Genomic DNA, 72,089 nt, shown 5'->3' on the forward strand with positions numbered 1-72,089 from the left:
TACTGGAGTGGGGTGCCATTGCCTTTTCCATCACTGCAGTATATAAACACAAAATCACACATATAATAAATGAACAGCTTGTTAGATTTTCACAAACGCAACTCTTCCATATAAAAAGCATCCAGATTAAGAAACAGTACATTATCAATACCCCAGAAACAACTAATTTTTTAAATGTCAGGGGACAATATATTTGTGGGCCTGTTTTTGGATTGCCTTGGGAAAGATCAATGTCACAATATTGAATTCTCCAATTTATGAAGGTGGTTTATCTCTTACAAAGGGAAGCTTTGTAATTTAACAGCCTTCCTGGAAATGCTGGAAAATCAGGAAGAGTGACTAAGTCCATCAGTTTCTTCTGAGAGTCCCTGCAGGGACATGTCCTGCTTCACCGTGTCCTCCTTGACTTCGTGGTATGGGTAGACTTGCCAGGTGAAGCCTCCAGTTTTCTAGCCATCACTCTCATTTTACCATCCCAGTCAGGTGTTCAGTGTCTTCCTCCCTGCACAGAACATTCTCCATCATCTTATGCCACTTTTTTCCCTCCATTTCCTCTGCCAAGAATTTTTAGGTTGGCTCGGAGCAATGAACTTTGGTGATCTTCCATCTTAGTGTGGGGCTCTTGGTCCAGCCTCCTTCTTTGCTGGTCATTCTAGTGGTGCTGCTGGCTGTTCCTTGTGGATTTTGACCTTCTATCCAGGAACTTTCCTAAATTTGTTATTCATACAAGCATGTCTTCAGGGCAAGCAGGGATATAGTCTTATTTTTTATAGAAGTATACTTGATGCACAATATAAGTCACAGGTATACAACATAGGATGCACAACTATTAAAGGTTACACTCCACTTATTATAAAACATTGCCTGCATTCCCTGTGTTGTATGATATATCCTTGTAGCTTAATTTATACCTACTGGTTTATACCTCTTAATCCCTACCCCTATGTTGCCCCTCCCTTCTCTCTCCCTATGGGTGACCACTAGTTTATTCTCTACGTCTGTCAGTCTGTCCTTTTTCTTATAGTATTCACTAGTTTGCATGTTTTTAGATTCCATATATAAGTGATACCATACAGTATTCGTCTTTCTCTGTCTGACTTATTTCACTTTAGCATAATGCCCTCCAAGTCCATCCATGTTGCTGCAAATGGCAAAATTTCATTCTTTTTTTTTAAATGGCTGAGTAGCATTGTGCATATGTATACCACATCTTCTTTAGACATTTATTTGTTGATGGATGTAAACAAATATCTTGGCATGTTCCATATGCCATATCTTGGCAATTGTAAATAATGCTGCTATGAATATTGGGGTGCATGTATCTTTTTGAATTAGTCTTTTAATTTTTATTGCAGTATAGTTGATTTACAATGTTGTGTTAGTTTTAGGTATAGAGCATATAGGTGTATGTATAGAACATATACATATATAGGTATGTATATGTTATACATATATATATATATCTCCATCTTTTTTAGATTCTTTCTCCATATAGGCCACTATAGAGTACTGAGTAGAGTTCCCAGTGCTATACAGTAGGTCGTTATTAGTTATCTATTTTATATAGTAGTGTGTGTATGTAAATTCCAAACTCCCAATTTATCCCTTCTCCTTCCCTCCGGTAACCATAAGTTTATTTTCTACATCTGTAGATATAGCTAGAAGTGGATCTATACCCAGGAGTGGAATTGCTGGGTCATATGGTAGTTCTATTTTTAGTTTTTTGAGAAACCGCCATATTGTTTTCCACAGTGGCTTAACCAATTTACATTCCTAGCCACAGGGTACAATGGTACCCTTTTCTCCACATCTTCCCAACGTGTGTTATTTGTGTTCTTTTGGATGATTGCCATTCTGACAGGTATGAGATGATATCCCAACGTGGTTTTGTTCTGCATTTCTCTGATGATTAGCGATGTTGAACATCTTTTCACGTGCAGGTTGGACACCTGCATTTCCTCTTTGAAAAAAGTGTCTATTGAGGTCTACTGCCCATTTTTTGATTGGGTTGTTTGTTATTTTTATGCTGAACTGTATGAGACAAAAGGGATACATTCTTAACCTGAAATGCTTCCCCCTAATTTCCATGATAAAATTTTTAACATAAAAAAAGAACAAATTGAATAGTTCATCAAATAAGCTAGAGTTAACAATTGTTAATGTTGACCATATTTGCCACACTGATCTTGTTAAGATGTTGTAAATACAGATATTATCATATTTCACCCTAAATATCAGAAGGCATCTCTAAAGTTAATACCTTTTCCTACATAACCAGAACACATTATCATCTCTAACAATATTAACAATAATTTCTTCATATAATCTAATATCTAGAAGTTACTTAAGATTTTCCAACTGTTTCCAAAATATCTTTATACCTGGTTTATTCATGTTATTTCATTGTATGTTTCATCTTTTTTATGTGTACCATTTTAAAAGTCTTTATTGAATTTGTTATAACATTGCTTCTGTTTTTTATGTTTTGGGTTTTTTTTTTTTTTTGGCCACAAGGCTGTAGGATCTTTGTTCCCTGACCAGGGATCAAAGCTGCACTCTCTGCATTAGAAGGCGAAGTCTTAACCCCTGGGCCACCAGGGAAGACCCCGCACGTTTCATCTTGAGCTACCTTATCATTCATTTGTTGAAGCACATCTAGATTTGTCTGTTTGCTTCCTCAGAGCAGTGTGAGTTGTTTCTTCATCTCTTCTACTTCCTTTTACCTAGAAGTTAAACATTTTTTGGCAGAAAATACTTCATAGGAGAGGTGATATATACTTTCTATTTCATCATATTAGAAGGCTCATGAATCTGATTCTCTTAATATTTGCAACGCTAAGATTGATCCTTGGATTAAGATGATAACAGCCTGATCCTAGGATTATAAAGTTACATTTTCTTGCTTGTGCCTAGCAAGTAATCTTTGAGGTGAAATTTTGCAAATATGTATAACACTGGTTCCCCATTGATCTTTCACATAATGCTTTTAACATCTTTGTTGATCCTTGCCTGAATAAACTATTTCACTAAGGGATTGTAAATTGATTTCCTAACTCTATTATTTTTTATACTTATTATCTAACATTCTTCTATTACTAAGACTCTCTCTCATCAGCAAGGTTTAGTTGATTATGCTGATAATAATTCCTAATGGAAAGTGGAATAAATGCCTAATTACTTTCTTTTAAAAACCTGTTTTCAAAGTAAGAAAGTAATTACCAATTTTCAAAGTTACTGTTATAGCCACCACCACTGATAAGAAGTGAGTTTATTGTTTTATTCTTATTTGAATATTTTTGTGGATTTTTAGTATGATATCATTATGAATTATAAATATTTCAAACAATAACATTAAGTATTTTTTGGTGTTCACATTGTTATACTTTTGGCCAGTAAAACCCCTTCAAGCTGGCTTATTCCTTTGACAAACTTAAAAGCCTTTGAAAGTTCTTTACTTTCTGACATAACAAGATCACCCAGGCTCACCAGTTCATCAGCTTGCACAGCTTTCTTAAACTTTCCAAGCTCCAGCATCTTCATTTATAAGATACTAGCAGTGGTACCTACCTCATAGGATTAATATGAAGAATAAATGAGATAGTGTGGTTTGGCATGGTAACTGACATTCAGTAGGCAGGTAAGGAGTTACAGTATCTTTCATTATTATTGGCCCAAGCTCTGCCTTTAACAACACTAGTGTTCTTGTTGTTTACTTGCTCAGTTGTGTCTGACTCTTTGCGACCCCATGGACTGTGGCTCACCAGGCTCCTCTGTCCATGGGATTTCCCAGGCAAAAATACTGGAGTGGGTTGCCATTTCCTTCTCCAGGGGATCTTTCAAATTCAGGGATCAAACCTGAGTCCCCTGCATTGGCAGGCAAATTCTTTACTGCTGAGCCACCACGGAAGCCTCAATAACACTAGTAACCTTGGATAAGACATTTGTCCTCTTTGGGCCTCAGCTTCTCTCTCTGTACAATGGGAGATTTAAATTTGAAGACCTTTCCACTTAATTTTTTTGGGTAACCAGATCAGTGGTTTTGTATGAACTTAATAAGAAAACACAAACAAAACAACAGAAAAGTCCCAAGAAGGGAATTTATGAAAATCCCATGGCTAACATCGTATTCAATGATGAGAGACTGACAGTTTTCTCCTTTCTCCTGAAAGTTTGATCCTTAGGATCAGAATCAAGACAAGGCAAGAATGTTCTCTTTCATCACTGCTATTCAACATTGTACTGGAAGTTCTGGCCAGAGCAATTGGGAGTTGAAACAAGTTGAGGAAACATTGGAGGAGTGCCCTAAGATGGAGCCAGAGTGAGGGGTTAAGAAAGGTTTTTCTCTCTGTATCTCTCTATGTCTGTCTCCCATTCAGTTTGTGGTATCCAAGGAAATCTGTCAAAATGTTAGCTGAACGTAAGTTAAATGCTAGCTGAGCAAAGCTAATGGAGGTGATGGAATTCCACATAAGACTTCAGAGACCACATATAATGGAGATTACAGACTTTACAAAAATAATTTAGAAAAGTAATTCAGCAAACAAACAGCTAAAGCCTACAGCAAACAATGAAAACAAACATGGAAAAAAAGAACAATCTGAATTTCCAGAGTTGTTACATTATAATATTCAAAATGCCCAGTTATCAAAAATCATGAAGCATGAAAAGAAACAAGAAAATATAGCCAATTCACAGAAAATGTTAACAGAGACTGTCCCTAGGGAAGTTATTGAACTTAAAAGACTTAAATCAATCATCTTTATTATTCTCAAAGAGCTAACGGAAACCATGAACAACTAGATAAAGGAAAGCTGGAGAACAATATGACAAAATATGAAATATTAACACAGAAACAAAAATGCTAAAAAGAGCCAAACAGAAGTTCTGGAGCTGAAAATTACTATAATGGAAATGGAAACTCACTAGAAGACTTCAAAAGCAGACTTGAGCAGGAAGAAGAAAAAAATGGTAAACTTGAAAATAGATCCATTGAAAATACCCAGTTTTAGGGACAGAAAGAAAAAAGAATGAATAAAACCTAACAGAGCCCAAGAGACCTTTCGGACACCATCTATCATACCAATGTATGTACAGTGAGAAGAGAGAGAAAGGTACACAGAGAATATTTGAAGAAATAATGGTCCAAAACTCCCCAAATTTGATACAACATGTGAATCTACACATTCAAGAAACTCAACAAATTCCAAGAAGGATGTGTGGATCCTGTGTGGATCACAAAAAATGGTGGAAAATTCTTAAAGAGATGGGACTATCAGACCACCTTATCTGCCTCCTGAGAAATCTGTGTGCACGTCAAGAAGCAACAGTTAGAAGTGGACATTGAACAGTGGACTGGTTCCAAATCAGGAAAGGAGTCCATCAAGGCTGTATATTGTCACCCTGTTTATTTAATTTATATGCAGAGTACATCATGCGAAATGCCAGGCTGGATGAAGCACAAGCTGGAATCAAGATTGCCGGGAGAAATATAAATAACTTCAGATATGCAGATGACACCACCCTTATGGCAGAAGTGAAGAGGAACTGAAGAGCCTCTTGATGAAAGTGAAAGAGGAGAGTGAAAAAGCTGGCTTAAAGCTCAACATTCAAAAAATGAAGATCATGGCATCTGGTCCCATCACTTCATGGCAAATGCTGCTAAGTCACTTCAGTCGTGTCCGACTCTGTGCGACCCCATAGACGGCAGCCCACCAGGCTCCCCTGTCACTGGGATTCTCCAGGCAAGAACACTGGAGTGGGTTGCCATTGCCTTCTCCATCATGGCAAATAGATGGGGAAATAATGGAAATGGTGACAGACTTTCTTTTCTTGGGCTCCAAAATCACTGCAGATGGTGACTGCAGTCATGAAGTTAAAAGACGCTTGCTCCTTGGAAGAAAAGCTATGACCAACCTAGACAGCATATTAAAAAGCAGAGACATTACCTCGCTGACAAAGGTCCATCTGGTCAAAGCTGTGGTTTTTCCAGGAGTCATGTATGGATGTGAGAGTTGGACTATAAAGAAATCTTAGCACAGAATAATTGATGCTTTTGAACTGTGGTGTTGAAGAAGACTCTTGAGAGTCTCTTGGATGGCAAGGAGATCCAACTAGTCTACCCTAAAGAAAATCAGTCCTGAATATTCATTGGAAGGACTGATGCTGAAGCTGAAGCTCCAATCCTTTGGCCACCTGATGTGAAGAACAGTCTCATTTGAAAAGACCCTGATGCTTGGAAAGACTGAAGGCAGGAGGAGAAGGGGATGACAGAGGATGAGATGGCTGGATGACATCACCAATTCGAGGGACATGAGTTTGAACAAGGTCTTGGAGTTGGAGATGGACTGGGAAGCTTCGTGTGCAGCAGTCTATGGTGTCGCAAAGAGTCCGACATGACTGAGTGACTGAACTGAACTGAAAGGAGAAACTGTGTGTGCGCGAAGTCACGTCAGTCGTGTCTGACTCTTTGTGACCCTATGGACGGTAGCCCACCAGGCTTCTAAGTCCATGGAATTCTCCAAGCAAGAATATTGGAGTGGGTTGCCATGCCCTACTCCAGGGGATGTTCCAGAACCAGGGATTGAACCCATGTCTCCTGCAGCTCCTGCACTGCAGGCAGATTTTTAAGCCACTGGGGAAGCCCTAGGACATCCCTAGATGGATACAAGCTAAGAGAATTTATTGGTAATAGAACTGCCATACAAGAAACACTGAAGGTGTTCTTTAAGTTGAAAGAAAAGGGCACTAGCAGTAACCCAAAGCCATATGAAAAAAAAAAATCTTTTGTAAAAATAACTACATAGGTGAATATAAAAGCCAGTATTATTGGTTTCTAACTCCACATTTCACATCCTACATGAATAAAGACAAATGCATAAGACAATTATAAATTTGTGTCAGAGGGTGCAAACATATAAAGATATATTTTGTGAAAACAACAATATAAAGGGGGAAATGGAGCTATATAGGAGCAGTTTTGTTCGCTAATGAAATTAAGTTGGAATAAATTCAAGCTACATTGTTATAAATTTAGAACATTCATTGTAATCCCCATGGAAACTACTGAGAAAATATCTAAAAGATACACAAAAGCAAGTGAGGAGGAGGCAAAAATGGCACACTACAAAAAATTAAGTGCAAAAGAAGGCAGTAATAGAGAAAATGAGGAACAAAAAGGTCTAAGACATACAGAAAACAAATAGCAAAGGGCAGAAATAAGTCCTTCCTTATTAGTAATTACTTTAAGTGTAAATGAGTGAAATGACTCTAAAAAAAAGGCAGAGATTGGCAGAACTTAAAAAAAAATTATCCAGCTATATGTTGTCTATAACAGAGGCACTTCAACTCTGAGAACATGCCTGGGTTGAAAGTAAAAGGATGTAAAAAGATATTCCCTGCAAATGCTAACCAAAAGAACTGGAGTAACTAAACTGAAATCAGAGGAAAGAGACTTTAAGTTAAACACTATTACAGGAGACAAAGAAGGACATTATATATTATTTGTAAAAGGGTCAATTCATCAAGAAGTTACAGGGACTTCCCTGATGGTCCAGTAGTTAAGAATCTGCCTTCCAGTGTAAGAGATGCTGGTTCAATACCTGGCTGGGGAACTAAGATCCCATATGCTGCAGGGCGACTAAGCCTACATACTGTACAGCCCAGGCCACAGCTAGAGAGAAGCCCGTGTGCCACAGGGAAAGATCCTGCGTGCTGCAACGAGATCCTGCGTACTGCAACTAAGATCCAACACAGCCAAAATAAACATATGACAGGGCCCCCCAAATACATGAAGTGAACAGCCACGGAAGAAATAGTCCTACAATAGTAGTTGGAGATTTCAATATTCAACTTTCAATAATGAATAGAATATCTAAACAGAAGGTCATAAGAAAATAGAACGACAATATAATAATAGAGCAACACTATACACCAACTCGGAGAAGGCAATGGCACTCCACTCTAGTACTGTTGCCTGGAAAATCCCATGGGCAGAGGAGCCTGGTAGGCTGCAGTCCATGGGGTCGCTAAGAGTTGGACACGACTGAGCAACTTCACTTTCACTTTTCACTTTCATGCATTGGAGAAGGAAATGGCAACCCACTCCAGTGTTCTTGCCTGGAGAATCCCAGGGACAGGGGAGCCTGGTGGGCTGCCGTCTATGGGGTCGCACAGAGTCGGACACGACTGAAGTGACTTAGCAGCAGTAGCACCAATACACCAACTAGATTTGACAGACATATTGGACAGTCTGCCCAATAGGAGCAGAATACACATTCCACTAAAGTGCACATGGAACATTCTCCAGGATAGCCCATGTTTTAAGCCACAGAAGAATCTCAGTACGTTTAAAAAGGCTGAAATCCTCTCAAGTATCTTTTTCAACCACCATGGAATGAAGCTAGAGCTGAGCAATGTAAGGAAAACTGGGAAGTTTTAAACTGTGTGCAAATGAAACAATGTAGTCTTAAACAACCAAGGGTCAAAGAAGAAAGGGAAACCGCAAAAGGTTTAGAGATGAGTGAAAATGAAAACACCATGTACCAAAACATATGGAATGCAGTGAAAACAGTACCTGGAGGAAAAAATCTATAGCTGTAAATGCCGGTGTTAAAAAAGAAGAATGATCTCAAATCAATAACCTAAATTTACAACTTAAAGAACTAGAAAAGGTATAGTGAATTAAACCCAAAACAAGCAGAGTGAATTAAGTTATAAAGACTAGAGAGGAGATAAGCAAAATAGAAAATAGAATTACCTATTTTTATAGAGATTATCAATGAAATCTGAACTTGATTCTTAGAAAAGATCAATAAAATTTACAGACTTTTAGCTAAAATTACCACGAAAAAGAGAAGAATGAATTTAAACAACTAAAATCAGAAACGGAAGTGGGACATTAATACTGACCTTACGTGAATAAAAAAGATCGTAATAGAATATTGTAAACAACTGTATGCCAACAAATAGGATAACCTAGATGAAATGGACAAACTCCCACCAAAACTGCCTTAAGAAGAAATAGAAAATCTCAGTAGACCATCAACAAGTAAAAAGACTGCATCAGTAATTAAAAAAATTCTCAAGGAGGCAAGAATATACAATGGATTAAAGACAATCTCTTTAACAAGTGGTGCTGGGAAATCTGGTCAACCACTTGTAAAAGAATGAAACTAGAACACTTTCTAACACCATACACAAAAATAAACTCAAAATGGATTAAAGATCTAAACGTAAGACCAGAAACTATAAAACTCCTAGAGGAGAACATAGGCAAAACACTCTCTGACATACATCACAGCAGGATCCTCTATGACCCACCTCCCAGAATATTGGAAATAAAAGCAAAAATAAACAAATGGGACCTAATTAACCTTAAAAGCTTCTGCACATCAAAGGAAACTATTAGCAAGGTGAAAAGACAGCCTTCAGAATGGGAGAAAATAATAGCAAATGAAGCAACTGACAAACAACTAATCTCAAAAATATATAAGCAACTCCTACAGCTCAACTCCAGAAAAATAAATGACCCAATCAAAAAATGGGCCAAAGAACTAAATAGACATTTCTCCAAAGAAGACCTACAGATGGCTAACAAACACATGAAAAGATGCTCAACATCACTCATTATCAGAGAAATGCAAATCAAAACCACTATGAGGTACCATTTCACACTAGTCAGAATGGCTGCGATCCAAAAGTCTACAAGCAATAAATGCTGGAGAGGGTGTGGAGAAAAGGGAACCCTCTTACACTGTTGGTGGGAATGCAAACTAGTACAGCCACTATGGAGAACAGTGTGGAGATTCCTTAAAAAACTGGAAATAGACCTGCCTTATGATCCAGCAATCCCACTGCTGGGCATACACACTGAGGAAACCAGAAGGGAAAGAGACACGTGTACCCCAATGTTCATCGCAGCACTGTTTATAATAGCCAGGACATGGAAGCAACCTAGATGTCCATCAGCAGATGAATGGATAAGAAAGCAGTGGTACATATACACAATGGAGTATTACTCAGCCATTAAAAAGAATACATTTGAATCAGTTCTAATGAGGTGGATGAAACTGGAGCCTATTATACAGAGTGAAGTAAGCCAGAAAGAAAAACACCAATACAGTATACTAACGCATATATATGGAATTTAGAAAGATGGTAACAATAACCCTGCGTACGAGACAGCAAAAGAGACACTGATGTATAGAACAGTCTTATGAACTCTGTGGGAGAGGGAGAGGGTGGGAAGATTTGGGAGAATGGCATTGAAACATGTATTATATCATGTATGAAACGAGTTGCCAGTCCAGGTTCGATGCACGATACTGGATGCTTGGGGCTAGTGCACTGGGACGACCCAGAGGGATGGGATGGGGAGGGAGGAGGGAGGAGGGTTCAGGATGGGGAACACATGTATACCTGTGGCGGATTCATTTTGATATTTGGCAAAACTAATACAATTTTGTAAAGTTTAAAAATAAAATAAAATTAAAAAAAAAGTCAAAAACAAGATGGTTTCAATAGTGAATTCTGTGAAACTCTAAAAAATAATTAATACTAATTCTTCTCAAACTCTTCCAAAAAATAGAAGAGGGGGGAACCCTTCCTCAGTCATTCTACAGAGCCAGTATTACCTTGATACCAGATCCAAAGATGTCATAAGAAAGAAAACTATAGAACAGTATATAAATATAGATGTAAAAATTCTCAACAAAATATTAGGAAACCAAATTCACAGCATATTTAATAAGGACTATACACCATGATCAACTGTGGTTTGGCTTTTTTCATCCAGAATTCTTTGGAGATTCATCCAAGTTGTCACATCAATAACTCTTGTTATTGCTGAGTAATATTCTGTGGCATAGATGTACCAGAGTTTGTTTAACCATTTATCCATTGACTGACAATTGAGTTGTTTCTATTCACATTCAGTTTTTGTATAAATACATTCTTAAGTATCTTGGACAAGTGCCCGAGACTGTAATTCCTGTGATATAACTGTTTCATGTTTACTTTTATAAGAAAATGCCCAACTGTCTTCTAGAATGGCTACATAATTTTATATCCCACCAGCAATTCCTAGTGATCCTGTTTCTCTTATCATCAGTAACATTTGATGGTATCACTATTTTTATTTTAGCTATTCTGATGTGTGTGCAGTGGTATCTCATAGTGATTTTAATTAGCAGTTCTCGAAGGGGACGACAGAGGATGAGATGGCTGGATGGCATCACCGACTCAATGGACGTGAGTTTGAGTGAACTCTGGGAGTTGGTGATGGACAGGGATGCCTGGCATGCTGCAGTTCATGGGGTCGCAAAGAGTTGGACATGACTGGGTGACTGAACTGAACTGAACTGAATGACCAATAATGTTGAACATCTTTTCATGTATATTATTTGTCACCTCTATATCCTCTTCAGTGACATGTCTGTTTATATCTTTTGCTTATTTTCTAATTGAATTTTTTTCTTTTAATCTTAAGTTTTGAGAACTCTTTATATATTCTAGATACTAGTCCTTTGTCAGATTTGTGGTTTGCAGATATTTTCTCTAAGTTGGTAGCTTTTCACCTTCTTAACGGGGTCTTTCTTGGAGCAGATGTTATTAATTTTTATGTTGTCTAACATAAAATTTTTTTCTTGTATAGATCATGCTTTTAGTGTCAAGTCTAAGAATTTTTCACTGAGTCCTAGATCCTAAAGATTTTACCCAGTTTTTTTTTCTTAAAAGTTTTATACTTGTATCTGTAATTCATTTGAAGTTAATTTTTATATAAGGTGTAATGTTTGGGTCAAGTTTCATTTTTTAAACTATGAATGTCCAATTGCTTCAGCACCATTTCTCAAAAAAAATTATCCTTTTCCATTGAATTGTTTTTGCATTTTGGAAAATATCAGTTGGGCAGATATGTCTGGGCCTATTTCTGGATTTTCTATTCTGTTCCATTGATCAATGTGTATATCCTTCTGCCAATACCACATAGTCTTGATTACTGGTTAACACTTTTAAAGCTCTTCATTAATTATAAAGTGCAGTAAGGACTGCTGGAGTTAGAGAAAAGGTCCCAAGAGATATAACATTTGATGAAAAGTTTGCTGCACTTAGATTCAAACGACTTGGGTTTTGTAGTCATTGCATCAGGATGTGACTGGGTGACCTGGCCAAATCATTTAGTCTGAGACTCATTTTTCTCATCCACAGAATTGTGATGCTAAGACCTGTGTAGCCTACCCTCCCAGTATCCTTGTGAGCATAAAAGAAAAATATAGAGTCTATAAGGTTTAGACCAAAGCCAGTATTCAAATATAAAGGGTTATTATTTGAGGGATAAGGACAATAGACATTAAGGTCCTTCTTACCTAAGGGTGCCTCAAATCCCTTATGATTATACAGTGGAAGTGAGAAATAGATTTAAGGGCCTAGATCTGATAGACAGAGTGCCTGATGAACTATGGAATGAGGTTCGTGACATTGTACAGGAGACAAGGATCAAGACCATCCTCAAGGAAAAGAAATGCAAAAAAGCAAAATGGCTGTCTGGGGAGGCCTTACAAATAGCTGTGAAAAGAAGAGAAGCAAAAAGCAAAGGAGAAAAGGAAAGATATAAGCATCTGAATGCAGAGTTCCAAAGAATAGCAAGAAGAGATAAGAAAGTTAATGCAGCGATCAATGCAAAGAAATAGAGGAAAACAACAGAATGGGAAAGACTAGAGATCTCTTCAAGAAAATTAGAGATACCAAGGGAACATTTCATGCAAAGATGGGCTCGATAAAGGACAGAAATGGTATGGACCTAACAGAAGCAGAAGCTATTAAGAAGAGGTGGCAAGAATACACAGAAGAACTGTTCAAAAAAGATCTTCATGACCAAGATAATCACGATGGTATGATCACTCACCTAGAGCCAGACATCCTGGAATGTGGAGTCAAGTGGGCCTTAGAAAGCATCACCCGGAACAAAGCTAGTGGAGGTGATCAATTCCAGTTGAGCTCTTTCAAATCCTGAAAGATGATGCTGTGAAAGTGCTGCACTCAATATGCCAGCAAATTTGGAAAACTCAGCAGTGGACACAGGACTGGAAAAGGTCAGTTTTCATTCCAATCCCAAAGAAAGGCAATGCCAAAGAATGCTCAAACTACCGCACAATTGCACTCATCTCACATGCTAGTAAAGTAATGCTCAAAATTCTCCAAGCCAGGCTTCAGCAATACATGAACTGTGAATTTCCAGATGTTCAAGCTGGTTTTAGAAAAGGCAGTGGAACCAGAGATCAAATTGCCAACATCTGCTGGATCATGGAAAAAGCAAGAGAGTTCCTGAAAAATATCTATTTCTGCTTTATTGACTATGCCAAAGCCTTTGACTGTGTGGATCACGTGGAAAATTCTGAAAGAGATGGGAATAGCAGACCACCTGACCTGCCTCTTGAGAAACCTCTATGCAGGTCAGGAAGCAACAGTTAGAACTGGACATGGAACAACAGACTGGTTCCAAATAGGAAAAGGAGTACGTCAGGCTGTATATTGCCACTCTGCTTATTTAACTTCTATGCAGAGTACATCATGAGAAATGCTGGGCTGGAAGAAGCACAAGCTGGAATCAAGATTTCCAGGAGAAATATCAATAACCTCAGATATGCAGATGACACCACCCTTATGGCAGAAAGTGAAGAGGAACTAAAAAGCCTCTTGATGAAAGTGAAAGAGGAGAGTGAAAAAGTTGGCTTAAAGCTCAACATTCAGAAAATGAAGATCATGGCATCTGGTCCCACTACTTCATGGGAAATAGATGGGGAAACAGTGGAAACAGTGTCAGACTTTATTTTTCTGGGCTCCAAAATCACTGCAGATGGTGACTGCAGCCATGAAATTAAAAGACACTTACTCCTTGGAAGAAAAGTTATGACCAACCTAGATAGCATATTCAAAAGCAGAGACATTACTTTGCCTACAAAGGTACGTCTAGTCCAGGCTATTGTTTTTCCAGTGATCATGTATGGATGTGAGAGTTGGACTGTGAAGAAAGCTGAACGTGGAAGAATTGATGCTTTTGAACTGTGGTGTTGGAGAAGACACTTGAGAGTCCCTTGGACTGCAAGGAGATCCAACCAGTCCATTCTAAAGGAGATCAGTCCTGGGTGTTCATTGGAAGGACTGATGCTAAAGCTGAAACTCCAATACTTTGGCCACCTCATGTGAAGAGTTGACTCATTGGAAAAGACTCTGATGCTGGGAGGGATTGTGGGCAGGAAGGAAAAGGGCACGACAGAGGATGAGATGGCTGGATGGCATCACCGACTCGAATGACGAGAGTTTGAGTGAACTCCAGGAGTTGGTGATGGACAGGGAAGCCTGGCGTGCTGCAATTCATGGGGTCACAAAGAGTCAGACACGACTGAGCGACTGAACTGAACTACCTAAGGTCATCTTCAATTTGATTAGGTAGCATTAGCCAGAAAGTTTCATGTGTTATTCAACAGATACTTACACATTCTTCCAGACACTGTGAAAAGTCCGTGGGACATAGATACAAAAATACATAGTCCTGTCCTTACAAATCTTCCTTTTTTTATGGGAACGTATTCCATTTTTCAAAAGTTAAGTGAATTCAAGTTAAATGTATATTGAGCACTTCTTTAGAATTCTGGGACCTTTCTAGGTGGATGGATCCATGGAGCAAAAAATCATAGTGAATTATGTGAAACTCTAAAGAATTAATACTAATTCTTCTCAAACTCTTCCAAAAAATAGAATAGGAGGGAACACTTCCTCATTCATTCTACAGAGCCAGTATTACCTTGATGCCAAATCCAGGCAACGATGTCACAGGAAAGGCTATAGAACAGTATATAAACATAGACATAAAAATTCTCAACAAAATACTAGGAAACCAAATTCACAGCATATTTAATACAGATTATACACCATCCTCATATTTTCAGGAGCTGCACACTGACCTTAGCAGAGCCAAAAGGAAAAGGGGAGGGTTTTCCTGGACAAAAGTAAAAACACTCTGAGGCTCACATTCTTGTCACCCTTTCCAGCTAGTTTCATCTGTATTTCCATTTCTTTGCATGCATTTATTAAAATGAAACAAAAACATCCCATGGAGCCAATTTAGAGTCCTGTACACTGTGAATAAAACACATTTTGCCTACCTCAAATAAGACGGAGCCTGTTGAAAGGGTCAGCCTGCCTCATCTCTATTTTCCCAGGTCTCATTTTACAAATTGACTTCAGTCCCTTGTCTGCATCGTACATTGCTGAAATCAATTTGTAAAATGAAGTAGTTTTAACAGTCAGAGAAAGACCGGTATGCATCATTCCTCTAGACAGCCTGCAATAAAGAAAATCTTACTTGGAGAAAAAGGCTATTGTCGTTTAAAGTGTTTTTACATGCTACTTGGTGTATTTAGAAAACAAAGCATGAGCGTACAACAAAACACAACAGCAAAACAACAAAATCAGAATCCTGTTCCCAGACTCATAGCTGGAGGGATATTTGGAAATAATTGCCAAGTATAATGCCATCCTAGCCATTGGTGGGGCTCTGCTGCCCCCAGGTGGCTGAAGCCCTTCTCTGACAACTCCAGTGTTCAGCGCAGAAGTTAGTGATTTTTAGAACGGAGCAGAGAATGGATGGATAGGGTGATGATTGGGATTCGTTCATTTATTTATTCAATTAATAAATATAGAATTTCAACTATATTGCCAGTCACTGTGTCAAGTGCTGTTAGGAAATGACATTTGAGATCAAAGATCTTAAAACTGCTTTATCATTAAGAAGTCAAGGGCCATGCTCAGGGCTGCCCTGGGCATTGGTCTCAGGAGAACAATAGGAGGGAGCAAGGACTGGGGGAGTGACCGATGATAATGGAGGCAGGGTTTTCCAAATATGTTTCTTCCCCCAGGGGCACAAACGTATCTTATAGCCTATTATTAATAATTGAAATCCATTGGGTTAACAAGAGAAAGAATAGAAAGTAAAGGTAAGTGTGAGCGTTAGAGATACACTAGAAGGTTTATACAGGGAAAGTTTGAGGTGGGGACAGGAAGAGAGAATAGGCAAAACCCTTTGCTTCACTGAAAAAAGTAAAACAGATTAAAAACAAAAAAGCAGGATGCCATATTTAACATGGCTTATTCTCAGAGATTATGACAGCCTGTATTAGTAAGTCACTGTAGTCTTGATGGGTATGGAAACTGGCGCATTCCATTTGACACAGCAAATCCGGCATTAGGAATTCATTGTGCAGAACTGCTTGTGGAGGTATATAGAGAAAAGAGCAGATGATAAGACCACGTGCCCTTCATTTCACCTAGGCTTAAATGATGGCATCACAGATGCTTAGAGCTCCTCAGGGGTTCCTTCTTGAGATCGAAATTGTGTTGGCAGTTGTCTCTGTGGCTGGTTACTACTCTTATCTCCTGTTATGATTCTGTAAAAAATTTATAAAATCCCCAACCTTTTAATTTCAGTTGACCTCAAACATTCATTTGCTGAGCTCCTGTTGAATGTAAGACTTTGGCTCGTTGGGAAGAACAATGAAGGGATGACTTAGATATGGTTCCTTACACTCAAAGACCTTGGTCTAGAGAAGTTTGACTTGTAAAAACATAAGCTACAGTAATTCAGTAAAATAATGGCTCTAACACAGCATCATGGAAATATGTGATAAGGAAGATACAGTTCATTCTAATTGAGAGATAAGGGAGGGGTGGATTCCTAGTAGATGTTATATTTGAGACTTGAAATATTTGAGTCAGGTGGCATTGTGGTAAAGAATCTGCCTGCCAATGCAGGAGACACAAGAGATGTGGGTTTGATTCCTGAGTCAGGAAGATCCCCTGGAGTTGGAAATGGCAACCTGTTCCAGTACTCATTCCTGGGAAGTCCTGTGGATAGAGGAGTATAGAGGGCTACAGTCCATGGGGTCACAAAGAGTTGGACATGACTGAGTGACTGAGCACACACACACACACCACTGCCCCCACCTCCTCTAAGCTTCCAGATTTTGAAAAATAAAAGTTATTGTTTTTATTTTCTATCATATGAGCAATGCATGTTTGGAAAAATCCAAAGGATAAGAAAAATAGAGTAAAATTCTCCCTTTAAAATCGTTGGTTCCCTGCCCAATCTCATTTCTTTTCCTAAAAGCAAACAACACTCTCAGCTTATTGTGCTTTTTTTTCCAAATGATCTCTAGTGTATTTATGTGAATATATAACTCTGCTGTGATTTTACATAAATGGATATATGTGTTTTTCTGCACTTCAGGAAAAACTCAGTACCATATTTTGGATATTTTTCTATGTTAGTACATACAGTTTAAACTCCTCTTTAACTAGAATTTCACAGTAAGGCTATTTCACCATGTCCAATTTGATGGTCCATAAAGTGAGAGAAACTAAGGTCTTATTTGCATAAACAAAGAAAGCAAAAAAACCCACCTCAACTCTGGACCTAACAAACAGACATATTTTTTTTCACATTTATTTATTTTTATTGAAGTATAGTTGATTTGAAATGTGTTAATTTCTGGTGTATAGCACAGTGATTCAGTTATATATATATATTTATTTATATTCCTTTTTCACTATAGTTTATCATAAAATATTGAACATAGCTCCCTGTGATATATTATATGATCTTGTTTTTATCTACTTTATATATAGTAGTTTGTATCTGCTAATCCCAAACTTCTAATTTACCCCTCCCCCACACTTTTCCTCTTTGGTAGCCATAAGTTTGTTTTCTATGTCTGTGAGTCTGTTTCTGTTTTTTAAAATAAATTCATTTGTATAATATTTTAGATATATAAGTGATATTAAGTGATATTTATCTTTGTCTGATTTACTTCACTCAGTATGATAATCTCTATGTCCAACCATGTTGCTGTGAATGGCATTATTTCATTCTTTTTATGGCTGAGTAGTATTCCACTGTATACATAATATACCACATCTTCTTTATCCATGTCTCTCAAACAGATATCTTATTTTAAACTCTCACTTAAAGCTCCTCACCCAATTCCCTTGAACTCTACCCTGGAAAGAGAGACACAAACAATCTTTGCAACCTTCAAACCTGTCCAGAGTTCTGTCTGAAAACTGCAAACTCTCTTCTCTACTCTAAGAAATTTTACTCTGCATGGGGGAAGTAGATCTTCCATCTCCTGAATCCATCCCAATCTATGGATTTTGCTCTCCCACTGTCCAGTTTCCTTGATTTTTGATATCCAAAGCAAGTATGTCCACTAAAATACCAACAAAACAAGTTTACAAAACAAAACTTTTTATCTAAGCAGTAGCTCCTACAACCATGTTTTGACTTTCAATCCCACCATGAATTGATAAAAACTCAGGTCCTCTTTTAAGTCTCTGAGATTCTAGCTGGCCTTCCCTAAGGCAAGTGCATTGATATCTCAATTGGTGGAATGAAAGGGAACAGGACAAGGAAGCCCAGATGATATCTCAAATATGATCTACTAGAACCTGAACATTTTCCCAAATTAAGTATATTTTATAACCATAATTTTAATGGTTGCCCAGTAGTCTAACCAACAAATATAATTTACTATTCTCTTATTTTAAAAAATTATGTTATAGATGATCTATTATGGTTATCTTATGACATATTCCCCCTCACCCTGAATTTTTATAATTTACACAATCGTCAGTCAGTCAGTTCAGTTGCTCGGTCATGTCCAACTCTTTGTGACCCCATGGACTCCAGCAGGCCAGGCTTCCCTGTCCATCAACAACTCCCAAAGCTTGCTCAAACTCATGTCCATCAAGTTAGTGATGCTATCCAACCATCTCATTCTCTGTTGTCTCCTTCTCCTCCTGCCTTAAATCTTTCCAAGCATCAGGGTCTTTTCAAATGAGACCATTCTTTGCATCAGGTGGCCAAAGAATTGGAGTTTCAGCTTCAATATCAGTCCTTCCAATGAATATTCAGGACTGATTTCCTTTAGAACAGACTGGTTGGATCTCCTTCCAGTCCAAGGGACTCTCAAGAGTCTTCTCCAACACCACAGTTCAAAAGCATCAATTCTTCGGCGCTCAGCCTTCTTCACAGTCCAACTCTCACATCCATACATGACTCCTGGAAAAACCATAGCTTTGACTAGATGGACCTTTGTCAGCGAAGTAATGTCTCTGCTTTTCAATATGCTATCTAGGTTGGTCATAGCTTTTCTTCCAAGCAGCAAGCGTCATTTAACTTCATGGCTTCAGTCACCATCTGCAGTGATTTTGGAGCCCAAGGAAAGAAAGTCTGTCACTGTTTCCATTGTTTCCCCATCTATTTACCATGAACTGATGGGACTGGATGCCATGATCTTCGTTTTTTGAATGTTGAGTTTCAAGCCAGCTTTTTCACTCTCCTCTTTCACTTTCATCAAGAGGTTCTTCTTCGCTTTCTGCCATAAGGGTGGTGTCATCTGCATATCTGAGGTTATTGATATTTTTTCTCCCTGCAATCTTGATTCCAGCTTGTTTCATCCAGCCTGGCATTTCGCATGATGTACTCTGCATCTAAGTTAAATAAGCAGGGTGCCAATATACAGCTTGACATACTCCTTCCCTGATTTGGAACCAGTCTGTTGTTCCATGTCTGGTTCTAACTGTTGCTTATTGACCTGCATACAGATTCTCAGGAGGCAGTTAAGGTGGTCTGGTATTCCTATCTCTTTAAGAATTTTCACAGTCTGTTGTGATCCACACAGTCAGGCTTTAGTGTAGTCAATAAAGCAGAAGTAGATGTTTTTCTGGAACTCTCTTGCTTTTCCAGTAATCCAGCAGATGTTGGCAATTTGATCTCTGGTTCCTCTGCCTTTTCTAAATCCATCTTGAACATCTGCAAGTTCACAGTACTGTTGAAGCCTGCTGGGAGAATTTTGAGCACTACTTTGCTGGTGTGTGAGATGAGTGCAATTGTGCGGTAGTTTGAACATTCTTTGGCATTGCCTTTCTTTGGGATTGGAATGAAAACTGACCTTTTCCAGTCCTGTGGCCACTACAAAGTTTTCCAAATTTGCTGGCATATTGAATGCACTTTCACAGCATCATCTTTTAGGATTTGAAATAGCTCAACTGGAATTTCATCACCTCCACTAGCTTTGTTCATAGTAATGCTTCCTCAGGCTCATTTGACTTGGCACTCCAGGATACCTGGCTTTTGGTGAGTGAACACACCATCATGGTTATCTGGGTCATGAAGATCTTTTTTGTATAGTTCTTCTGCATATTTTTGCCACCTCTTCTTAATATCATCAGCTTCTGTTAGGTCCATACCGTTTCTGTCCTTTACTGAGCCCATCTTTGCATGAAACGTTCCCTTGGTATCTCTCATTTTCTTGAAGAGATCTCTAGGCTTTCCCATTCTATTGTTTTCTTCTATTTCTTTCCATTGATCACTGAGGAAGGCTTTCTTATCTCTCCTTGCTATTCTTTGGAACTCTGCATTCAAATGGGTTTATCTTTCCTTTTCTCCTTTGCCTTTAGCTTCACCTATCCTATTTGCTTCAAATGCCAAATGTCAGTAGAATGATTGACATTGAGTTCTTTGACAACTTCTCCTGTAGCTATAAGAGGATTATCTTCGATGACTGCTCTCAACTGGTCAGTTGTTAACTTCAGATGGCTGACCACTATGCTTCCCCATTATGACATTTCCGAGTTGTTGTAACGGCCAGGCTATTTGTCTGTCTTTCCACCAGTCACTTCCTTCTGCACAGCGACCTTGTTTTAGGCACAGCAAGTCCAGTTCCTGGAATAGGCAAAGGCCACCACACCCACCCTTTAAAGCCTCAATATTCCCCTGGGCATCAAGATTTTGCCCTGCCTTCCCCTGATGGCAACCCACTCCAGTATTCTTGCCTGGAAAATCCCATGGACGGAGGAGCCCGGTAGGCTGCAGTCCATGAGGTCGCAAAGAGTCGGACACGACTGAGCGACTTCATTTCACTTCACTTCACGTCACTTCCGCTGATAAGGGCTTCCAAGGCTTAGCAACCATGCGTAGGAGGGCGGGGCCAGGCGCCGTGGCCCCACCCCCTATGTGCGGTGCTAATAGGGGGCGTGGCCACGGCCGTTCAGGCTCCTCAACCCCGCCCCCCTCCCGAGGGCTTCTGTGCTTGCGTGCTGGGGAAAACCGTTGCGGGGCGCCTGGGGCCCGAGGAAGGACGGTCGTCCCGCCAACCCCCTCCTATTTCGGACTGAGGTACCCGGCCTGGTGGCCCCAGGACGTTCCCGACGCATGGCGGAGTGCTGTGGGTGATGCCCATGAAGTTCTTAGTCCTTCTAGTTGCGCTGCTGCTATGGCCTTCGTCCCTGCCAGCGTATCGAAGTGAGTGACTGGCCAGAGGCGGCTGCCACTCCAGGGGACACTTGTGGGGGAACCTCCCGGGGTTCCCGGGCCCGCCTAAGACTCAGCTCTTCCTTTTCTGGGTCCTACATGCCTCCCAAACCCCATTCTCCAGGGGCTCGGCCTCAGGTGCCGAGTTGTGTCCCAGTTCTGGTCCGCCCCACCTGCGCGTGGTGAGGCAGTGATCCAGGCTTTGGGTCCCAAGCGTGGCCAGGGTGAGCCGGGCTGGGCACCAGGGACACTCCAGGCAGAGACAACCCTTGTTCACCTGGCCTCGTTTACTGGAGAGTCGCTGCAGGTGTGGTAAAGCAGGGTGGGAGCACCTGCGGCCAGCAGGCCGGGGCGGCCGGGTTTTGGATGGCTGCCTGGCTGGCTGCGGGGCATGGTTTTTACACTGTTCGCTACCTTTTTCGCTGTAAATGTAATCTTTCGTGACATGTGCAAAAGTATGAAATTCCAGTTTCATTGTTCGTCAAGTTTTGTTGAAACACAGCCAGCCTATTGTCCAGGTTGCTTTCCCGCCTTTTAACAGCAGAGTTCAGTAGTTGCCACAGAGACAGGATGGGCTGCAAAGCCTGAACTATTCTCTTTCTGGCCCTTGACAGAAAGACTTTGAGCCCATGTTTAGACAGGGAGAGTGTGTGGATTGTGGACAGCTGTCTAGGACTCTCGCTGACCTCCTATGCATGCCCACTGAGCATCCTCAGGTGCACAGGATTCAAAACCTTAGTAGAACAGAATTATGACTTAACTACTTGTCCCTCCCCAGTGGCTGAAAACTAATAAGGTCATATTCAGGGGTGCTGAGACTGCTATATTAATATCACATGAACGCCTTGAGGTATTTAAGTGTCTGATGTCTGGTATTCCAGATAGACCATGAGGCCTATTCATCTAGACTAACTTTAGTTCACTGTAGTATCTAGTGATGTTGGGGTTTGGTTTAACTAAATAAAATTTAACAGGTAGGTGTGAAAAAAGTACTAAAGTGCATGCTAGTTATGCAGAGCTATATTTTAGACTTGTTAAAAGCTCTTAGTTAACAATTAAATTTCAAAAATGAAAACACAGCACAACCAAAGTCATAAATAGTAGTGGATAAAGTCCTGAATAAAGTGCCCTAGGTAACTAAAGTCAGCCCTTTCAGTACTAGCACTTAATGATTGTCAGTTGTTTTAAACAAAAGTCTTTGTAAAAAATTTTTGCTGTAAAGAACTGAGTGCTAAAGAATTGATGCTTTTGAACTGTGGTGTTGGAGAAGACTCTTGAGAGTCCCTTGGACTGCAAGGAGATCCAACCAGTCCATTCTAAAGGAGATCAGCCCTGGGATTTCTTTGGAAGGAATGATGCTACAGCTGAAACTCCAGTACTTTGGCCACCTCATGCGAAGAGTTGACTCATTGGAAGAGACTCTGATGCTGGGAGGGATTGGGGGCAGGAGGAGAAGGAGATAACAGAGGATGAGATGGCTGGATGGCACCACTGACTCGATGGACATGAGTCTGAGTGAACTCCGGGAGTTGGTGATGGACAGGGAGGCCTGGCGTGCTGCGATTCATGGGGTCGCAAAGAGTCGGACATGACTGAGTGACTGAACTGAACTGAGCAGAGCATACTGAAGATGATAATTGTCTTTTCTTGCTGTTACTAGTTGTCATTATTACTAACACCAGAGATTGAATTTTGGTAGTTGTAGAGCAGTAGGTCACAACTGACTAATGTATATGCAGACTTCAGCTGAAGTGAAATACTGTCACACAGTATTCTCTGAGACTGCTTGAAAGCAATACCTGGTTACTCAACTCAGTTCGATCTCTTGTCTAACTCCAAAACTCCATGGCCTGTGCTCTTTCTTTGTACCCTCTTAACCTAAATTTTCTTAAGTAGAAAATGAAAAGATACTTCTCAGAAAAAGGAATGATTTTGTGTTGAATATACAGATGGTACAAGAGAAAAGGAAATATATACATACATGTCATAGATCACGAAGATCTCTTAGAAAATGTAATTTACATCTTTTCCATAGAAGTAAATTAAGGGATATGTAGGGCAGTGCTAACATGGCTACTTTTCCTGTGAAACCAGGTTTATCACTGTGTTCAATTTAAATTGGGTATGTATTCTTTGATTTGTATGTCTGCTCTTCCAACAGTATTGTCAAGAGAACCATATAAAAAACTGCTCTCTCATGCCAAATAAAAGACACATTGTTTTTTTTAAGGAAAAGTGCACCTTTAACAATTTTTTTAGAATACTAGATAGCTTTGAGGTTATCTTAAGCAAACATCACAGGAATTATTATATTTGTTGAAAATATCAGTACTTCTTTGGCATCTGTCTTTGTCTTTAGGAAGACTTTAGTCTTAATGGACCACAGAAGGCAAGGGAAGTAGTAAGGCAATAAATATTCATATCTATTGGCAACTGATTGGAATTGAAAGGGAAAGCAGATTGCTTTTATTTCAACAACATTGAGAAGGTGAAATTCATTTGGTTCTGGTGCTGCAAGTTCATTTTTCACTATTTCAAGGCTCAAGGCCATGGCACTTGGGAGAGTCTTTCAAACCTGTGACTGGAATGTTATGACACACTTCATTAATGTTTTGGATAATGAGGAGTGTGTCTTCTAATGCAGATGTCAAAGGGTGGCCTTTGGGGATATAGTAGTTTCATTAGCCTATTAATATTTTATGGGAAAAATTCTGTCTTTCTGTTCTTTGGAGCTCTTGTCCGTGTTCTTTTGATAGGGTTTCATGTTTTTTAAGACTTCTTATTTTCTGACAGTAACCAGTTGTACCAAGACCACTTTGTATATTCTGTGTTCTGAATGGGATTAGCCATCCTTCTGAGAAGACAAAATAGTACATGGTGTTAGAGAGCCGAGTACTTGGGATATATATCAATGTTGAGGTAATATTATTATTTAGGTCATTTTACTCAACAGAAGCTGGATATATTTCATGGTCATGAATTTGTTTGGGTTCTGATTAAATTTTAATATTACTCATAAGATAACTTTCTGATTTTTGACTCTTCACCTTAACTAAATTTGTATTCCTTTTTCAAAATAAATTTAGTATAGTTATTTTGGTTTTCTGTTGCAGCATAAAAGACCACCCTCAAATGTTATCATTTCTCACGATTCTGTGGGTTGTCTGCACTCAGCTGAACAGTTCTGCTTCATGTGGTGGAACTGAAGAAGCTCAGTTTGGATGAGAACATCCAGCATGGCTGCTCATCTTTCAGGGTCTTTCTCTACATGACTTCTCATTTCTCAGTAATCTAGCCCAAGTGTCTTTATATCATGGGAGCTTGCTTCCCAGACAGAACTTTATAAGCCCTCAATATGCAAGTTTTTATAAAGCCTATGCCACTTCAGATTTGCTAGTGTCCTGTAATAGGCCAAGACAGTCATATGAGGAGAACCTATATTCAGCATGGGAAGAGACACATTAACCCAAAACATAAATACCAAGAAGAGTAAAGCCATAAAGTTATGTTTCTTCTTTTTTCAGCTTCATTGAGGCATAATTGATTAATAAAATTATAATATATTTAAAGTGTGCAATATGATAATTTGACATATGTATTAATATATATATATTAACTCCCACCATGGAATTAATTAACACATGTCACCTCACATCTTTACCTTTTTGTGTGTATCATCAACTATTTTCACCATATTATACATTAGATCCTCAGGCTTTATTTTTCTTATAACTGAAAGTTTGTTTTGTTTTTTTTTTTAACCAGACTTTCTCCCCATTTCCCCTATCCCTAACCCTGAAGTTATGTTTCCTTAACATGAACACTTAATTAATGTAACATAATTACTTGTTTGTTTTACCTGCTAGCAAAAGTTAAAATTTGAATTAACAAATTATAGGAAAACTGCTGCATGAATAACAAGATGCGACATTTTCTTTTCTGATCATTCTTTGAGTATACCCTAGTAATGAAGCATAGTTATTACAGCTTTGAATTGAAAGTACTTCAGCTCAGTTATTCAAGTTTCTTTTAATTTGAAGGTGTTGGTGTTTTAGCTGGAAGTTCTTACATGCTGACAGCTTTCAGGTATTCTTACTTGCAACACTTCTGTAGAGTATGGGAAGTCTGTTCTTTATGAGCTCATTTCATGATTTGGATGGAAAATACAAGCAATTTGTTCTCTAGAGCTAAGACATTCAGGCAGAGTCTGGCCCATTTATAAATGATTCAATGCGTGGGTATATGTTAAGCTTTATATACATGAATTCTTTGTTGACAAAGCCATTCACTCTTGTGGTAATACAAATCCTAGTTATATTTGAATCTTTTAAAAGATGAGCATCCACGATTCTTGTTTTAAATTGGGTGCAGTCACCAAGTACTATGTTAAGATTACAGTAAAAACATATGAGTTCTAAAGCACAATGACCAATCATATTCCGTTGAACTTTAACTACTTTTGTCTGTATCTGAAAAGTTTAAAAATTTATCTTTCCTTCTTTGCCGAGCTACTGTGTTTCCCCCAGTTATATTGAACATTTTGTTGTTACCTTTAACTTACCAGGTATTTATTGTTATGCCAATTTTTTTGGTTTAAATCAATAATATTATTGGGCTTTAAGGCCTTAGTTTTTAAAAACATAAATTACATTTTAAGCACATGATCAGATAGCACTCATCTTATTTTGTTGTTGAGTCGCCAAGTAGTGTCTGACTCTTTGTGACCCTGTGGACTGCAGCACGCTAGGCCTCCCTGTCCCTCACCATCTCCCAGAGTTTGCCCAAGTTCATGTCCACTGAATCGGTGATACATCCAACCATCTCATCCTCTGTTGCCCTTTTCTCCTTCTGCCTTCAATCTTTCCCAGCATTGGGGTCTTTTCCAGTGCATCAGGTGGCCAAACTATTGGAGTTTCAACTTGAGCATTAGTCCTTCCAATGAATATTCGGGGTTGATTTCCTTTAGGATTGACTGGTTTGATCTCCTTGCAGTCCAAAGGACTCTGAAGAGTCTTCTCTAGCACCATAGTTTGAAAGCATCAGTTCTTCGGCACTCAGCCTTCTTTATGGTCCAACTTTCACATCCATACGTGACTACTGGAAAGACCATAGCTTTAACCATACGGACCTTTGTCAGCAAAGTGATGTCTTTGCTTTTTATACACTGTCTAGGTTTGTCATAGCTTTCCTTCCAAGAAGTAGTCATCTTCGAGTTTCATGGCTGAAGTTACCATCTGTAGTGATTTTAGAAGAGGCAATCTGTCATTGCTTCCACCTTTTCCCCATCTATTTGCCATGAAGTGATGGGACCAGATGCCATGATCTTAGTTTTTCTAGTATTGAGTTTTAAGCCAGCTTTTTCACACTCTTGTTTTACCCTCATCAAGAAGCTCTTTAGTTCTGTGCTTTCGGCCATTGGAGTGGTGTTATCTGCATATCTGAGATTGTTGATATTTCTCCTGGCTGTCTTGATTCCAGCTTATAACTCATCCAGCCCAGCATTTCACATGATGTACTCTGCATAAAAGTTAAATAAATGAGGTGACAATATACAACCTTGTCATACTCCTTTCTTGATTGTGAACCAGTCAGCTTTTCCATATAAGGTTCTTGACCTGCATACAGGTGTGTCTTCTGCATACCTCAGAAGACAGGCAAGATGGTCAGATATTCCCATCTCTTTGAGAGTTTTCCACAGTTTGTTATGATCCACACACTCAAAAGTTTTAGCATCATAAATGAGATAGAAGTGGATGTTTTTCTCAAATTCCCTTGCTTTCTCCATGATCCAGCAAATGTTGGCAATTTGGTCTCTAGTTCCTCTGCCTTTTCTAAACCCACCTTGTACATCTGGAAGTTCTTGATTCAAGTACTATGGAAGCCTGGCTTGAAGAATTTTGAGCATAACCTTACTAGCGTGGCAAGTGAGCACAATTGTCTGATAGTTTGAACATTCTTTAGTACTGCCATTCTTGGGAATTGGGGTGAAGAATGACCTTTTCCAGTCCTGTGGCCACTGCTGAGTTTTCCAAATTTGCTGACATTTAGAGTGCAGTACTTTAATAGCATCATCTTTTTTTTTTTTTAAGATTTTAAGTAGCTCTGCTGGAATTTTATCACCTGCACTAGCTTTATTGGCAGCAGCACTTCCTAAAGCCCACTTGACTTCACACTCCAGGATGTCTGGCTCTAGGTGAGTGATCACACCATCATCATTATCCGGGTCATTAAGATCTTTTCCCGTACAGTTCTTCTATGTATTCTTGCCATCTCTTCTTGATCTCTTCTGCTTCTATTAGGTCTTTACCCTTTCTGTCCTTTATTGTGCCTGTCTTTGCATGAAATGTTACTTTGATATCTCCAATTTTCTTAAAGAGATCTCTAGTCTTTTCCCTTCTGTTGTTTCACTCTTTCTTTGCATTGTTCATTGAAGAAGGCCTTCTTGTCTCTCCTTGCTATTCTCTGGAACTCTGCATTGTTAGGTATACCTTTCTCTTTCTCCCTTGCTTTTCTCTTCTCTTCTTTTCTCAGCTATTTGTAAGGCCTCCTCAGATAACCACTTTGCCTTCTTGCATTTCTTTTATCTTTAGGATGGTTTTGGTCAGTGCCTCCTGTACAGTATTACAAATCTCTGTCCATAGTTCTTCAGGCACTCTGTTTACCAGATCTAATCCCTTGAATCTATTCATCACATCCACTGTATAATTATAGGGGATTTGATTTAGGTGGGATTTGATTTAGGTCGTACCTGAACGGCCTAGTGGTTTTTCCAGTTTTCTTTAGTTTAAGCCTGAATTTTGCTATAAGGAACTGATGTTCTGAGCCATAGTCAGCTTACAGTCTTGTTTTTGCTGACTGTATAGAGCTTCTCCATCTTTGGATGCAAAGAATGCATAATCAATCTGATTTCAGTATTGACCATTTGGTGATATCCACGTGTAAAGTCATCCCTTGTGTTTTTGGAAAAGGATGTTTGCTATGATCAGTGTGTTCTCTTGGCAGAATTTTGTTAGCCTTTGCCTTGCTTCATTTTGTATTTCAAGGCCTTGCCAAGTAACTTGCCTGTTACTCCAGGTATTTCTTGACTTCCTACATTTGAATTTCAATTCCCTATGATGAATAGAACATTTTTTGTTGATATTAGTTCTATAAGGTCTTTTAGGTCCACATAGAACTGGTCGACTTCAGCTTCTTCGGCATCAGTGGTTGGGGCGTAGACTTGGATCACTGTGATGTTGAATGGTTTGCCTTGGAAACAAACTGAGATCATTCTGTTTTTGAGATTGCATCCAAGTACTGCATTTTGGACTCTTTTGTTGGTTATGAGGACTACTCCATTTCTTCTATGGGATTGCAAGGGAACTCATATTGAGAGAGAGAGAGTTTTTTTTTTTTTTAGGATTTACGGTTTTTTAGGATTCTATCTTGTAGTGTTTTTCAGCATATTTCTTTGTACTGCCTGGGTATTACATTATGTATACATAACTTATTACAGTCTATTGGTACCAGCATTTTGCTAGTTTCAGTGAAATGTAGAAACCTAACCTCCCTTTATGTTCTTTTACCCTCTCTCATTCATACTGTTAATTGTCATATATATTTCTTCAGCATACATAGAGAACCACATCAGATAGTATTATAATTTTACTTCAGCTGTCAATCATAGTTTGAAAAACTCAAGAGGAAAAGAAAAGTTCACTGAATTTTCCCATATTTTTGCTCCTTCTGTTACTCTTTCTTCCTTGCCAATGTTCAGGATACCTTCTTTTATGATTTCCTTTTTTTTTATGTTGTTGTTTTATCCTGTGGATGGAGGAGCCTGGCAGGATAGTCCATGGGGTTGCAAAGAGTCAGACCCGATTGAGCCACTTCACTTGTTTAGTTACTAAGTTGTGTCTGACTGTTTTGTAACCCTCTGGACTATAGCCCACCAGGCTCTTCTGTCCATGGGATTTTCCAGGCAGGGATACTGGAGTGGATTGCCGTTTCCTTCTCCATGGAATCTTCCTGACCTAGGACTGGACCTGTGTCTCCTGCATTGCAGGCAGATTCTTTACTGCTGACCCACTAGGGATGCCCTCCTTTCTGTTTAATGAGCTTAATTTAGTTATTCTTTTAGAATAGGTCTTATGGCAACAACTTATCTTAATTTCCCTTCATCTGAGAGGTCTTGATTATCCTTTCATTGCTAAAGGATATTTTCCCTTGATAAAGAATTCTGGATTGATAGTCCTTTCCTTTTATCACTTGAAAAATATTATGCCATTTCTTTCTGACATTCATGATTTCTCTTGAGAATTCAAATTGTAATTTAACCTGCTTCTTTCAAGATTTTTTTCTTTGTCTTTAGAGTTTTTCTTTGTCTAAGATGACCATGATACATCTTAACATGGATTTCTTTGGATTTATTCTGTTTTGAGATTCAGATTCTTGAATCTGTAAATTCATGTCTTTTGCCACATTTGGGAAATTTTCAGTCATTATGTTTTTGAATACCTTTTCTGTTTATCCTTTTTCTTTTCTCTTTCCAAGGCTCAGGTGACATGAATGTTAGATCTTTTTGTTACAGTCTCACAAGACCCTGAGGCTCTTTTCATTTGTTTGCATTTCATTTTTTCTCTTTTATTCAGATTGGGTAATTGCTGTTATTCTATCTTCCAGTTCTCTGCTTATTTCCTCTTTCCCCTCCATTCTGCTGTTGAACCTATCCACTGAGTTTTTCAGTTCAGTTATTGTGTTACTCAATTCTAAAGCTTAATTCATCCTTATATATTCTATTTCTTTGCTGAGATTTTCTACTTATTTATTAAGACTTTTTATTTTTCATTTGTTTCAAGAAATCCATAATTGCTTGTTGAAGCATTTTTATGATGGCTACTTCTAAATCCCTGTCAGATAATTCTAACATCTGCGTCATCTCAGTGTTGCCATCTGTTGGGTTTCTTTTCTTAATCAAATTGAGATTTTTCCTGATTCTTGTAATGACCACTAGCCTTTGATTAAAACCTGGATATTTTAGGTATTATGTTGTAAGACTCTGGACCTTATTTGACTCTTTTGCTACAGATTTAAATAGGTCTCTTACACCACTTTAATGGTGGATGCAGGGTGTTGCCTTGTTACTACAGGAAGGAGCTGAAAGTCCTAGCTCCTTACTTGGCCTTCTCTACTTGAAAAGAAGAGGTATTCATATTTGTTGCAGCACTTCGTGGGATAAGGGCAGAGGAATTGGGGAAGCTTAAAGAAACTTGATGAGGGTGAAAGTCTATGTTCTCCACTCAGCCTTTGCTGGTGGGGGTAGGATTGCAAGGTTTTCTGTGCTTTTGGCCTTTTTTTTTTTAATTGAAGGATAATTGCTTTACAGAATTTTGTTGTTTTCTGTTAAACCTCAACATGAATCAGCCATAAGTATACATATATCCCCTCCCTTTTCTGTCTTGGCAGTTTACTCTTTTCCTGGTCCTTTGGCCATGAAGAAAGCAGTCTTTTTCTTTGAGCCTTTTTGGTCTGTGTCCATTGGTGTTTTTGGATTGCCAGCATCTCCAGTTCCCAGTCTAGGATATATATATGGCAAAAAGAAAACCCAGGGAACTCACTGCTGTGTCGTTACTCAGGTCCTGAAGTCCCTAGTTGGTCTACCTTCATCGCTCTACCTTTCAGAGTCTTCTCATCTCATGCTTGTCTTACATATAATGTTCAGGATTTTTAACTTTTTAGGAAGGATAGAGGAAAAATACATATTGTCTATCTTTTTGGAAGTAGAAGTCCAAATATATTGTTTTAAAACATTTTATTTGGGGCTTATGGAAGAGGCATTATGTTTTACAAGTAAACAAGATTACCTAAGTAGAACACACATAGGAATTGTGTGATGACCTATTTTTAATTTTGGTCAAAATATGTTGGAATTAAGTTTACAGTTGTCTTGTCTATGTTATTTTCCAGTTTGTGTATAAGGTATGTCGACTTAAAAAAAATGTACAATGTGAATGTTGTGAGTTATGTTTTATTTGGGAGACAGCACCTCAGATTTTGGAGGAATTGCTCCAAAGAGGCAGCGGGGAGGGTCAGTATATATGTGATTTTGGTTAAGGAGGAATACATGGAACCAGACACATATTTTTCCAGAAAGTTTCTGCTAGTCTTGTGAAGCTTTCTGCTTGTCCTGAGGATCATTGATCACCATGCAGGATTTTAGCGCTTTTTAAAATATGAGTAGATACAAGAATTGGGCTCATAAAATCAGCTCCTGAAAACATCTAACTATCTGAAGACCTGTCCTGCCAGTTTTTCCCTGAGTAGGGTGCCTCATTTCCGTTCACCCTGAACTCCTTTTGAGGGGGGCAGGTATTGAAAACCAGCAGCTGCAGCAGCACATGATTTAATCCTTGTAGAGGTGGATGGCAAGTGCTAGTGGCAAATGGCAATTTGTAGTTGATAGGTACTAGTTATTGGAAAGAACAGAGAAGTCTTAATTGACTATCAGATATCTATTTAAGTTATTTAGATATAATTTTATCTGCGTAGTGATTCATAGTACTCTAAATTAGGAAGAGACTATAAATAAACTCAGTATTTTGAGAGTTTATTTTAAATTGTCCTTTAATTTTTTATTATTATAAGCAATTAACCAGTATACTTTATTTTACTAGCAACATTGTTTTACTTTAAAATGTTTGATACCAAACCTCAAGTTTTTGTCTTTTAAAGCCTTTAGATTAATACATATGCTATTAATTTAAAATTGTTTTAGTTTGCAGGTTCATAATTAAGAATGTCAGGAATTATAACCACGTTAATGTCAAAATAAAATACAATTCATATTAAATGTTGTCAGAGAATTATAGCAGTTAAAGACTATACATAGAACATTTTAATGGAAAAATTTTATTGGTCCTTATGATTTTACAGTATTGTGTTATAAGTTTTATAATAACCAGTTTTTGAGATTCCAAGTGTTTGGTTTGTAATACATTTCAAGTGAAATCCCATATTTACATTTTATGTATGTGTTGTTCGATACCGTTCTTGAAAAGTTTAGCTATATGGACTTCAAGTGCAAAAATCCAAATTCTGCATAGATTTGGATGTGTCCTTACTTTCCAGTTTTGTATTTTGTGATGCACAATCACCACATAAATAAAACACAGAAAAATACGTTTTTAAAGTAAATTTTAAAAAAAGTCTTAAGATTTACCACTTTTCTTTTGAGATTTTATTTTTTTTATTTTTATTTTTTTAAATTTTATTTTATTTTTAAACTTGACATAACTGTATTAGTTTTGCCAAATATCAAAATGAATCCGCCACAGGTATACATGTGTTCCCCATCCTGAACCCTCCTCCCTCCTCCCTCCCCATTCCATCCCTCTGGGTCGTCCCAGTGCACCAGCCCCAAGCATCCAGTATCGTGCATCGAACCTGGACTGGCAACTCGTTTCATACATGATATTTTACATGTTTCAATGCCATTCTCCCAAATCTTCCCACCCTCTCCCTCTCTCACAGAGTCCATAAGACTGTTCTATACATCACTGTCTCTTTTGCTGTCTCATACACAGGGTTATTGTTACCATCTTTCTAAATTCCATATATATGCGTTAGTATACTGTATTGGTGTTTTTCTTTCTGGCTTACTTCACTCTGTATAATAGGCTCCAGTTTCATCCACCTCATTAGAACTGATTCAAATGTATTCTTTTTAATGGCTGAGTAATACTCCATTGTGTATATGTACCACTGCTTTCTTATCCATTCATCTGCTGATGGACATCTAGGTTGCTTCCATGTCCTGGCTATTATAAACAGTGCTGCGATGAACATTGGGGTACACGTGTCTCTTTCCCTTCTGGTTTCCTCAGTGTGTATGCCCAGCAGTGGGATTGCTGGATCATAAGGCAGTTCTCTTTCCAGTTTTTTAAGGAATCTGCACACTGTTCTCCATAGTGGCTGTACTAGTTTGCATTCCCACCAACAGTGTAAGAGGGTTCCCTTTTCTCCACACCCTCTCCAGCATTTATTGCTTGTAGACTTTTGGATCGCAGCCATTCTGACTGGTGTGAAATGGTACCTCATAGTGGTTTTGATTTGCATTTCTCTGATAATGAGTGATGTTGAGCATCTTTTCATGTGTTTGTTAGCCATCTGTAGGTCTTCTTTGGAGAAATGTCTATTTAGTTCTTTGGCCCATTTTTTGATTGGGTCATTTATTTTTCTGGAGTTGAGCTGTAGGAGTTGCTTATATATTTTTGAGATTAGTTGTTTGTCAGTTGCTTCATTTGCTATTATTTTCTCCCATTCTGAAGGCTGTCTTTTCACCTTGCTAATAGTTTCCTTTGATGTGCAGAAGCTTTTAAAGTTAATTAGGTCCCATTTGTTTATTTTTGCTTTTATTTCCAATATTCTGGGAGGTGGGTCATAGAGGATCCTGCTGTGATGTATGTCAGAGAGTGTTTTGCCTATGTTCTCCTCTAGGAGTTTTATAGTTTCTGGTCTTACGTTTAGATCTTTAATCCATTTTGAGTTTATTTTTGTGTATGGTGTTAGAAAGTGTTCTAGTTTCATTCTTTTACAAGTGGTTGACCAGATTTCCCAGCACCACTTGTTAAAGAGATTGTCTTTAATCCATTGTATATTCTTGCCTCCTTTGTCAAAGATAAGGTGTCCATATGTGCGTGGATTTATCTCTGGGCTTTCTATTTTGTTCCATTGATCTATATTTCTGTCTTTGTGCCAGTACCATACTGTCTTGATAACTGTGGCTTTGTAGTAGAGCCTGAAGTCAGGTAGGTTGATTCCTCCAGTTCCATTCTTCTTTCTCAAGATCGCTTTGGCTATTTGAGGTTTTTTGTATTTCCATACAAATTGTGAAATTATTTGTTCTAGCTCTGTGAAGAATGCTGTTGGTAGCTTGATAGGGATTGCATTGAATCTATAGATTGCTTTGGGTAGTATACTCATTTTCGCTATATTGATTCTTCCAATCCATGAACATGGTATATTTCTCCATCTGTTAGTGTCCTCTTTGATTTCTTTCACCAGTGTTTTATAGTTTTCTATATATAGGTCTTTAGTTTCTTTAGGTAGATATATTCCTAAGTATTTTATTCTTTCCGTTGCAATGGTGAATGGAATTGTTTCCTTAATTTCTCTTTCTGTTTTCTCATTATTAGTGTATAGGAATGCAAGGGATTTCTGTGTGTTGATTTTATATCCTGCAACTTTACTATAGTCATTGATTAGTTCTAGTAATTTTCTGGTGGAGTCTTTAGGGTTTTCTATGTAGAGGATCATGTCATCTGCAAAGAGTGAGAGTTTTACTTCTTCTTTTCCAATCTAGGTTCCTTTTATTTCTTTTTCTGTTCTGATTGCTGTGGCCAAAACTTCCAAAACTATGTTGAATAGTAGTGGTGAAAGTGGGCACCCTTGTCTTGTTCCTGACTTTGGGGGAAATGCTTTCAATTTTTCACCATTGAGGATAATGTATGCTGTGGGTTTGTCATATATAGCTTTTATTATGTTGAGGTATATTCCTTCTATTCCTGCTTTCTGGAGGGTTTTTATCATAAATAGATGTTGAATTTTGTCAAAGGCTTTCTCTGTATCTATTGAGATAATCATATAGTTTTTATCTTTCAATTTGTTAATGTGGTGTATTACCTTGATTGATTTGTGAATATTGAAGAATCCTTGCATCCCTGGGATAAAGCCCACTTGGTCATGGTGTATGATCTTTTTAATGTGTTGTTGGATTCTGATTGCTAGAATTTTGTTAAGGATTTTTGCATCTATGTTCATCAGTGATATTGGCCTGTAGTTTTCTTTTTTTGTGGGATCTTTGTCAGGTTTTGGTATTAGGGAGATGGTGGCCTCATAGAATGAGTTTGGAAGTTTACCTTCCTCTGCAATTTTCTGGAAGAGTTTGAGCAGGATAGGTGTTAGCTCTTCTCTAAATTTTTGGTAGAATTCAGCTGTGAAGCCGTCTGGACCTGGGCTTTTGTTTGCTGGAAGATTTTTGATTACAGTTTCAATTTCCGTGCTTGTGATGGGTCTGTTAAGATTTTATATTTCTTCCTGGTCGAGTTTTGGAAAGTTGTACTTTTCTAAGAATTTGTCCATTTCTTCCACGTTGTCCATTTTATTGGCATATAATTGTTGATAGTAGTCTCTTATGATCCTTTGTATTTCTGTGTTGTCTGTTGTGATCTCTCCATTTTCATTTCTAATTTTGTTGATTTGATTCTTCTCCCTTTGTTTCTTGATGAGTCTGGCTAATGGTTTGTCAATTTTATTTATCTTCTCAACGAACAGCTTTTGGCTTTGTTAATTTTTGCTATGGTCTCTTTTGTTTCTTTTGCATTTATTTCTGCCCTAATTTTAAAGAATTCCTTCCTTCTACTAACCCTTGGGTTCTTCATTTCTTCCTTTTTTATTTGCTTTAGGTGTAGAGTTAGGTTATTTATTTGACTTTTTTATTGTTTCTTGAAGTAGGCCTGTATTGCAATGAACCTTCCCCTTAGCACTGCTTTTACAGTGTCCCATAGGTTTTGGGCAGAGAAGGCAATGGCACCCCACTCCAGTACTCTTGCCTGGAAAATCCATGGACAGAGGAGCCTGGTAGGCTGCAGTCCCTGGGGTCGCTAAGAGTCGGACACGACTGAGTGACTTCACTTGCACTTTTCTCTTTCATGCGTTGGAGGAGGAAATGGCAACCCACTCCAGTATTCTTGCCTGGAGAATCCCAGGGACGGCGGAGCCTGGTGGGCTGCCGTCTATGGGGTCACACAGAGTCGGACACGACTGAAGTGACTTAGCATTAGCATAGGTTTTGGGTTGTTGTGTTTTCATTTTCATTCGTTACTATGCATATTTTGATTTCTTTTAAAATTTCTTCTGTGATTTGTTGGTTATTCAGCAGTGTGTTGTTCAGCCTCCATATGTTGGAATTTTTAATAGTTTTTCTCCTGTAATTGATATCTAATCTTACTGCATTGTGGTCAGAAAAGATGCTTGAAATGATTTCTTTTTTTTGAATTTACCAAGGCTAGATTTATGGCCCAGGATGTGGTCTATCCTGAAGAAGGTTCCATGTGCACTTGAGAAAAAGGTGAAATTCATTGTTCTGGGGTGAAATGTACTATAGATATCAGTTAGGACTAACTGGTCTATTGTATCATTTAAAGTTTGTGTTTCCTTGTTAATTTCTGTTTAGTTGATCTATCCATTGGTGTGAGTGGGGTATTAAAGTCTCCCACTATTATTGTGTTATTGTTAGCTTCCCCTTTCATACTTGTTAGCATTTGTCTTACATATTGTGGTGCTCCTATGTTGGATGCATATATATTTATAATTGTTATAACTTCTTCTTGGATTGGTCCTTTGATCATGATATAGTGTCCTTCTTTGTCTCTTTTCACAGCCTTTAATTTAAAGTCTGTTTTCTGATATGAGTATTGCTACTCCTGCTTTCTTTTGGTCTCTATTTGTGTGGAATATCTTTTTCCAGGCCTTTGCTTTCAGTCTGGATGTATCCCTTGTTTCGAGGTGGGTCTCTTGTACACAACATATATAGGGGTCTTGTTTTTGTATCCATTCAGCCAGTCTTTGTCTTTTGTTTGGGCCATTCAACCCATTTACATTTAAGGTAATTATTGATAAATATGATCCCATTGTCATTTACTTTGTGGTCTTGGGTTCGAGTTTATATACCCTTTATGTGTTTCCTGTCTAGAGAAGATCCTTTAGCATTTGTTGGAGAGCTGGTTTGGTGGTGCTGAATTCTCTCAGCTTTTGCTTGTCTGTAAAGCTTTGATTTCTCCTTCATATTTGAATGAGATCCTTGCTGAGTACAGTAATCTGGGCTGTAGGTTTTTCTCTTTCATCACTTTAAGTATGTCCTGCCATTCCCTTCTGGCCTGAAGAGTTTCTATTGAAAGATCAGCTGTTATCCTTATGGGAATCCCCTTGTGTGTTATTTGTTGTTTTTCCCTTGCTGCTTTTAATATTTGTTCTTTGTGTTTGATCTTTGTTAATTTGATTAATATGTGTCTTGGGGTGTTTTGCCTTGGGTTTATCCTGTTTGGGACTCTCTGGGTTTCTTGGACTTGGGTGACTATTTCCTTCCCCATTTTAGGGAAGTTTTCAACTATTATCTCCTCAAGTATTTTCTCATGGTCTTTCTTTTTGTCTTCTTCTTCTGGGACTCATATGATTCGAATGTTGGGGCATTTAACATTGTCCCAGAGGTCTCTGAGGTTGTCCTCATTTCTTTTCATTCTTTTTTCCTCTTTGCTTCTTTTATTTCTACCATCCTGTCTTCTACCTCACTTATCCTATCTTCTGCCTGCATTATTCTACTGTTGGTTCCCTCCAGAGTGTTTTTGATCTCATTTATTGCATTATTCATTATATATTGACTCTTTTTTATTTCATCTAGGTCCTTGTTAAATATTTCTTGCATCTTCTCAATCCTTGTCTCCAGGCTATTTATCTGTAACTCTATTTTGTTTTCAAGATTTTGGATCATTTTCACTATCGTTATTCTGAATTCTTTTTCAGGTAGATTCCCTATCTCTTTCTCTTTTGTTTGGTTTGGTGGGCATTTATCCTGTCCCTTTACTTGCTGAGTATTTCTCTGCCTTTTCATCTTGTTTATATTGCTGTGTTTGGGGTAGCCTTTCCGTATTCTGGCAGTTTGTGGTTCTTCTTTATTGTGGAGGTTCCTTGCTGTGGGTGGGATTGGACGTGTGGCTTGTCAAGGTTTCGTGGTTAGAGAAGCTTGTGTCAGTGTTCTGGTGAGTGGAGCTGGATTTCTTCTCTCTGGAGTGCAATGAAGTGTGCAGTAGTGAGTTTTGAGATGTCAGTGGGTTTGGTGTGACTTTGGGCAGCCTGTATATTGAAGCTCAGGGTTATGTTCCTGTGTTGATGGAGAATTTGCATGGTATGTCTTGCTCTGGAACTTGTTGGCCCTTGGGTGGTGCTTGGTTTCAGTGTAGGTATGGAGGCTTTTGATGAGCTCTTATCAATTAATGTTCCCTGGAGTCAGGAGTTCTCTGGTGTTCTCAGGTTTTGGACTTAAGCCTCCTACCTCTGGTTTTCAGTCTTTTTCTTACAGTAGCCTCAAGACTTCTCCATCTCCTTTAGAAGACAATGGGCTGCCTTTCTGGGTGCCTGATGTCTTCTGCCAGCATTCAGAAGTTGTTTTGTGGAATTTGCTCAGTGTTCAAATGTTCTTTTGATGAATTTGTAGGGGAGAAAGTGGTCTCCCCATCCTATTCCTCCACCATCTTAGGACCGCCTCCTAAAGTGTTTTCAAATAACCAATATTTTTAAGTCTATGAGATAAAGGGCAGATTTAGTATCTTAATTTTATAGTTAAGTAAATATTCAGAGAAATTTAGTAGGTAGTAATTTAATAGTAGAGAAAATTAGTAGTAGAGAAATAAGATCATGATGCTAGAAAGTGGTAGAACCAGAACCAGAATGAAAGATATTTTTTCACTGCACTAGGTCACAAGTTAATTTTCCTTAGTATTTTCCTTCAGAAAAACCTCTAGATTCAGGACAATGCATTTTATAAAAATATTTGCTGTTGTTCAGTCACCAGGTTGGGTTCGACTTTGCTACCCCATGGACTGCGGCACACTAGGCTCCTCTGTCCTCCACTGTCCCCTGGAATTTGCTCAAACTCATGACAATTGAGTTAGTGATGCCTTTCAACCATCTCATCCTCTGTCATCCTCTTCTCCTCCTACCCTCAATCTTTCCCAGCATCAGGGTCTTTCCCACTGAGTCAGCTCTTTGCATCAGGTGGTCCAAGTATTGGAGCTTCAGCTTTAGCATCAGTCCTTCCAATAAATACTCAGGGTTGATTTTCTTTAGGATTGATGACTAGTTTGATTTCTCTGCAGTCCAATGGACTCTCAAGAGTCTTCTCCAGCACCACAATTTGAAAACATCAATTCTTCACCATTCAGCCTGCTTTATGGTCCAACTCTCACATCCATCCATGACTACTGGGAAAACTATAGCTTTGACTAGATGGACCTTTGTCTGCAAAGTGAGGTCTTTGATTTTTAATATACTGTCTAGATTTGTCTTAGCTTGCCTTCCAAGAAACAAGTATCTTTTAATTTCATGGTGCAGTCACCATGCAGTGATTTCATCCCCAAGAAATTAAAATCTGTTAGTGCTTCCACTTCCCCCTTCTGTTTGACATGAAGTGATGGGATCCGCAGCTATGATCTTAGGTTTTTGAATGTCAAGTTTCAAGCCAGCTTTTTCACTCTCCTCTTTCACCCTTATCAAGATACTATCTAATTCCTCTTTACTTTCTGCCATTAGAGTGGTATCATATACATATATGAAGTTTTTGATATTTCTACAGGCAGTCTTGATTACAGCTTGTGATTCATCCAGTCTGACATTTCACATGATGTATTTTGCATTTAAGTTAGATAAGCAGGATGATAATATACAGCCTTGTCATACTCCTTTCCCAATTTTGAACCAGTCAGTTGTTCCATGTCCAGTTCTAACTGTTTGCTTCTTGACCTACACACAGGTTTCTCAGGAGTCAGGTAAGGTGGTCTGGTATTACTCTTTAAGAATTTTCCACAGTTTGTTGTGATTCACAGTGTCAAAGGCTTCACCCTAGTCAGTGAAGCACAGGTAGATTTTTTTTTTTTTCCTGGAATCCCCTTGCTTTCTCTGATACAATGAATGTTAGCAGTTTGATCTCTGATTCCTCTGCCTTTTCTAAACCCAGGTTGTATATCTGGAAATTCTTGGTTCACACACTGCTCTAGCCTGGCTTGAAGAATTTTGAGTATAACCTTACTAGCATGTGAAATGAGCACAATTGTATGGTAGTTTGAACATTCTTTGCTATTGCTCTTCTTTGGGATTGGAATGAAAACTGATCTTTTCCAGTCCTGGGGCCATAGCTCAGTTTTCCAAATTTGCTGGCATATTGAGTGCAGTACTTTAACAGCATCATCTTTTAGGATTTTTAAATAGCTTAGCTGAAATTCCATCACCTCTGCTAGCTTTGTTGGTAGTAATACTTCCTAAGGCTCATTTGACTTCACACTTCAGGATGTCTGGCTCTAGGTGAGTGTCCATACCACTGTGGTTATCTGAGTCATTAAGATTTTTTTTTTTCTGTATAATTCTTCTATGTATTCTTGCCACCTCTTCTTAATCTCTTCTTTTTCTGTTAGGTCCTTACCGTTTCTGTCCTTTATTGTGCCCATCCTTGCATGAAATATTCCCTTGATAGCTCCAGTTTTCTTGAAGAGTTCTTTAGTCTTTTCTATTCTGTTGTTTTCCTCTATTTCTTTTCATTGTTCATTGAAAAAGCCCTTGTTATCTCTCCTTGCTATTCTTTGGAACTCTGCATTCAGTTGGATATATCTTTCCTTTGCCTTTTGCTTCTCTTCTTTCCTTAGCTATTTGTAAAGGTTCCTCAGACAACCACTTTGCCTTCTTGCATTTCTTTTTCTTTGGAATGATTTTGGTCACTACCTCCTGTATAATGTTACTAACCTCCATCCATAGTTCTTCTGGCATTCTGTCTACTGGACCTAATCTGATTTATACACATCAGATCAGATCAGATCAGATCAGTAGCTCAGTCGTGTCCAACTCTTTGCGACCCCATGAATCGCAGCATGCCAGGCCTCCCTGTCCATCACCAACTCCCGGAGTTCACTGAGACTCACATCCATCGAGTCAGTGATACCATCCAGCCATCTCATCCTCTGTTGTCCCCTTCTCCTCCTGCCCTCAATCCCTCCTAGCATCAGAGTCTCTTCCAATGACTCAACTCTTCGCAAATAAGTATTTTCTTTTTAAAATATGGCCTTTAATTGTTTACTGTGTTAAATGATTGAGTGTGTGTGCTTAGAGAGTAAAAGTTTATAGATAAGTCCAAAGACCCCTGTAATGTCCAACTTCAGTCCCATTCTCTCTCCTCAGGGGCAAATGCCCACATAAATTTGATAATGATATCCTTCTAATCAGTAAAAAAAAAAAAATCTCAATTCCCAGACAAATGTATGATGCTATATCATTTTTTCATAAAAATTATGAGGATAATATACAAATAAATCTACATTCTCTTTCTTTTTTCACGTATCATCAAATGGATCTTGAAGTATGCCAGACTTTTATAAATATGACATAAAATGCAGAGTCTGCTTTTAGAATCTAGATCTCTAGTAGACATGTCTAGTATCTTTCCACTATCACATTGCCTATTAAACTTCTGATTAAGACTTTTTTAAAATTTAGAAATATGCTTTCAAGTTTGATTAAAATTCCATCTGGTCTAAATTTAACAGATGAGTTAAGAAAGAGAGGAGGAAAAGCATTTGGGGACTACTTTGTGCTTGGTAAAGAGCTGAATAAAAGTGCCTCCTGGGCAGAAAGTTTGTTATTCCATTTTGCCTGCAGAGGGAATGTTCAGTTAGAACTTATTCATTAGTGTTTGGGAAAAAGTAACTTACCTCCTTGAATTAAATCAATTTCTATCCATCAGAGTAGGGGAGTTGAACAGAATTTCAGAGTATATTATTCAGTAATCTTTTCTGTTTTCCACATTGGAAATGAGAAGATGCTACAAAATACCAGTATAAATTGAACTGCCATTTTATTGTAAGAGTAAAGTGTTGATGATTTAAACCAGAAATCAGTAAACTTTTTCTGTAAAGGCCCAGATAGTTTTCTAGGCCATAAAGTCTCTGTTCCAACTATTCAGCTCTACTGAACAGCCAAAAGCAGCCGTATACAATATGTAAACAAAGGAGCAAGACTGAGTGGGAAAAAAAAAAAAAAAAACCCTTTATTTATAAAAACATTTGGGTGGATATGACCCACAGGCTGTAGTTAGATCTTTTCTGGGTTGAAAGGAGTGGTGATGGTCTAGTTGCTAAGTTGTGTCCGACTGATATATTGGTAAATATTTAACAACTGGCTTTTCTGAGAGATGAGTACACCCTGACTTATAGCATTTGCCCATTTACATGGTATAAATACTCTCACCATGGTCGATTTCAAACTACCTACTTGACATCACTCAACAGGGAGGTGAAAGAGATAAACAGAGGCATACCATTATATACGATTTATAATGTACTAGATACAAATTTTCCAGACAAGAATACTGGAGCAGGTTGCTATTTCCTACTCCAGGGGATCTTCCTGATCCACGGATTGAACCCACGTTTGCTACATTGGCAAGCAGGTTCTTTACCACTAAGGGACCTGGGAAGCCAACCACTACATAGCGTTTATAACGTACTAGATATAAATAACCTCAAGAGCATAAATAATAGTAAGATGAAAGGATGAGTTTTGAATATTTATTACCTTGTTTTGAATATATTTACTTAATTGTAAATACAGAATTTAATTTTTAATGTCTATGTTTACCATCTGGCTCATGATGTTCATTAAAATTTAATAGTTGGCTCTAATGAGCCACTGTGAGTCTACTATAGCACACCCCTGTGTTAGAGAACATAACCAAGAATTTTGTTTTAATAAGCTACCTACTGAATCGTAGGTTATATGGGAGAGTAAAAGCAAAGAGAAATAGAGAATTGTGTTAATATGCAACTTTTACAGTAATCTTGCTCATGTATTTTAATAAGAATCTGAAAAAATAATTTTATTTAGGTGAGAGTTGACTGTGTCAGAGGTGCTTTATTTCTTGGCTCTTTATCTCAACTTTTAAGTGATAGCATGTGAAGTAAACTTAGGTGAGTAGATACTGTCAATATGTCATATATAATAATAAATGTTACTTATTCTTTTTTCCTTAAGGAGTAACTGTGACACCTGATGAGGAACAAAACTTGAATCATTACGTACAAGTTTTACAGAACCTAATACTAAGTGTTCCCACTAAGGAGCCAGGTCGTCAGAAAAAATCAAAGTCTCCAAATAATGCTAATTTCATAGGACCAAGAGTATCAAGAGTTAAGGAGCTAAAATATACACATGATGTAGGTCCAGGTGACAATGATGTTTTAATCAATCCTGTCAGTGAAGAAACTACAACTTTCCCTACTAGGGGCTTCACACTGGAAATAGACAAGAAAAAACGTACTAAAAGCACAGCATTCTGGTCGATTAAACCAAATAATGTTTCTGTTGTTTTACATACAAAAGAACCTTTTATTGAGAAAGACGAGCCAGAGCCAGAGCCAGAGCCAGAGCCAGAGCCAGAGCCAATTGAACATCGCACTGGGGTACCAACGCAAGTGCCAAGTGTTACTGAACCAAGTCAAGATGTCATCTCTTTAAGTGGGAGCACTGACTTGGGTACCACCACGGAAGAAGAAGATGTTCCTCAGCTCTCAGGTGACAATGAAATGGATTATCTTGAATCACATGAAGTGTATAATGAAGACGTTTTGAAAAGAATTGCAGATATTAATTCACAGTTGCATCACGTCCCTCTTCCTGAGAGCTACAAGCCAGAATATAGAGCGGACATTCGAGCCTCTAAAGAACACCTAAAACGAAGCCTTGCTCTAGCCATAGCAGCAGAACATAAATTAGAAAAAATGTATAAATCCCAGATGTTACCACAAGGACGAAGCAGTGGTGGAGTTTATGACATTATAACTGTTATTAACATGCTGTATAATTCTAGATATAAATTATCTGAATATTTAGATATAAAATATGTTCCATCAGAGATGAGAGGAAAAGCTACTGTAGTAGTCCATACATTGAAAAAAATACTATGTGTTGGTCATGGAGAAGAAACTCACAACCTCCTTAAGCAGTTATTAAGTAATAATATAAGAATTTTACACATACTTGATACTCATGACAAAGATGATTCAAGCTAACTGTGCATTCATTCGCGGGAGAAATAAGCGTACTAGTGATTCAAAAATTGTATGAAAATATTTTCTATTGTAGTTCACTGTGTTAACATCTTTATATGTCATGTGTTATGAAAATTTTTCATATGCACTGAAACCTAACAATTTAAAATAAAATTTTGGTTCAGGAGTTTGTATTTTCTCTCGTTAATTTTAAAAGTTATGAATATCTAATCTTTAAAGTGTTTAAGCTTTGATTTTACTTGATAGGTTAGTAAATCCTCCCATTTTCTAAGACTAAGAGACGGTGCAGTCCACTATATGTAGTAGTAGTGGTGGTAGTGGTAGTCGCTGAGTCGTGTCCAACTCTTTGCAACCCCTTGCGCTGTAGCCCACAAGGTATCTGACCATGGGATTCTCCAGGCATGAAAACTGGAGTGGGTTGCCATTCCCTTCTCCAGAGTAGCTGGTTTTAAATAATTGCATATAAATGTAAAATTTTAGGATATGTTATCGATCTGAGTATTCTGTCCAAATAACATAATTGGAGCTTGTATCAAAGCTTTTATCTGAATATATATGTGCCACCTTTGAAAGGTAGATGATATATTAAGATACATCCCTATTCCTTTGTTGTTAAATACTTCTGGAGTATTAGTGAAGGACTGTAACCTGGATTTGTAATGAGATCATTCTCACTTATTTTCTCTTTTTGTTCGTTTATACACATATACATGGAAGCCTTCCAAATTTTGTATTTGGGAGTATGAGTAACGTGGTCTTCCCTGGTGGCTCAATGGTAAAGAATCCACCAGCAGTTTAGGAGTTTCAGGAGATGCAGTTCCGATCCCTGGGTCAGGAAGATCACCTGGAAGAGGGCATGGCAACCCACTCAAGTATTCTTGCCTGGACAATTCCATGGACAGAGGAGTCTGGCAGGTTATATAGTTCATAGAGTTGCACAGAGTCAGACACAGCTGAAATGACTTCACATGCACACACACACGACTAACACCATTAAGGTTAACTGTAATTTTGTAATTATGGTACAGGTAATCCTGTTTCATGATTTGTGGTGGTTTTGTCAGTAAGTCATGTCTGACTCTTGTGACCTCGTGAATTGTAGCCTGCCAGGTTCCTCTGTCCATGGGATTCTCCAGGCAAGAATACTGGAGTGGGTTGCCATTTCCTTCTCCAGGTGGTCTTCCTGACCCAAGAATCAAACCCAGGTCTCCTGCATTGCAGGAAGATTCTTTACCGACTGAGCTATGAAGTATTTATTTATTCATTTATCAGGCCAGTCATTTATAGTTTAATAAACATTTATTAATCTTGTGCAGGACAAAATACTAGATTTTGGGAATGCAATAGTAGGGTTTAGTTCCTTCTCTCTTTGAAAGTATAGCATCAAAGAGACATAACTTCAACAGTTTTAAACTTCAATTTTGATAAGTTGTTACAAAAGTTTGAGAAATTTGACCTCACCAAGACCAAGAATAATGGGAAAGCTACCCGGAGAAAGTAGCACTTAAAGCGAGATCTGTAGGATAAGGTTGTATGTAAGGAAGAGGGCATTCCAGGTAGAGGGAAGAGCATGCGTAAATGCTGTGAGGTAAGAATGAGTAATGGCAAGTTCAAGAAGCAGCCGGAGTATAGAAAGGTAGGGGATAGTTAAATAAATGAAATAAAAAAAAAGAAAGGGGAGAGCACCTCCAGATGGAGCTGGTAAGGTACACGGGGCTGGACTAGATCTTGCAAATCCTCAAATTGCACACTGAATACTTTTAGCCTTTATCTGATAGTTAAGTGTGAAGTTGTCAGTAGATTCTAAGCAAAGGCTAGATATGATCAAATTTGTGTTCTTAGAAAACCCCAGTCTGGCTACAGTTTTGAAAGTAGGCAGGAGTAGAAGTGTACTGTGCACAGGTCAAATTTAGCTTGGACTAGATGGGAGGAAGTGACAGTTAAGAGGTAGAATCAACAGGATTTGGTGATTGAATGGATACGGTGACTGAGGGAGTAGCAGGGATCAAAAATAACTCCCACACAGTTAGCTGTATTATAAAAAGGAGTATAAAAGTTTTGTTTCATAACACTTTTACTGTTTACTACTGTTGCTTATTTTATTTTATAAAATCATTGATTTATTTATTACTCTTGACTATGCTGGCTTTTCGTTGCTGGGTGAGGGCTTTCTCGAGTTGTGACTAGCCGGGACTACTCTCGTTGCAGGGCGCAAGCTTCTCATTGCAGTGGCTTCTCTTGCTGTGGAGGACAGGCTCTGGCGTGGGTTTCAGTAGTTGCAGCGTGCGGGCTTAGTAGTCGTGGTGTGTGAGCCTTGGAGTGCAAGGGCTTTGTTTCTCCATGGTCTGTGGGATCTGCCTGCACCAGGGATTGAACCTGTGTCCTCTGCACTGGCAGGTGATTTCTTTACCACTGGACCACCATGGAAGTCCACTGTTGCTTATTTTTAAAAAATAATTTTGCTATGAAAAATTTTAAACATGTGCAAAAGTAAACAGATTAATAAACCCATGTACCCAGCATCCAGTTTCAACAGTTATCTACTAATGACCAATTTTATTTCACCTAACCCCCTTTTCTCTTTCCTATTTTTATGTTGGATTAAGTACTAGATACTTTTTCATTTTATTTGTAAATATGATAGTGTGAAGCTCTATTAGCTTTAAAAAGAAAAAACACTACCAAAAATACCACACATAAAAGTTTAATAATTCTTTAAATCATCAAATCTAGTCAATGTTCAAATTTCTGATTGTGTAATAATTTAAAAATTTTATCAGCCTGGACTTTGGTGGCACAGTGGATAAGAATCCATCTGCCAATGCAGGGGACATGGATTTGATCCTTGGTCCGGGAAAAGCCCACATGCCCCCGAGCAGCTAAGCCTGGGTGCCCCAACTACTGAGCCCCTGCTGCAGTGCCCATGAGCTGCACCTACTGAGCCTGTGTGCCCCAACTACTAAAGCAAAGCCCACGTGCCTTAGAGCCCCGTGCTGCAGCCATTGAGCCTGTGCGCTGCACTAGTGAAACCTGCGTGCCTAGAGCCCATTGGCAGCAAGAGAAGCCAGCACAGTGAGAAGTCCAGCACAACAACTAGAGAGTAGCCCCTGCTTGTCACAAATAGAGAACACCTGTGCAAAGCAACGAAGATCAAGCGCAGCCAAAAATAAATAATAAATAAAATTATAATAAAAATTTAGTTTGAATTGAAACAAACTAAATGGATCCAAATAATGTTTACATTTTGAGGTTAGTTGATTTAAATCTCGTTTAATCTACACCTCTTCTTTTTCCCCTTCTTGAAATTTGTCAAATAAATTGGTCATTGGACCTGTGGTTTTACACAGCATGGATTTTGCTGATTATATCCCCCCATAGTACCATTTAGTATGTTTTTGATAAGTTGGTAGTTAGATCTAGAGAGGCTTTGTCAGACTCAGGTTGATTGTTTTGTTTTTTGTCAAGATGTGTTGTCAATCTGGTCTGTCTGTTTTTATATTGTTAGCAGCCTTTGATGATTATTACATGGATAGATTAATTGATCAGGTGTTAAAAAGGGGGATGTCATTCCTTCCTTTATTAGCTGAAATATGTCTTATAAAGAGACAGTGCCTCCCATATGTTGTTTGAGTCCCCAGTGGTCCAGTGTGTTGGAAAGGCATTGCGTGCTTGAATCTTTCTCTATGTTTAATAATTTTCAGAGCAGTTAGTTCATAGAATCCTCCAATGGGACCAGTTTTTAAAAATCAGATCTTTATTCTGTTAGAGCACTTGTAGGCATGCAAAAAAATTTTAAAAGAATACAAAGTTCCTACATACCTTGCTCTCCTCCCCCAAAATCTCCCCTTATTTATAGCTTATGTTAGTGTGGTACATTTGTTACAACTGATGAACCATTGTTGATACATTATTATTATTGAAGTCCGTAGTACCTTAAGCTTCACTCTTTGTGTTGTACATTCTTTCAGTTTTGACAAATGTAAAATGCCATGTATTCACCATTACAACATCATACACAATGGTTTCACTATCTTAAAAAATGCCTTGTGCATCACCTACTCATCTCTCCTTCTCCCAACCTTCCATTTGTTGTTCAGTAGCATTGGAGAAGGAAATGGCAACCCACTCCAGTGTTCTTGCCTGGAGAATCCCAGGGACAGGGGAGCCTGGTGGGCTGCCGTCTGTGGGGTAGCACAGAGTCGGACACGACTGAAGTGACTTAGCAGCAGCAGCAGCTAAGTAGTGTCTGACGCTTAGCAACACCATGGACTACAGCATGCCAGGCTCCTCTGTCCTTCACTATTCCAGAATTTGCTCAGATTCATGTGGGTGATACTATCTGACTATCTCATTCTCTGCCACCCCCTTCTCCTTTTACCTTCAATCTTTCCCAGCTTCAGGGTCTTTTTCAATGAGTCGGCTCTTTGCATCAAGTGGCCAAAATATTGGAGCTTAGCATTGGTCCTTCCAGTGAATATTCATGGTTGATTTCCTTTAGGATTGAGTAATCTAATCTCCTTGCAGTCCAAGGGACTCTCAAGAGTCTTCTTCAGCACTACAATTTAAAGCATCAATTCTTGAGTGTTTAACTTTCTTTGTGGTCCAGCTCTCACATCCCTACATGACTACATAGCTTTGACTATACGGACCTTTGCTGGCAAAGTGATATCTCTGCTCCAGCCCATGGCAGTACTGGTATATTTACTGTATATTTTAGCCTCTTCCAGAATATCATAGAATTAGAATCATATAGTACATAACCATTTCAGATTGCTTCAGATTAGCAATATGCATTTAAGTCCCCTCCATGTCTTTGTGGCTTGACAGCTCATTTCTTCCAGTACTGTATAGTATTCCATTGTACGGATGTACCACAGTTTATCCATTCACCTATTGAAGGGATATCTTGGCTGTTTCCAAGATGTGGCAGTTATGAATAAAACTTCTATAAACATCCATGTATGTGTTTTTGTGTAGACATGCACTTTCAGTTGTGCCAGTTTTTTCACACCTTTGAAAGTGAGATACTTGATCAAACTTTTACATTTGTCCAATCTGATAAATGAAAAAAATGCCAGCTAGTAATTATTATAATGTATATTTCTTAGTTATGAGTTGAACATTTTTTCATATTTATATTTTATCTGTGGAAATAGTCTGTTCATGTCTATTTCTCTATGGTTTGCTCTTTCTTAGTGATGCATACAACCTTTTATATAATAAAGAAATTAGAATTTTGTGTCATAGTTTTACAAATATTTTTTCAGGCTTATTGTTTGTATTTTGATTTTTCCATGTAGAAATTTAAAACACTTATAAAACCAATTTACACATTTTTTTTCTTTGAGAGTCTTTATGCTTTGTGTCTTGCCCTTCCCCCTCTGAGATTTGGAATATCAAAAGTAGAAACAAAAAAATTTAACTCTGTAAACCCGTGACCCAAAGATAATCACTTAGTGACAAATTAGTATATTTTTTACTTAATATATCTTGAACATTTTCTTGTCAGTAAGTGTTCTTAAAAGCATAATTTTTAGATAATTCCATTGTATGTATGTACTATATATAAATTATAAAATCATTCCCTATTGTTAAACATGGGCTTGTTTCCAAGTTTTTCTATTGCAAACAAAGCTGGGGTGAGCATTACTGGTTGTACATCTTTGACGACATTTTTATTTTTCTTCAGATGGATTCTTGAATTTGGGTTACTAGGTCAAAATTTAGAAACGTTTTTTATGGTTAACACTAGCAAATTTACATACTCCAAGGAGTATACAAGAGCACTTTTTCATGCAACTTAGTCACCTTTGGATCTATTTTTTTTAATTTAGGGTTTTTTTTTTTTGCCAATTTCATAGAAAGACAATTATACCTTATTAAAGTTTTAATTTGTATTCCTTTGAATGCTGATAAATATTTTTTTTCCAAATTCTAATAGTAATTTGTTGGGTTTTTTTTTAAATTATATATACACACGTTTCCCAATCATTCTGGAAGACTTTTACTATTTTAATTATTAATTTACTAAAGCTTTTAAAAAAGCTTTTTACTAACACTTTAAAAAATGTTTATTTTAAAGCTTTTTGTAAAATGGTTTTGTTATCCTGTGCCTTATATGCTTGCTACAGATATTTTCCCCAGTTTATTCTCTTTTTTTTTAACTGAAATTTTTAGTTTGAGATACTTGTATATTCACAGTAGTTGTAAGAAATAGCGCAGAGAAATTCTGTACACCCTACACCAGTTCCCGCAATGGTAAGATCTTACAAAATTATAGTAAAATATCATAACCAGGATATTAACATTGGTACAGTCAATATACAGAACATTTCTATCAGAACAAAGATCCTTCATGTTGGCTTTTTTAGAGCCACACTTTTCTCCAGCCCCCAGTCCTTCATTAACCCCTGACACAATGATTGTGTTCTACATTTCTATAATTTTGTCTTTTAAGAATTTTGTATAAGTGGAATTGTGTAATTGTAAATGTTTGAGATTGCCTAATTTCACTCAGTACAGTTCTCTGCAGACTCACCCCAGTTGCTGTATCAATAGCTCCCTCCTTTTCATTGCTGGGTAGTATTTCATGAAACAGGTATACCAGGGTTTAACAATTCCACCCGTTCTAGGATATGGGAGTTATTCCCAGTTTTTGGCTATTACGAATAAAGCTGTATAAGAATTCTTATATAGCCTTCTATGTAAACATAAGTCTTAATTTCTCTGGGATAAATGCCCAGGAGTGCAATAACTAGATTGCATGGAAGCTGTGTGTTTAGTTTTCAAAGAAACTCTCAACTCTTTTCCGTAGAGGTCATACCATCTAGCATTCCCACGAGGAATATGTAAACGATTCAGTTTCTCTTTATCCTTGTCATCATTGGTGCTGTTATCCTTTTTTTTTTTTAAGAAATTCTAATGGGTATAGTAGTAGATTATGGTGGATTTAATTTGCATTTTCATAATGGTTATTCATAGTATTCGTGTGCCTATCTGCCATTACTATGTTCTCTTTGGTGAAATGTCACTTCGTGTATTTTGTCTTCTCATTGGATTCTTTCTTATTTCCTTTTCCCTTTTTTCCCTGTTGAATTTTGAGAGCTCTTTATGCATACTAGTTGCTAGTCTTTTGTTACATATGTGGTTTACAAATACTTAGTCCCCATCTGTAGCTTGTTGTTTAATACTCTTAACATAGTCTTCTGTAGGGCGCAAGTTTTATTTTGATGAAGTCCAGTTAATCCTTTTATAAATAATGACTCTGGTGTCAAGACTAAGAGCTCTGGTTAGCCTTGTACCTGGAAGATTTTCCCCTATGTTTTTATCTTAAAGTTTTATAGTTTTACATTTTACTTATAACTCTATGATCCATTTTGAGTTAATTTTTACATAAGCTGTGAAGCTAAGCTTGAGGGTTTGTTTTTAATCTATGAATGTTCAGTTGCTCAAGCACCATATTTTGAGAAGTCTATCTTTCTGCCATTGAATTGCTTTTGTATCATAAAAAAAATCAATTAGGCATGTATGCGGAGATCTATTTATTTCTGAATACTTTATTCTATTGGTTTAGTGTTTATCCCTTTACCAATAGCATACAGTCTTGATTACTGTCTTTAATAAATCTTGGAATTTCTCTTATTTCTTCCTTTTTTTTTTCTGCACCATGGGGTATGCAGGATCTTAGTTATTCAACTAGGAACCAACCCAGTGCCCCCTCCACTGGGAGCATAGAGTCTTAACCACTAGACCACCAGGGAAGTCCCTCTCCCATTTTTTTCTCTTATTTTAAATAGTTATTCTAGCTTTGTGGCCTTTCCATGTAAATTTTATAAAAAACTTGCCTATGTCTACAAAAAAAAAAATCTTTGTGGGATTTTGATAGAAACTGCATCAAACTTAGATATCAGTTTAGAGATGAGTAACATCTTTACTGAATCTTCCAATCCATTCACACAGTCTGTCTCTCCATTTATTTAGATCTTTAATTTCTTTCATTAGTACTTTGAGTTTTCTGTAGACAAGCCTTCTTACCTTTTGCTAGGTTTATACTTATTTCAGAGAAGGCAATGGCACCCCACTCCAGTACTCTTGCCTGGAAAATCCCATGGACAGAGGAGCCTGGTAGGCTGCAGTCCATGGAGTCGCTAAGAATAGGACATGACTGAGCGACTTCACTTTCACTTTTCACTTTCATGCATTGGAGAAGGAAATGGCAACCCACTCCAGTGTTCTTGCCTGGAGAATCCCAGGGACGGCGGAGCCTGGTAGGCTGCCGTCTATGGGGTTGCACAGAGTCGAACACGACTGAAGCAACTTAGCAGCAGCAGCATACTTATTTCATTTTTGAACCACTTAGAATGGTATTTGAATTTCAGTGTTCACATGGTCATTACTAAAATACAGAAGTATAACTGATGAGAAATCCACTGCCATTTGTTTTGTCTTTTCTTTTTTTTTTTTTATTTTTTTATTTTATTTTTTTTTAATTTTTTTTAATTTAATTTTATTTTTAAACTTTACATAACTGTATTAGTTTTGCCAAATATCAAAATGAATCCGCCACAGGTATACATGTGTTCCCCATCCTGAACCCTCCTCCCTCCTCCCTCCCCATTCCATCTCTTATGGACTCTGTGGGAGAGGGAGAGGGCGGGAAGATTTGGGAGAATGGCATTGAAACATGTAAAATATCATGTATGAAATGAGTTGCCAGTCCAGGTTTGATGCACGATACTGGATGCTAGGGGCTGGTGCACTGTTTTGTCTTTTCTTGGTGGTAAGATGTCACTTCTTTCTCACTGCTTTTGAGGATTTTTCTTTGACTTTAATTTTGAGACATTTGCTACAATATGTCTTGGTGTGGATTGTTTTAGACTTATCCTATTTGGAATTTGTTTAGGTTCTTTTATCTATAGGCTTATGGGTTTTGCCAAATTTGTGAACTTTTCATTCATTATTTCTTTGAGCACTTTTTCAACTCTACCTTAATCTCTCTTCCTAGGACTCTTGTGACAGGCATGTCATTTTATTACAGTACTGTGGATTCTGGGGCTCTCTTCATTTATCTTTTTGGTTTGCTTTCTCATTCAGATTTGTGTAATTTCTATTACTCTGTCTTCAAGTTTACATATTCTTTCCTCTGTTCCCTGACTCCTGCCCCCTATTCTTCTGTTGAGACTGTTCACTTAGCTTTTTGTTTCAGCTATTTTATTTTTCAATTCTAAAATTTTCATTTGGTACTCCTTTATATCTTCTGTTTCTTGGGGAGATTTTATACTTTTTCATTTATATTGATTATATTTATAATGTTCACTGAAGCATTTTATGATGGCTACATTAACATTTTTGTCATGTAATTCTAACATCTCTATCATCTTGGTATTGACATCAGTTGATTATCATTCCTACTAAGTTAGTGGTGAACATTCTGAGTCTCCACTAGGCCTCCTTTTTCACCACTGTAGTGGTGAGCAGGAAGGATGACTTACTACTGCTGAATAGAGGCAGAAAAGTCCAGGCTGTCCCCATGGTCTCCACTATTTAGTACACCCATCAGGGATGAAATTTATGGCTTCCTACTCCCCTTTCTCTGGCACCACACTGGTGAGGGCAGCATCCCTACTTGGCTTTTGCTGGTAGAGATGGTTGGACTGGAGGTCAAAGTTTTTCTGTATTATTTTAAGGAAATAGAGTGGTTACTATCTAAAAGTTTTCTGCATTGTTAGCCTGCCCCTTCCCAGATCCTTTGACTAAAGGGAATGGCTTTTATGGAGTTTTTATGTATGTGCTGCCTCCTTTTTCAGAGTTGTCAACTTCTTCAGCTCCAAGTCTGGGGTATATGAGGCAAAGAAGGAAATCTGGAGAATGCACTGCAAGTGAAGTCGCTCAGTTGTGTCCAACTCTCTGTGACCCCATGGACTGTAGCCTGCCAGGCTCCTCTGTCCATGGGATTTTCCAGGCAAGAATACTAGAGTGGGTTTCCATTTCCTTCTCCAGGAGATCTTCCCACCCCAGAGTTAGAACCCAGGTGTCCTGCATTGTAGGCAGACACTTTACCGACTGAGCCACCAGGGAAGTCCATGTTGAATGCACTACCATGTCATTTCTTGGGTTTAGAGGTCTTTAGCCAGTATACCTTTTTTTGTTCACCTTTAAGAGTCTATATCTTATATCTAGTTTATAAATAATGTCCAGGGATTTTAGTTGTATTTAGGAGTTTGTTGGAGAAGGAAATGGCAACCCACTCCAGTGTTCTTGCCTGGAGAATCCCAGGGACAGGGGAGCCTGGTGGGCTGCCATCTATGGGGTTGCACAGAGTCGGACACGACTGAAGCGACTTAGCAGCAGCAGGAGTTTGTACTTTGTCCTAAAGACCATAAGAATATTTTAAATGATTTTAAACATTTTGAATAAGTCATTCTAGTTGGCTGCAGGGTACATAAAGGAGGGAACAAGATTGGGAGTAGAGGTCAGTTAGGAGACTATAGGAATCTGGTGAAAGACGATGTTCTGGATCTGGAAGGTAACAGAGGGACTAGAAATAAATAGTTGAGTTTAAGAGATATTTAGGATTTAAGAATTAATAGAACTTGGTGATTGATGTCTAAGGCAAAGGAATGCTCAATAATATTAACACATTCAGTTCAGATCAGTCGCTCAGTTGTATCCGACGCTTTGCAACCCCATGGACTGCCCCACGCCAGGCTTCCCTGTCCATCACCAACTCCAAGAACTCGCTTAAACTCATGTCCATTGAGTCAGTGATGCCATCCAACTATCTCATCCTCTGTCATCCCCTTCTCCTCCTGCCTTTAATCTTTCCCAGCATCAGGGCCTTTTCCTATGAATCAGTTCTTTGCACCAGGTGGCCAAAGTTGGAGTTTCAGCTTCAGCATCAGTCCTTCCAATGAATATTGTTTATTTTCTTTAGGATTGACTGGTTTGATCTCCTTGCAGTCCAAGAGACTCTCAAGAGTCTTCTCCAACACCACAGTTTAAAAGCATCAATTTTTCAGTGCTCAGCTTTCTTTATGGTCCACCTCTCACATCTATACATGACTACTGGAAAAACCATAACTTTGACCAGATGGACCTTTGTCAGCGAGGTAATGTCTCTGCTTTTTAATATGCTGTCTAGGTTGGTCATAGCTTTTCTTCCAAGGAGCAAGCATCTTTTAATTTCATGGCTGCAGTCACCATCTGTAGTGATTTTGGAGCTCAAAAAGATAAAGTCTGTCACTGTTTCCATTGTTTTCCCATCTATTTGCCATGAAATGATGGGACTGGATGCCATGATCTTCATTTTTTGAATGCTGATTTTTAAAACAGCTTTTTCACTCTCCTCTCTCACCTTCATCTAGATGCTCTTTAGTTCCTCTTCACTTTCTGCCATAAGGGTGGTGTCCTCTGCATATCTGAGGTTATTGATATTTCTCCCTGCAATCTTGATTCCAGCCTGTGCTTCATCCAGCCGGCATTTCACATGATGTACTCTGCGTATAGGTTAAATAAGCAGGTGACAATATACAGCCCTGACGTACTCCTTTCCCGATTTGGAACTGGTCTGTTGTTCCATGTCAGTTCTAATAGGTTGCTTCTTGACCTGCATAAAGATTTCTCAGGAGGCAGGTAAGATGGTCTGGTATTCCCTTCTCTTTAAGAATTTTCCACAATTTGTTGTGATGCACATAGTCAAAGGCTTTGGCGTAATCAATAAAGCAGAAATAGATGTTTTTCTGGAACTCTCTTGCTTTTTCTATGAGCCAGCGGATTTTGCCAATTTGATCTCTGGTTCCTCTGCCTTTTCCAAATACAGCTTGAACATCTGGAAGTTCTCGGTTTAAGAGTAAGCAAATTTATGGATGAGATTATTTTGGAAATGCTATTTTTTAATATATTTAATATGCCTATGAGACATGTACCAGTTAGATATATTGGTCTAAAGCTTAAGAAATAGCTGGGAATATAAGTATTTAGGAGCTATCTGCATATAAATGGAAATATAAACCATTGAAATAGCAAGATTCTCTATGTAATATATAGAGAAAAGAAGAAGGCTTAGAACTAAGGCTTAAGGAACTCCAATTTAAAAAGACAAATAACAATATTGTAAAGTAATTAGCCTCCAATTAAAATAAATAAATTAAAAAAAAAGACAAAAAAGAAAAGAAGCTCCTAAAGCAACTGGGGGCAAGAATAGAGAAGTAAGAGGCATACTAGGGAAAGTGTAGTTAAATGGAAGTCAAGTGAAGTGAAGGGGAAGTCGCTCAGTCATGTCCAGCTCTTTGTGACCCCCTGGACTATAGCCCACCAGGCTCCTATATCCGTGGGATTTCCCAGGTAAGAATACTAGAGGGGGTTGCCATTTTCTTCTCCAAAATAGAAGCCAAAGGAAAAGTATTTCAAGAAAGAAGAATTTGCCATCTTTGGGATCTTCCTCATCATGCTCATCTTCCCTGGTGGATATTTGCCACCGGTACTTTGGGCTTTGTGCTTCCTTTCCTTTTTTCCCCCTCTCCTTTACTTATTTAACTAAAACACTGTCTTGGTTTTCTTCTGCTTCACAGTAGTATTCAAAGCATCTATTCTTTTCAGCTATTCTTCCTTCATGATGAAAGGGGCAAATGTGGAGCCTGGAAGAACGCTGCTCCTGTGTCATTTCAAGAACATACTCACTGATGGGGTGCCCCTCGCGGGGGAGGTGGTTCATTCCTCCCTGCTTCTCTTCTTTCACTGCCTTTCTCCACTGCCCTCACTTCTCCCACAAAGCTGAGCATCTTATCCCAAGCCATTTGCTCAGGAATATCCCTGTGCAGCCTCAGTAACAATATCGGCCTCCTGTACTTTCAGTTGGAACTAAAGTCTTTATGTGAAATATATAACTTGGGAGGAATTGACACTGTTGTAATTGAGAAATCGAGGTAAAGACCAAAGATCTTGTTCTCAATTAGTGCAAGAATGGTTGTGGTAGAGGTGTTGATGAGGAAGGCATACTGGACAAATGAGTTAAGAAAATAGAGATATAAAATATAGACAATTCTTTTTTTAATTTAAATTTATTTTAATTGGAGGCTAATTACTCTACAATATTGTATTGGTTTTGCCATACATCAACATGAATCCTCTATGGGTGTACACGTGTTCCCAATCCTGAACCCCCCTCCCACCTCCCTCCCCATACCATCCCTCTGGGTCATCCCAGTGCACCAGCCCCGAGCATCCTGTATCATGCATCAAACCTGGACTGGTGATTCGTTTCTTGAGATACTTACCTGACTAGAATGAGAGGAAAAGATGATTATCTGGAGGGGAAAGTAAAGATGATTATCTGGAGGGAAAATATTAGTTTGTTATATTGAGATAGGTGAGACTCATGTTTAGGAGCTGATGAGAAGGAGCCAGAAGAAAAGGAGAGATTGAAGATGGGTAGGGTGAAATGGAGCAAATGAGATACAGAGTTCTGGTAGAGTATTTTTTTCCTATAGATGAAAAGATTAACACCTCTTTTATTGCAATAGGAGGGAAGGAGAAAGAATGGGCTCAGATAAAGGTGAGCTTATAGGTTCTGTAGCAAAAATTTGAGGGAATTCCAGATTGTAGCTTCTATTTTTTTTTTTTCAATGATGTAGAATACCTGTTGATATTGGGTGAATTAAAAAGTTTAAAAAGAATAGCATATGTGAAGGGACTGGTACATACTAAGTGCTTAATAAATGATAGCTTTGTGTTACTTGCAGCTTTAAAGAGGTTTTCTATGCTTATACAGGGTCAAGGCTGTATAGCATGATTTGAGAATATTCAAAATATCTCCTCTATAGTCTGGCAAAGTTCTTGAAACGTTCATTTGAAAATTCTTTCTTTAGCCCTTGCTTTCCAAGATACATATGATAGTGTATATTTTATTATGAGTTTTGTAGTATGAGCTCTTGTATTAATACTTAGGTCATTGATCCATTTTGAGTTAATTTTTGTATGTGATGTGGATAGGAGTTGAACTTTACTCTTTTGTATTTGAATATCCAGTTGTCCCAGCACCATTTGTTGAAGAGGTTACTTTTTCCCAATGAATGGTCTTGTACCAGTGTTGAAAATCAACTGGCAATAGATAAATGAGTTTATTTCTGAACTCTGAATTCTACTCCATTGATCTACATGTTTGCTGCTGCTGCTGCTGCTGCTGAGTCATTTCAGTCGTGTCCAACTCTGTGTGACCCCATAGACGGCAGCCCACGAGGCTCCCCTGTCCCTGTGATTCTCCAGGCAAGAACACTAGAGGGGGTTGCCATTTCCTTCTCCAATGCATGAAAGTGGAAAGTGAAAGTGAAGTCGCTCAGTCGTGTCCGACTCTTAGCGACCCCATGGACTGCGGCCCACCAGGCTCCTCCCTCCATGGGATTTTCCAGGCAAGAGTACTGGAGTGGGGTGCCATTGCCTTCTCCGGATCTACATGTTTATCCCTCTGCTATTATGACACTATTTTGGTTACTGTAGATTTGTAATAAGTTTTGAAATGGGGAAGTGTGAGTTCCCCAACTTTGTTTTTCTTTTTTAAGATTGTTTTTGCTCATTCAGGGCAACTTGCAATTCCATGTGAATTTGAGAACTAGCTTTTCCATTCCTTAAAAAAAAAAAATAAAAAAGGCTGCTTGAATTTTAAATGGGATTGCATTAAATCTGTAGATATCCTTGGGCCTTAAAATAGAAATATTCCATCAACAAAGGATTTTTTGTTTGTTTGTTTAGGTCTTCTTTAGTGCCTTTTAACAATGTTTTATATTTTTAGTGTAAAAATCACCTCTTTGGGGAAATTTATTCTCAGGTACTTGATCATTTTGAATGCTATTGTAAATGGAATTGTTTTCAGCTTGGTCATTGTTGATGTATAGAAACATAACTGATTTTGTCTACTGTGCAACTTTTCTGAATTTATTATAGTGTGTAGTTACTATATAATACTATATAGTTATTGTAGCTATGTGGATTATTTGGACTTTCTCTATATAGGATCATGTCATCTGCAAATAGAGATAGACAGACTTCTTTTCCTTTTGGGTGCATTTAATTTCTTTTTCTTGCCTTATTGCCCTGGTTAGAACTTCCAGTAAATGTTGAATAGCAGGGGAGAAAGTGATCATCTTTATCTAGTTCCTGTTCTTAGGGGCAAAGCTTTTAGTCTTTCACCACTGAGTATGATGCTAGTTGTGGGTTCTTTTTTTATAAATGCCCTTTATCATGTTGAGAAAGTGCCAGTCAATTCTAGTTTTCTTAATTTTTTTTTTTTAACATGAAAGGATGTTGAGTTTTGTCAAATGATTTTTCTGCATCAGTTGGGAAGATAATATGATTTTTTCATTTCTTTTATTAATGTGGTGTATCACGCTGATTGATTTTCTTATACTGATTCACATTTGCATTCTTGAGATAAATCCTACTTGGACATAGTATCTATTCTTTTTAATATGTCAGTGGATTCTGTTTGCTAGTATTTTCTTAAAGAATTTTGTATCTATATTCATAAAGGATATTGAGCTGTAATTTTTCTTGAAATGTGTTTATCTGACCTCATAGAATGATTAGGAGGTATTCCCTCCTCTTCTGTCCTTTGGAAGAATTGTGAAGGATTGATGTAAATTTTTCTTTAAATGTTTGGTAGATTCACTGGTGACACCATCTAGTTCTGAGCTTTTCTTTCTTGGGAAGGAGGTTTTTGATTACGGACTCAATCTTTACTGACTATAAGTCTATCAAGATTTTCTATTTCTTCTTGAGTCTGTTTTTGATATCTGTGTTTCTGGGAACTTGTACATTTCATCTAGATCTAATTTTTTGGCATACAATGGTTTATAGTATTCCCTTATAGTTATTTTTATTACTGTAAAGTAGGTAGTAATGTTCTCATTTTCATTTCTGATTTTAGTTATTTGGATCTCCTCTTTCTCTTCCTATGTTATTCTAGCTAAAAATTTGTCAATTTTGTTGGTCTTTTCAAAGAACTAACTTTATTTTCACTTATTCTGTTTTCCTATGCTCTAACTTTGTTATCTTCATTCTAATATTTATTATTTTCTTCCACCTTCTAGCTTTGTGTTTATTGTGTTCTTTTTCTAGTTCTTTAAGGTGTAAAGCTAAATTATTATTATTTTATTTTTTGGCTGTGCAGCATGTGGGACCCTAGTTCCCTGACCAGAGATGGAGTCTGTGTTGCCTGCACTGGAAGCACAGAGTTTTAACCACTGGTCTACTAGGGAAGTCCCTAAATTATTCATTTAAAATATTTCTTTGTTTTAACATAGGCATTTACTGCTATAAGTTTCCCTCTGAGTACTGCTTTCATGGCATTCAACACATTTTTGTATATTTTTTATTTTAATTCATTTTTTTTAATTGAAGGATAATTGCCTTACAAAATTTTGTTGTTTACTGTCAAACCTCAACATGAATCAGCCATCAGTTCAGTTCAGTTGCTCAGTCGTGTCCAACTCCTTGCAACCCCATGAATCGCAGCACACCAGGCCTCCCTGTCTATCACCAACTCACAGAGTTCACCCAGACTCACGTCCATCGACTCAGTGATGCCATCCAGCCATCTCATCCTCTGCCGTCCCCTTCTCCTCCTGCCCCCAATCCCTCCCAGCATCAGAGTCTTTTCCAATGAGTCAACTCTTCACTTGAGGTGGCCAAAGTACTGGAGTTTCAGCTTTAGCATCATTCCTTCCAAAGAAATCCCAGGGCTGATCTCCTTCAGAATGGACTGGTTGGATTTCCTTGCAGTCCAAGGGACTCTCAAGAGTCTTCTCCAACACCACAGTTCAAAAGCATCAATTCTTTGGTGCTCAGCCTTCTTCACAGTCCAACTCTCACATCCATACATGACCACAGAAAAAAACATAGCCTTGACCAGACGAACTTTTGTTGGCAAAGTAATGTCTCTGCTTTTGAATATTCCATCTAGGTTGGTCATAACTTTCCTTCCAAGGAGTAAGCGCCTTTTAATTTCATGGCTGCAGTCACCATCTGCAGTGATTTTGGAGCCCCCAAAATAAAGTCTGACACTGTTTCCCCATCTATTTCCCATGAAGTGATGGGACTGGATGCCATGATCTTCATTTTCTGAATGTTGAGCTTTAAGCCAACTTTTTCACTCTCCTCTTTCACTTTCATCAAGAGGCTTTTGAGTTCCTCTTCACTTTCTGCCATAAGGGTGGTGTCATCTGCATATCTGAGGTTATTGATATTTCTCCCGGCAATCTTGATTCCAGCTTGTGTTTCTTCCAGTCCAGGGTTTCTCATGATGTACTCTGCATATAAGTTAAATAAGCAGGGTGACAATATACAGCCTTGACGTACTCCTTTTCCTATTTGGAACCAGTCTGTTGTTCCATGTCCAGTTCTAACTGTTGCTTCCAGACCCACATACAAATTCATCAAGAGGCAGGTCAGGTGGTCTGGTATTCCCATCTCTTGAAGAATTTTCCACAGTTTATTGTGATCCACAGTCAAAGGCTTTGGCATAGTCAATAAAGCAGAAATAGATGTTTTTCTGGAACTTTCTTGCCTTTTCCATGATCCAGTGGGTGTTGGCAATTTGATCTCTGGTTCCTCTGCCTTTTCGAAAACCAGCTTGAACATCAGGAAGTTCACGGTTCACGTATTGCTGAAGCCTGGCTTGGAGAATTTTGAGCATTACTTTATTAGCGTGTGAGATGAGTGCAATTGTGCGGTAGTTTGAGCATTCTTTGGCATTGCCTTTCTTTGGGACTGGAATGAAAACTGACCTTTTCCAGTCCTGTGGCCACTGCTGAGTTTTCCAAATGTGCTGGCATATTGAGTACAGCACTTTCACAGCATCATCTTTCAGGATTTGAAATAGCTCAACTGGAATTCCACCACCTCCACTAGCTTTGTTCGTGGTGATGCTTTCTAAGGCCAACTTGACTTCACATTCCAGGATGTCTGGCTCTAGGTCAGTGATCACACCATCATGATTATCTGGGTCATGAAGATCTTTTTTGTACAGTTCTTCTGTGTATTCTTGCCATCTCTTCTTAATATCTTCTGCTTCTGTTAGGTCCATACCATTTCTGTCCTTTATTGAGCCCATCTTTGCATGAAATGTTCCCTTGGTATCTCTAATTTTCTTGAAGAGATCTCTAGTCTTTCCCATTCTGTTGTTTTCCTCTATTTCTTTGCATTGATCGCTGCATTAACTTTCTTATCTCTCCTTGCTATTCTTTGGAACTCTGCATTCAGACAGCCATAGGTATACAAATATCCTCTCCCTTTTAAACCTCCCTCCCATCTCCCTTCCCATCCCTTTCCTGAGCCATACAGCAAATTCCTGTTGGCTATCTATTTTCCATATGGTAATGTAAGTTTCCATGTTACTCTTTCCATACATCTCACTCTCTCCTCCCCTCTCACCATGTCCATCAGTCTATTCTCTATGTCCGTTTATCCATTGCTGCCCTGTAAACAAATTCTTCAGTACCATTTTTCTAGATTCCAAATACATGTGTTAGAATACAATATTTATCATTCTTTAACTTACTTCACTCTGTATAATAGGCTCTAGGTTCATTCACCTCATTAGAACTGACTCAAATGCATTCCTTTTTATGGCTGAGTAATACTGTATTGTGTATATGTTACCACTACTTCTTTATCCTGGACATCTAGCTTGCTTCCATGTTCTAGCTATTGTAAATAGTGCTGCAATGAACAATGGGATACATGTGTTTTTTCCAATTTTGGTTTCCTCAGGGTATATGCCTAGGAGTGGGATTGCTGGGTTGTATGATGGTTTTATTCCTGGTTTTTTAAGGAATTGCCATAATGTCATCCATAGTGGCTGTATCGATTTACATTCCCATCAACAGTGCAAGAGCATTCCCTTTTCTCCACAGACTCTCCGGCATTTATTGTTTGTAGACTTTTTGATGATGGCCATTCTGACCAGTGTGAGGTGATATCTTATTGTGGTTTTGATTTGCATTTTTCTAATAATGAGCGATGTCGAGCATCTTTTCATGTGTTTGCTAGTCATTTATATGTCTTCTTTGGAGAAATGTCTGTTTAGGTCTTTTTCCCACTTTTTGATTGGGTTGTTTGTTTTTCTGGTATTGAGTTATCTGACCTGCTTGTATATTTTGGAAATTAATCCTTTGTCAGTTGTTTCATTTGCTATTATTTTCTCCCATTCTGAGGGTTGTCTTTTCACCTTGCTTATAGTTTCTTTTGCTGTGCAAAAGCCTTTAAGTTTAATCAGGTCCCACTTGGTTTACTTTTGTTTTTATTTCTATTACTCTAGGTGATGGGTCATACAGGATCTCGCTTTGATTTATGTCACTGAATGTTCTTTCTGCCTATGTTTTCCTCTAAGAGATTTATAGTTTCTGGTCTTACATTTAGGTCTGTAATCCATTTTGAGTTTATCTTTGTGTATGGTGTTAGGAAGTGTTCTAATTTCATTCTTTTACATGTAGCTGTCCAGTTTTCCCAGCACCATTTATTGAAGAGGCTGTCTTAGCCACATTGTATATTCTTGCCACCTTTGTAAAAAATAAGGTACCCCCAGGTGCATGGGTTTATTTCTGGGCTTTCTATCTTGTTCCATTGGTCTATATTTCTGTTTTTGTGCCAGTACCATACTATCTTGATGACTGTAGCCTTGTAATATAACCTGAAGTCAGGAAGGTTGATTCCTCCAGCTGCATTCTTCTTTCTTAAGACTCTTTTGGCTATTCAGGGTCTTTTGTGTTTCCATATGTGCTGTGAAATTTTTTGTTCTGGTACTGTGAAAAAAATGCCATTGGTAATTTGATATGGATCACATTTAAACTGTAGATTGCATTTGGTTGTATAGTCATTTTCACAATATTGATTCTTCCTACCCAGGAACATGGAATATCTCACCATCTGTTTATGTCATCTTTGATTTCTTTCATTAGTGTCTTATAATTTTCTGTGTACAGTTCTTTTGTCTCCTTAGGTAAGTTTATTCCTAGATATTTAATTCTTTTCATTGCAGTGGTGAATGGTATTGATTCCTTAGTTTCTCTTTCTGATTTTTCACTGTTAGTATATAGAAATGCAAGTGATTTCTGTGTTTTGATTTTGTATCCTGCAACCTTGTTAAATTCACTGATAGCTCTAGTAATTTTCTGATACTATCTTTAGGGTTTGCTATATACAGTATCATGTCATCTGCAAACAATGAGAGCTTTACTTCTTCTTTTCCAATCTGGATTCCTTTTATTTCTTTTTCTTTTCTGATTGCTGTAGCTAGGACTTCCAGAACTATGTTGAATAATAGTGGTGAAACTGGACACCTTTGTCTTGTTCCTGATCTTAGGGGGAATGCTTTCAGTTTTTCACCTTTGAGAATAATGTTTGCTGTAGGCTTATCATATATGGCCTTTACTATGTTGAGGTAGGTTCCTTCTATGCCCATTTTTTGAAGAGTTTTAATCATAAATGGGTGCTGAATTTTGTCAAAGGCTTTTTCTGCATCTATTGAGATTATCATCTGGTTTTTATCTTTCAATTTGTTAATATGGTATATCACATTGATTGATTTGTGTATATTTAAGAATCCTGGTTTCCTAGAATAAACCCAACTTGATCATGGTGTGAGATGAATGCATTGTGCGGTAGTTTGAGCATTCTTTGGCACTGCCCATCACTTCGTGGGAAATAGATGGGGAAACAGTGGAAACAGTGTCAGACTTTATTTTGGGGGGCTCCAAAATCACTGCAGATAGTGAATGCAGCCATGAAATTAAAAGACGCTTACTCCTTGGAAGGAAAGTTATGACCAACCTAGGTAGCATATTAAAAAGCAGAGATATTACTTTGCCAACAAAGGTCCGTCTAGTCAAGGCTATGGTTTTTCCAGTAGTCATGTATGAATGTGAGAGTTGGACTGTGAAGAAAGCTGAGTGCCAAAGAATTGATGCTTTTGAACTGTGGTGTTGGAGAAGACTCTTGAGAGTCCCTTGGACTGCAAAGAGATTCAACCAGTCCATCCTAAAGGAGACCAGTCCTGGGTGTTCATTGGAAGGACTGATGCTGAGGCTGAAACTCCAATACTTGGGCCACCTCATGAGAAGAGTTGACTCATTGGAAAAGACCCTGACTGGGAGGGATTGGGGGCAGGATGAGAAGTGGACGACAGAGGATGAGATGTCTGGATGGCATCACCAACTCGACGCACATGAGTTTGGGTGAACTCTGTGAGTTGGTGATGGACAGGGAGGCCTGGTGTGCTGCGATTCATGGGATCGCAAAGAGTCGGACACGACTGAGCTGAGCTGATCATGGTGTATGAGCTTTTTGATGTGTTACTGAATTCTGTTTGCTAAAATTTTGTTGAGGATTTTTGCATCTATGTTCATCAGTGATATTGGCCTATAGTTTTCTTTTTTTGTGTTGTCTTCATCTGGTTTTGGTATCAGGGTGATGGTGGCCTCGTAGAATGAGTTTGGAAGTGTTCCTTCCTCTGCAATTTTTGGAAAGAGTTTTAGAAGGATAGGCATTAGGTCTTCTCTAAATGTTTGATAGAATTCTCCTGTGAAGCCATCTGGTCCTGGGCTTTTGTTTTTGGGGGAGATTTTTCATCACAGCTACAATTTCAGTGCTTGTAATTGGATTGTTCATAATTTCTATTTCTTCCTGGTTTAGTCTTGGAAGATTGAGCTTTTCTAAGAACATGTCCATTTCTTCCAGGTTATCCATTTTATTGCCATATAGTTGTTCATAATAGTCTCTTATACTCCTTCGTATTTCTGCATTGTCTGTTGTAACCTCTCCTTTTTCATTCCTGATTTTGTTGATTTGATTCTTCTCTCTCCTTTTCTTGATGAGTCTGGCTAAAGGTTTGTCAATTTTGTTTATCTTCTCAAAGAACCAGTTTTTAGTTTTATTAATCTTTACTATTGTTTATTTCTTTTTCATTTATTTTTGCTTGGATCTTTATGATTTCTTTCTTTCTACTAATTTTGCGGTTTTTTGTTCTTTTTTTCCAGTTGTTTTAAGTGTAAAGTTAGGTTGTCTATTCAATGTTTTCTTGTTTCTTAAGGTAGGATTATATTTCTATGAACTTACCTCTTAGGACTGCTTTTGCTGCATCCCATAGGTTTTGAGTTGTTGTGTTTTCATTGTCATTTGTTTCTAGAAATTTTTTGATTTCCCTTTTGATTTCTTCAGTAACCTGTTGGTTATTTAGAAACGTGTTGTTTCATCTCCATGGTTTTGTGTTTCTTATACTTTTTTTCTAGTAGTTGATATCTAGTCTCATAGCGGTGTGGTCAGAGAAGTTGTTTGATGTGATTTCAATTTTCTTAAATTTACTGAGGTTTAATTTGTGACCCAAGATGTGGTCTATCCTGGAGAATGCAGCATGTGCACTTGAGAAGAAGGTGTATTCTTCTGCATTCGGATGGAATGTCCTGAAGATATCAATGAGATCCATGTCATCTAATATCTAATGTATTACTTAAGACTTGTGTTTCCTTATTAATTTTCTGTTTGATGATCTGTCCATTGGTGTAAGTGGGGTGTAAAGTCTCCTACTATTATTGTGTTACTGTCAATTTCTCCTTTTATGTCTGTTAGTGTTTGTCTTATGTATTGATGTGCTCCTATGTTGGGTGCATAGATATTTACAATTGTTATGTCTTCCTCTTGGATTGATCCCTTGATCATTATGTAGTGTCCTTCTTTATCTTTTGTAATCTTTATTTTAAGGTCTATTTTGTCTAATATGAGGATTCCTACTCCAGCTTTCTTTTGGTTCCCATTTGCATGGAATATATTTTTCCATCCTCTCACTTTCAGTCTATATGTGTCTTTAGGTCTGAAGTGGGTTTCTTGTAGACAGCATATATGTGGGTCTTGTTTTTGTATCCATTCAGCCAGTCTGTTTCTTTTGGTTGGAGCATTTAATCCATTTACATTTAAAGTAATTATTGATATATTTGTTCCTATTGCCATTTTTTTTAGTTGTTTGGGGTTGATTTTGTAAATATTTTTCTTCTCTTGTATTTCTTGACTATATAAGTCCCTTTAACATTTGTTGTAAAGCTGGTTTGGTGGTACTGAATTCTCTTAACTTTTGCTTCTCTGAGAAGCTTTTGATTTCTCCATCAGTTTTGAATAAGATCCTTGCTGGGTACAGTAATAATCTTGGTTGTAGATTTTTCCCTTTCAGTACTTTAAATATATCCTGCCATTCCTTTCTGGCCTGCAGAGTTTCTGCTGAAAGATCAGCTGTTAAACATATGGGATTTCCCTTGTATGTTACTTGTTGCTTTTTCCTTGCTGCTTTTAATATTCTTTCTTTGTGTTTAGTCTTTGTTAGTTTGATTAGTATGTATCTTGGCATATTTCTCCTTGGGTTTATCCTGTATGGGACCCTTTGTTCCTCTTGGACTTGATTGACTATTTCCTTTTCAATGTTGGGGAAATTTTCGACTATAATCTCTTCAAAAATTTTCTCATACCCTTTCTTTTTCTCTTCTTCTGAGACCTCTAAATTCAAATGCTGGTGCACTTGATATTGTCCCAGAGGTCTCTGAGAGTATCCTCAGTTCTTTTCATTCTTTTTACTTTATTCTGCTCTTCAGAAGTTATTTCCACCATTTTATCTTCCAGCTCACTGATTCATTCTTCTGCTCCAGATTTTCTGCTATTGATTCCTTCTGCTGCTGCTGCTAAGTCACTTCAGTCGTGTCTGACTCTTCACGACCCCATGGACTGCAGCCCACCAGGCTCCTCCATCCATGGCATTTTCCAGGCAAGAGTACTGGAGTGGGGTGCCATTGCCTTCTCCGATTGATTCCTTCTAGAGTATTTTTAATTTCAATAATTGTGTTGTTTGTCTCTGTATGTTTATTCTTTAATTCTTCTGCTGCTGCTGCTTCTAAGTAGCTTCAGTTGTGTCCAATTCTTTGCGACCCTATGGATGGCAGCCCACCAGGCTCCTCTGTCCACGGGATTCTCCAGGCAAGAATACTGGAGTTGCCATTTCCTTCTCCTTAATTCTTCTAGGTCTTTGTTAATTGATTCTTGCATTTTCTCCATTCTGTTTTCAAGGTTTGTTTTTTAAAATAATCTTTACTATCATTATTCTGAATTCTTTTTCAGGTAGTTTGCCTATTTCCTCTTCATGTATTTGGATTTCTGTATTTCTAGTTTGTTCCTTTGTTTGTGTAGTATTTCTCTGCCTTTTCTTTTCTTTTCTTTTTTTTTTTTTTTTTTACTTATTGTGTTTGAGGTCTCCTTTTCCCAGGTGTCAGGGTTGAATTCTTTCTTCCTTTTGGTTTCTGCCCTCCTGTTTAGTCCAGTGGTTTGTGTAAGCTTCATATAGGGTGAGATTTGTGGTGAGTTTTTGTTTTTTTTTTTTTTTTTCCTCTGATGGGCAAGGCTGAGTGAGATGGTAATCCTGTCTGCTTCTGACTGAATTTGAATTTTTGCTTTATTTGTTGTTTAGATGAGGCATCCTGCACAGAGTGCTACTGGTAGTTGGGTGATGCCAGGTCTTGTATTTAAGTGGTTTCCTTTGTGTGAGTTCTAACTATTTGATACTCCCTAGGGTTAGTTCTCTGGTAATCTAGGGTCTTGGAGTCAGTGCTCCCACTCCAAAGGCTCAGGACTTCATCTCTGGTCAGGAACGAAGATTCCACAAGTGGTTTGTTATGGCATTAAGTCAGATTAAAACAAATACCCCAAAACGAGAAACCAAAGATCAACCCCAGACAAATAAATGGCAGCTACAAAATTAGGCAAATAATAATTAAATTAATGGAATATACACATATACATATACACCCATAAACAAAATCAAAACAGTCCAACTAAAGTACAGTAGATTGACCCAGCAAGCAAAGGAAACCAAAAATTATATCTACCAGTTAAGAAAAAAACTAACTAAAACACAAATTGTAAAACAAAACTAAAGCAAGGTGCCAAGTGGGGAATAAAGCAATGAAATCAAAAGTAACAAATATGTTGAGAGGAAAGGAAAGAAAGAAAGAATAGATATGTAAAGTTAAATAGAGGTAGATGAAGAAGATTTATATACATTAAAGATTAACTGCAAGGGGAAAAGAACAGTAGGAAAAGCAAACAAAGGAATAAATGTAGAAAAAATATTAATAGGTTTTAAAAAATAAAATTGAGAAAAGAAAAATAAATGGGAAGAAGAAAGAAAAAAAAAAAAGAAAAGAAAAACTCCACAGAACTGCAAAACCCCAATGTAGAGGCAGAGGTTTATAGCAACAATATAAAATGTTACTGAGGAAAAGAAAAAGAAAACCTCAAAAGCTTAATTAGATTTCATAGTGCCAATAAAATTGACAACTACAACAGAGAGGGGGAAAAAAAGAAAAAAAAGTAAAAAAAAAATCCAAAAGAATCTACAGAACAAGTCAAAATATAAGAATAATAAATGTTTTTCTTGAGTCACTGCTGTCAGAGTCTTTTCCCAGACTGGGGGTCACAGTCGGTGCACCTCACCTCCCTAGGATGCCCTCCAACACTGTGCTGGTCTCTGGACCTGCTGTGGAGGCAGCTCAGATTCTAACCTGGTCCTACTCCTGTGTGTTCTTGCCTCCAATGTCCACAGCTATCAGAACTAGTGTGTTTTCTTTTGTGGGGGCTCTCAATGACCTTTTATATATTCCATAGGCACAGAGTCTGCCTGGTTGATCGTGTGGATTTAATTTGCAGCTTGTACAGCTGGTGGGAGGGTTTTGGGTCTTCTTCCTTAGTCACACTGCCCCTGGGTTTCAACTGTGGTTTTATTTCCAGCTCTACATATCGGTCGTCCACTGGGGTTTGCTCCTGAGGCTGCCCTGGAGGACTTGCGTTTGCCCCTGTGAGGGTCAGGTGTGGAGGTGGTGCAGCTGCTTGGGTCGCAGGGGTTCTGGCAGCACCAGGTACTCAGGGGAGTTGGTGGCTAGGGCAGCAGGAAATACAGTGCTCTAGAAGGGTATGGCACCCAGTATTGGCCATTACACTCCAGTATTCTTGCCTGGAGAACCCCCCTGACAGAGAAACCTGGCAGGCCACAGTCCACAGGATTGCAAAGAGTCGGACATGACCCAAGTGACCCTGCACGCATAGATGCAAGACTTTTTTGCCTGTGGCAGCTCTGCCCCATGAGGGTTGAGCATGAAGGTGGTGCAGCTGCTTGGCTTGTGGGGACCCTGGCAGCGCCAACTGTGCAGGGACACAGTTGCCTCTGCCCCAGCAGTTGTGGCCCTATCAGTCTTTTTTTTTTTTAGCCTCTTGTAGCTGGTGATCAGAGGCCTCTTTGGCCAGTCTTTCTCCGTAGCTCTGCTCATTCAGGCACTTAGAAGGCGCCCTTGCCTGGGATCCTTCTCTGTTGTTTGGAGTCAGGCACATAGAGGGGCCCCCTGGCTGGGGTCCTACTCTGTAGTTCAGGACGTCGGGCGTTTGGTGGCCCAGCCTCTCTGTTGTTCAGCTGCCAGTGGTGGCGTGTGGGGAGAGAGAGGCTGCGGTCATGGCTCCACTGCTACCTGTGAGTCAGCGGTATCGCCTTGCTTCATGGCTGCCTGGCTTTCTTCCACAGGCATATCCCGCTGCAGTCTCCTCCCTCATACCCCCTCAATCCGTCTCTCCTCAGTCAAGAGCAGCGCTTGCCTTGGGATTGCGCCACAATCCCTAAACTCCAGCTCCCAGCTGCTGCACCTTCCAGGGGACCTGTGTCCCTGTCCAGGGTGTGAATGACTGCGGCAAGGACTGTCTGATTCTCATTCCATTTAGGCTGCCACAGATCAGCTGTTTCCCTCTCAGCCTTAAATGTTTCTCCTCTGGCTCAATTGCCCCATGTGGGGATCAGACCCCTGCTTCAGTTCCCCCACCTGCTGAGGGCACATCCAGTCCTACTAACACTCCTGTTTTTCCCCCTAGTTCCTTCATCCTACCGAGTTTTGCGTGGGTCTATATATTCTTTCCACTGGTCAGGTACTCCTGTTCGCTCTCAGCTGGTGTTGTACATGCGCTTCTGTGTCTGAAGGTGTATTCCTGGTGTATCCGTGGGGAGAGATGTACTCCACGCCCACCTACTCCTCCGCCATCTTGTTTCCATTTTTGTATATTATGTTTTCATTTTTATTTGTCTCTAAGTATTTTTAATTTCCCTCATAATTTCTTCTTTGATCCATTGGTTGTTTGAAAGTGCATAGTATTAATTTCCTCATACCTGTAAATTTTCCAGTTTTACTTCTGTTATTGATTTTTTTTTCTATTATGTTTGGAGATAATACTTTGAATGATCTCACTCTTTTAAAATTTACTGAGACTTTTTCGTGAACTGATCTATTGTCTAATTTAGTGAGTGTTCTCTGTGCACTTGAGAAGAACAGGTATTTTTTTTATATTATATATATAATTCTTTTAGGCAGAGTACCTCTGCCACTGTGGAAAGACTCCTCCTCTGTGGAGCACGTCCCATGGGTCTTGGGGAGGGCTTGGTCTCCCATTTGTATCACTAACTTTAGCAGGAGTGAGAGACTTCACCATTTCAACGTCAGCTGGACTGCCCTGGTGGCTCAGAAGGTAAAGCGTCTGTCTACAATGCGAAAGACCTGGATTTGATCCCCGGGTCAGGAAGATTCCCTGGAGAAGGAAATGGCAACCCATTCCAGTACTCTTGCCTAGAAAATCCCATGGACGGAGAAGCCTGGTGTCCATGGGGTCGCAAAGTGTCGAACACGGCTGAGCGACTTCACTTCACTTTGGAAATCTAATACTAAATTAACCCACTCAGGGGGAAAGGAAGAGGTCATTGCCAAATATCATGGCTGCTATGGACATCTCTGCTCTTGCTTTGAAGGAAT

General features: G+C 38.4%; 1 protein-coding gene across 2 annotated transcripts; it reads left to right on the forward strand.

The window, feature by feature from the left end:
* The first annotated feature begins 21,085 nt into the window (after positions 1-21,085).
* Positions 21,086-44,392, forward strand: SPESP1 (sperm equatorial segment protein 1). 2 transcript variants are annotated; one of them, XR_008698958.1, is made up of 3 exons: positions 21,086-21,355; positions 27,454-27,557; positions 43,190-43,318. XR_008698958.1 is itself a non-coding variant. In XM_055536829.1 (2 exons), the coding sequence occupies exons 1-2, from the start codon at positions 21,286-21,288 to the stop codon at positions 44,224-44,226; spliced, it is 1,107 nt and encodes a 368-aa protein (XP_055392804.1). In that variant the 5' UTR covers positions 21,104-21,285; the 3' UTR covers positions 44,227-44,392. The 2 variants fall into 2 exon arrangements, 1 of the variants encoding a protein (XP_055392804.1); XM_055536829.1 differs by lacking the exon at positions 27,454-27,557 and having other exon boundaries at positions 21,104-21,355; positions 43,190-44,392.
* Positions 44,393-72,089: the final 27,697 nt, after the last annotated feature.

Source organism: Bubalus kerabau, chromosome 10, assembly GCF_029407905.1.
Source record: "Bubalus kerabau isolate K-KA32 ecotype Philippines breed swamp buffalo chromosome 10, PCC_UOA_SB_1v2, whole genome shotgun sequence".
Taxonomy (NCBI): Eukaryota; Metazoa; Chordata; class Mammalia; order Artiodactyla; family Bovidae; genus Bubalus; species Bubalus kerabau.

Excerpts from the sequence above, each read along its gene's own strand:
- SPESP1 (XM_055536829.1), top strand. The coding sequence starts at position 21,286 with ATGCCCATGAAGTTCTTAGTCCTTCTAGTTGCGCTGCTGCTATGGCCT. Across the intron at positions 21,356-43,189 it reads GTCCCTGCCAGCGTATCGAA|GAGTAACTGTGACACCTGAT; the intron begins GTGAGTGACTGG and ends TTTTTCCTTAAG.